The sequence below is a fragment of the Corapipo altera genome, unplaced genomic scaffold (genome assembly GCF_003945725.1).
Source record: "Corapipo altera isolate COAL_440 unplaced genomic scaffold, ASM394572v1 23, whole genome shotgun sequence".
NCBI lineage: Eukaryota > Metazoa > Chordata > Aves > Passeriformes > Pipridae > Corapipo > Corapipo altera.
In genome coordinates this window covers 11667624-11732827 of record NW_020884878.1, presented here as the reverse complement: position 1 = coordinate 11732827, position 65204 = coordinate 11667624, and the positions used below count along the sequence as shown (strand labels likewise).

Sequence of the window (65204 nt, the reverse complement as noted above, 5' to 3'; positions counted from 1 at the left end):
GGGGGGGGGGGGGTAAAAGAAGGTGGTCAGAAGACAATTTGCTCCTTGTAATGTCTGATTCTGAAAGGCTGCTTTCAATATTGTTTGTTTTGTTTGGAGGAAAGTGGTAAAGAAATAGTGTTAGAGAAATCTGAATGAGAGTAAAAAGAAACAAACCTGTACTGCTACTAAAACACAAACAAAACCCCAGAAGTATTTGCTAATGTGCCTTAGATCAATCTGAATGCCGGGGGGTATGCCAGTGATTTACAATCACGGTGGCTGGTATCTGAAACATTCAGAGAGAAACTCCCAGAAAACCTAGCATTAAGCTTTGACACAGGTTTGTTCTGTGCTGAAATTTAAGTCAGCTGCGTAGGCTCCTGAGGAGATCGACGTAATAAATACAAGGAGGGAGAGTTTGGGCAGAATATCTCATAAACCTAGAGTCCATAGAAAATAAATATAGAGTCAAATACACAAGGCAAACAATAAATTTAATTTAATACTGAGCAAGAGATACGGGGAGAAGACGAAGGGGCATCAGATGTCTATGGCTTTTTGCATGAACTTGAAAGCAAAGGAGGAGCACTCGCATCCCAGGCAAACCCAAAGCGATGACATAACCTCCCTGACTTGAACCCTTCAGACAGCGAGTGCCACGGCAGCAGAGGAATGCTCATGGGCCTGCAAGAAAAGAGGAGAAATTAGTTTAAGTTAGACTCATAGGCTAGAGAGGTGCTAGAAACAAAAGCTGGTTGTGGTGATCTAAAGCGATGAGCTCAGGTACAGGAGGATGGGAACCTCATGTCCAGCAAATTGGGAAAGATGTCACCAGAAGCAGCAGCAGCAGCAAGGGGAAGGTGTCTTGAAGGTTTTAAGACATGATAGGTCCTGGTCTGGTGAGAAGTTTATTACCGAAGAAGCAAGGACCAAAATAATTGTGTAAAGGCTTGGGGACCTTATCCAAAAGCTGGGGTTCTCATCAAGGCACAGCACATAACCAAGGCAGAAGATTACCATGTATAGTTCCTCAGTTTCTTTCTCTTTGGAAGGAGGTAAAAGAACTACACCAGCAGCATTAACTGGGAATCATGAGATGAGTAGAAGAACCAGTAGGATCACACTACAGACTGTTACTGACCACTTTAAAGGAAAAACAGGGAAGTACAGAAAGGGCTAAAATGTATCAAACAGAACATATTTTGATTATGTTTTAATAATATGAAAAAATATTTTCAAATCATAAGTATCAATTCCTATCAATCATCACTAGCAAATATCCATATAAAACCAGAATGTGATTTTGAAGATCCAACACTTTAGGGAATTTTCATTCTTCAGACTGCAGTTTTAGCATTTTAGTTATGCAAGAGTGTACCAGTATCTACATTGATGACACTGGGAGTGAGGTAATAATAACAGGCCAGCACAACTAAAATATTTATATGTGTCTTTGAAAAGTACTTAGGATGGCTGGAGTTGAAGAAAAGTTTAAATTCATGTGCAAGGAAAACATTCCAAGGAGGAGAAATTAACAAAGCCTCAACAGGGAGGTAGGTGGCAGTAGGGCTGGGGCCACCACCTCAGATACCTACCAGAGGAGAGTCACTTCTTGGAACAGTGAACGACATGGGGAATGGGGAAAATTGTGTCCCTGCTACCTGCTCAAACAGCACCCCAAATTTGCTTCTGTGTGCATGAGTGACACAGATGTGGGAAGAATTTTAAGAATTTGAGGAACTAATTAAAGACTCTAGTTTTAAGGGGTTGTGACAGAAGGCACAAGGTTGTCCAGTAATAACCCCAAAGAGAGGGTTAGATATGGTTGTTTTACAAGAATATGATAAAAATTGGTGATTCGTGGTTTATGTATCACGTGCACTGACTTAATGTGCAGAACGCAGAAGGTGGCTTTGATTCTAATTGAATTATGTAAAAATTTAATGTTATTTAGAGAAGGTCAGTGTGGACAGAAACTGACTTTAAAGCACACTTACTCTCTTAGAAGGGAGACTTTTCCAATTCCATATGCTTTAGAGAATTGTTATTTGCATTATAACACTGGTGTTTCCCAGGTGCTGCAGTGATTGCAGAGCACACAAGGACTCTACTGTTGTGACACTGCTTTTCAAAACCCACTCTTTTCCTTGGCTATACACACCTCCTAATCATCCTTATACTCTGATGCAAGACTTGTAGGCAGATTATCAATCAGCATGACTCAGTTCTCTCACTATTTGATGTAGTCACAGCTGGGGTGTCCAAAAAGCACAGAGAGAAGATGTTGTAGTGATACAGACCTATCTGACCTATGTCAGCCTCTAGCCATACTTTGCTAATATTTTACAAAGCTGGGTAGGACACTGCAAGGTGCCAGACACATTTTGGTATTAGCAGCACCTGAGAACAGCCATAGTGTTTTGTTACTGCAGTAGAGGAAGCCTCAATGCTCAGTGGGAAAGGTCCATCAGCCAACCTATTAATAAGAGGTGGGCTAGGTTGGGCTATGGTAGTCTACCTTTTGAATGTCTGGATAATGGCTAGGAATAGCTGGGGTGGTGATGTGAATGACACCACCCATCTAGCCTGCAAAGTTTCTCTAATTGTCAGATATGGCTCTGGAAAAGGACAAGCAAGCTGACACTCACTTTGACTTTTGGAGCAGTTAACTGTAAGGACTCCCTAGAGATGGCAGTGAACTACAGATTCAGGTATTATGGAGATGCTTTGCTGTTCTGCTGAGCAGTTTTATGCTTTCAGTTATAATATGCTGAATGTGGCATCTCTTATCTTGGGTGTCTTTTGGTATTCTGGGTTTTAACAGCCATCACAGCGTCTGTAGCTGGCTGTTTTCAGACCTTTACAAGAGACTTCCCAAGGGCACTTTGGCAACCACCTGGCTTTCTTTGGCTAATTTTAATACATCACCAGTAGCATGCATATCCTCTCCATACAGAAAAAAGGAGTTAATTTTCCGAAGTCTATAGAAATTTGTCACTACACTTGCAGTACTCTAATTATAGATTGCCTTTATTCCTGAAATAATTGGTTCCTTGAAGAGGATCCATATATTTAGGCATGTATTGAATTTGTTTTTCTTTAAAACAATGTAATTAGCAGCAATGCTGAGTTTAAGTAATGCTTCACTGTGACGGTAATTTGCAAGAGGAATGAGATTTGTAAGAGTCCACTGAGGCTTGTGGCACACTGAAAACTGGAGTAATTCTAGTAATCTCATTAAGGATGATATAATCCAAATAAACACACAGAGAAATCACTGTAGAATTTCTGCTGTTGTTCTGATGTTTATGAGAAGGACTAAGGGATCTTGCAGTCTTTTACAGTATTGCCAGCACATAATTGCCCAGTGATATAAAAGTGGTTTCTTTTGATGGAGATGCCGGAACTTGCCTGCTGTTCTCAGGTCTAGTGTGCAAACTTGATGGTTATTCTGAACTTTGTTAGTGACACTGCAAAAAGGTGTGTCCTATTCTTGGCTATCAAAAGAAGATATGGCTGCAGGTATCAAAATGACCCAGCTCTTGCAGCTGGATAGCCAAAGACTGGCACCTTGCATGTCCCTTACATTACTGCCATGCAAGTGTTCTCGCTCCCACCTTGACCTCTTTGAGTCTGTCTCAAAAGGCAGCAGAGCAATACATTTATTAGGTGTCAAAAATAAGGATACATCGTCAGTGACAGACAGAACTTGGCCCAAGCTGCACTCGGGGATGAGGGACTGAAGTGTGTAACCCATAAAGCCATCAGGCATCTTATCCAGCACCTAGCTGCTGCCAGGTAATGAGGCAGGAATGTGTTTTTCCCTGGGGTTACAATCAAACATCCTTACAGTAGAAATAGGCTGCAAAAGACATCTCATAGCTCTAAACAAACTGTACCACTACCACAGCCATTGCCTTTGGGTATCACATCACATACACAATGGAGCCACAGTCACATATCTCTCCGTTAAAGAGTTGTCAATGTCAGCAAATGTAGCCTTCCTTAGTACAAAATTAACATGAATTAGATACCATTCAATCAGGAGAATTACACTTACTAAGTGTGTGGAGTTCAGATCCTAGAGACTTGAGTCTAGCTTAGGCCACTGGTGTCAGGCACCTCAGGGACCTCTACAGGGAGGTCTTCTTTTGGATGTCCAAATATAGAGAGCTCATCTTATTCACCAAACTGGGCATGAGGAAAGTCCACAGGTCAGTGGTAGTTGGGTACTCACAAGGTTCCACCAGTTATCCTGTTCATCACAGTGAACACTGAGGACTGGGCTTATTCTTACTCTGCTGTGTGGAACATCTGCATGGCACACATGGACAACTGTATCAAAAAATAAATTCCCACAGCACAACCGGTCTAACAAAATGTGCATCTCCCCACGTGGTCTAAAGATGAAATGCTGCCTATATATTCAGGCAAGATATAGCTTGCTGTGTAAATACTAAGAACTGAAAGATGCTTCATAAATGTAGTGGGTTGGCTTTTGGATTTTTTAGGCCTTCTTTAGCAACGGGGGTCAGAAATCTAAGGAAGTATTCCATATCATCCTTTAGTGTAACACAACATATAAATAAGGCAGAGATAAGAGAGCTCACTCTCTTCTCTCTTCTGGTGGCTGAAGGGGACAGGTCTCTCCACAGACAGTCTTTGCTTGTATAGGCCAGGGCCTGCTCTGACCTGCCCTTGTCTCTGGTCCCTTCAGGAGGCGTGGGGGGAGTTGGCTGGTGCCTCGCACAGTTCTGCTCTCTTGTTCAGGGAAGTATTTAATCCAGTTTTTTTTTGTATTTATTTGCTAGCTCTCTGTTGAAAGGGTATATTTAGAAGATATTTGGTTTTAGGTTTTTTTTATCTCTGTTTCCCCCTCTCTTTTCCCTTTTTTCCCCCATCAGGAATTCCCTATCGTGTGTACGATATATTCAAATTATATATATAATTGTAAATATATATTTTTGGTATAATTCCATTGGTTTTGATTTCTCTCAGTTTCAATAGCTTTTTTTCCCTTTGCCTAAAGGGGGAGGGAGGGAAAAGGCTTTCGCTGAGTTTTGCAGACTTGGCAGGAAGCCAGCTCTAACTTGCTCAATAAAGAGCACAAACATACATATAAACTTCCAAGACAGGCAAACACTTGTATTGCTCTATTATTAGCTTTGGTATCTAGTTCTCCTGCCCATGAAAAGCAATTCCATCTTCTTTGTTTCTTACTGCAGGTAATCTAGACCTTGAAGAGGTAGAAGATTTTTTTCCATTTTGAGGCTAAACTCAAACCTGCTGAAAGCTGCGCTCTGTAGTTGGGTTTAATCAGCAGTTATTTTTTCAATAAAAATTGCAGGTTCTAGCTCTCCTGGCTAATCTATAAAATCCAGACTGATGGCAGCAGAGGAAGCCACTTCTGTTTTGAGAGAATTGTGGAGGTGGGGGAAACCATGTGGAAGAAAACAGCTTTTTTTCAGGATGATCTAACTTAACACCATTTTCAGATGTGTAAAAGTAGAAGCAGATTGGAAATGTAGGGGTTTTTTAAGGTTTCTCTCAAATGTTCATTATTGTTAGTATACACTTCTGTTGTTACTACAGACTTCTGTGAATCAGTTCATCAAGGAGCTGCTTCCAGTTACCTCCACATCCTGAGTGACAATATGGATCAAATCCTTCAGAGTGCACATCCCCAACTGAAGCTTCCTTTGGGGATCCTTGACCATTCAACACCAATTCAGTGACAGATGAAGCTGTCACTGCTGTACTGTTTCTGGCCTCAGCAGGATGGAAGACTGAACTGTCCAACCCAAAAGTATCAACCTCCCACCTGAACACCACAGCTGTCAAAAGGCCACTCGGCATCAGCAAGTTTAAAATAAGCCTTAGCGAGGTAAGCACAATTTAAAATCAAAATTCCAAGATTTCAAGCACTGAAGTGGATATCTGAAACATGAGAGAAAAGACTAGCCTTGTCTAAATACTCAGGAGCATAGTGTATGGGCTCCAGGATGCATGTACCTCCAGAAGGAATGCTAACCAACAGTGGTACATGCGGCCACAAACACTTCTGAAGCCTTTCAGGTGGGCAGCCCACTCACAGTATCTTTACACACGTAATTTAAAGTTGCTTAGAAGTGGAGTAGCAAAATTAACACTATTCAGCCCAAATCATCCCATGTCTGTATTACAGATATACGTCTTGTGAGCATAATTCCACCTGTACTGGATAATTTCCAGGTCTCTTGAACCATTAATGGTGTTCACATGGAGCCTTTGCCAGAGTCCTGAAACAGATACATCTTTGGGAGATTCAACAGTGACAGCAAGGTCACAGGTACAGATCTGAAATCACTGTAAATCAGTAGCTATTTCAGTCATTTGCCAGTAGCACTCTACCATTTTTGAGATTTTTAAAAATATTATCCACTGGCTTATATATTATTTTTACACTGTTCATAAATACCATTGGCATACAGAAGACTGCATCTCCCACTTCCTTTTTTTAGATTGCCTTTTATTAATTTATATAAAAACCCCACAAGATTTACCTACTCCAATGAATGTGATTGCAACTAGAGCAGTATTACATCAAGCTACAAGCTCACCAGGTAGCCAGCCCCCTATGAAAATCACAGAATAGTCATAGAATCATAAAGCCACAGAATATCCTGAGTTGGAAAGGATCCACAAGGACCAAGTCCAGTTCCTGGCTCTGTACAGGACAACCCCAAAATATACTAAGTTATGCCTCCTTCACATGAATTAAGACTTTAAATTGTGGCTCTGATTGAAGGCAGGCATTACAGATCCTCCCACAGGAGGATTTGCCGTATCTGCAGCACGCCCACGTGCCCTGCTTCCTTTCTACTGAACTGTTAGCTGTATATACCTTCATTTCTTCTGGACTCCAAAAAGAGAAAGTGGTGGAGAACATGCACGTGGACAACTTATCGGGAAGAACTTCAGTTGTGGCAAATTCTTGTCTTTGAATGTTCACCTGGTTTTACATGCAGGCTGCGGGTGAGCCCAAAGCAATAACCCATCTCATCTCCCACTTTCACAACTTACCTGGGTCTCGATATCCTTGAGGCAGGGGAACTGCAGTACTACTGCAGCATCGACAGCACTGCTCCAGGATGTCTCTGCAGCTGTAAAACGGTTGATAGAGGTAAGGCTGAACTTCTGCAGCCACTCTAAAGATGCCAGGAAACTAACTTAGCAAGGCAACCAGCACCTTTGTGCTGGCTTGAAAAGGTAGCTACTTGCCTTCAGCAGTATGAAAGCACAGCCTTATTAGTTCTCTAATTAAACAGTTTTGGAAATTTTCAGATGTAAAAACATGACCAAACCCCATCTGAACAGTTCCATCCCTGGTACGTTAAAAAGGATTGGATCTACTTGACACTTAACTCCGTGAGAACACGATGTCTCACCTGGGTGGGCTAAGAGATGGGTGAACAGCCTGATCTGTACTGCAGACAGTACACTGTAGAGACAACTTACTGTTTAGATACCCCAGTTTTAGACCCTCTTGCCCTCGAGACATGGGAGATCTTTTTTCTGGTGATGTGCGCTGTTAACCTGAATGCAGCCACGCTCTGTATACAGTAGAAAAAAAATCTGGAAATATTCCAGATCACCTGGAATTACTTTCATTAGTGTATGGGTTCCTTGGGGGATCAGGTACTCTGCATACATTTTGTCTGGTATTCCCAGTAAACCTAGGCTCAAAGGTGGGAAGCCTATATCAGAGTAACCAGCATCAAGTCTTTCAGCCACTTTTGTAATTATCCATCACTTCTCACAATCCCAGTATTTCCCCCACCAGCACCCCAAAATACATTTCAAGATTTTCAGGAATACAAAAGTGAACATTACTGGGCAAGAGCATACTCACCACTCACCTATTTTCTGACTACTCCCAATTTCCATGAATACAGTGTCAAAGTGTAGACATGTCCGATCAGGCCACAAGCATTAGATAACTGGGAAGACAACTAACCATCTAAATACAAGTCAGACAGCATTAAAAGACACTCAGCTTAATGTTTTACCAGTCCTATAGAGCTTCATAAAAATATAAAAAGTTCAAAAATATTCCTACTTTCATTATAATTTTGACCAAACTCAGTTACTTCAGGATTGTATTTCTTCTGTTAAATGCAATATTTCAAGTACTAAGAGTCCGAAATCCAAGATTCCTAAAAATATTATGAACATATCTGAACGTTTGGAAGACTGAAGGCATCAAACATCACAAGATCCAAGCTCTCCATTTCCAAAGGAACAGAAAAACATTAACAAAAAATGTCCTTTGACCACCTCAGAAGAAAGACTTCCTGAGATACAGTGTGGAGGACATGAAGATGACTATACGGATAAATTTGGAGAGCTTTATGCTCAAGGAAAGTTTGGCAGCTTGGGATAGATTTAGGTTCTGGCTAATTAAGAAAACCTGCAAAATTACAGATTTCCTTGATATGATGTCTGCTCTGATACTCAAGTTGCAAAAATCAGGTTTCAGGTGGTTGAGACAGCCCAGTGACTCTCCTGCTGCAGCAGCAGGTTGTATCTAATCCTGCAGTGACCATGTGCACAACTGCTGGCCTCTCTGTAAAATCTACTGCTGAGAACTGCCCTGTCACAGACATTTCAAACACACTGCAAAAACTCAACTTCAGAAAGTGATTACAAATGAACTTTTTGAGGAGAAGACGGCTAATCATTTTTCCCCAGTGCACACTCTTATTTAAATCTGAAATGGTTGGGGATGTATTCACAAAGTCTGAGCACAAAAGCTTTGGCTTTTGTAGCTGGCAGAGAATCTCCCACACAATGTACAACGTTCAGAAACAAAGTGCTAATCTACTCTTGGGTGTGATCGCCTGTGCTCCCACCTCAGATCTTCATTTCTCTTATTTCTATTTGTATATGAAACATTAATATATAATATCGTGATTGTTGCAAAATTGGTGCTTTGAATGTCTGAAAGGAAACCAGCTCCTGAAAATATATGTAAGAGAGGATCTCTTGTTTGCAAAGAACTGAATAAACTCCCCTTCATGGGAAGCACTGCTGTGCAAAGCTATCTTCTGTAAAAGGAGTAAGGAAGCGGATATAATGCCTAGTTTAAAATTAATAACTAATATTATTTAGATTTTCTGGAAGAGGGGAAAGAACATAGTCATTGAGTTAGACCCAAAGTTTAATTGCTGTTTTCCAACTAACTATTAGAAAAAATTTCAAAAGATGGTATCCTTGTAAAAAGTTTCTTCTACAACCACCTTTCATTCACTAAAACTGGTATTCCAAAGGAGATCAGATATTTTTAAAAAATACCACTAATGCGATTTTCCTTCAGCTTAAATTGTTTCTTTTTTATTTTTCTAAGTCAAATGAGTCAATATATTGGTATTCCTAAATCATCCATCTTGCATTTTGATGAGTTAGTTACCATCATTGTTCTGAGTTATGAAATTTCAAAATCTCTTTGGAATACTAATTTCCTATTTATAGGTTTCAATTTTTTTATTTCATCCTATTTCCCTGATTTTTCTCTCAACAGTTGCTGATGTAAAATTTAATATAAAATATTTAGTCACAAAATAGTTATTGCTTTTATGCACATTGTGGTAAGATTTTTTTTTTCTCCAATAAAAACTATACCATCTTCCATAAAATCCTAAACATATTAAGAACTGTGATGCAGAACAAAATTACACAGTGTGAAACAGGTACCAGCACAACAGTGAGATTATATTACATCAAAAAATTTTAATGGTCCCAAATATATACTCAACAACTAAGCATACACTCAGGGGGGCAAAAAAAAATTATGACACAAAAGTGACCACATCTAGAATTCCACTCAATCTTTAATCAAGAAGGGACAAACAAATCCCCCACCTCAAAAAAAATTTCTGCAGTTTAAAGGGCAAAGGGAACAGATTTAAAAAAAAAGAGGAAACTTTATATTCGGCCCTCCCCCGTAGAGGTTTTTAAAACCTGTTGTAGCTTGAGTAAAATGTTCAGAATGTACGATTTCAAAGGCAGGTCTCTTTTTTACAAAGAAACTGCTGGCATTCTAACTAGTGAAGAATTATGGCAAAACCCGCCTTTTCTTCAGAAGTCTCATACATGGTCCAAGAAAGCATATTCTGATTGTAGCAACTGACCAGCCAATCCAGAGTTCCACTAACAAAACTCCTGCCCTGTTGGCTTTTTTTTTGTTTTGTTTTGTTTTCCATTTCCTTCCCTGAGAAAAGGGCAACATGTGGTCCAAGCTGGAGAGCTCAAAGGCATAAGTCTTTCCCCTAAACGAAGTATTTCTCCTTCTTCTGCTCCTTTGAATTGGCACTTGATTGGCAGAAATCCATTTGTATAGGTTTATCTGTGTCACAGACAGTAATTCACAAAAGATTGCTGCTTTGCTGTGGGTTTGTTTTGTTTTTGGAAAATATATCCTTCCCCAACTGGTAATGTTCTTCAGCAGTTGCCATTATGATGACTCAAGCTTTGCTTTCTTTGACAAAAGTAAAGTTTCCTCTTTATCTTCATCTTCATCATCCTCTTCATCATCATCAGGATAATCTACAAGCCCAACGAGGCCTCCCTACGAAGACAAACACAACTACTATAATTAAGAAAATGTTTGCACATCGATACTTCACATCTGTATTGGAACATGATGTCTGCACAGAATACTGCCACAAGCATTCTGGTTCAGGAGGTTTTGAATAAAACGAAGCAGAACAAAAAGAAATCCTTCAGTATGAATGACATTATCTGAAAATTTTTAAATCAATAAATCCAAAATGGGGTTTTACCTATCCAACTGGAAGTATTTCCAGCTGAAATTAAAGTGAAGTCAAAAATCTTAGTTTTGCTAAGTGTCACTGCAGCTCCATCTGTGAAGACGTAAATTCTATTTTTACTGAGCACAGCTGACTGCAGTGAACGATTTGGAAGCACTTCAGAAACAAATACAGAATATCCTTTGAATTTGAATTTTTCAGTTATGATACTTTTAGAACACCGTCTGTCTTCAAAAAAGTTAGTTTAAATGTGTAGGAACTTAAAGATTTTTTTTGAGTAAGATAATGGGATGAGGTGTACAGGTTACAAAGTTTAAATAAGTTGTCAGCTGAAAATGAAAATGTATCTAGTAGCATTAAAACCTTCCCTGTATTTCAAATAACCACAAAATTTTAAGATTAGGCAGCCCTAGACTCATGAAGAAGCAGCATAAACTTCTGAAACTTCCTCTAACTATGCTGCAATTTCTGAAGCTTAACCAGCATTTAATTACAATGACAGTTACTGATACTTTACTCAAAGATCCTACTACTTATTCAGGTGCCTAATGATGGACATCCAAACCAGAAAATTTCAGTCAACTGTCTACCAAAATACAACTTGAAAAAAACATTACACACATTCTGTACAGTCACATACAACACAACACTGAGGATACTACCCCTAAAACAGTAGCATCATAATTAATGAAAAACCCAATTTCAACACTTTTCTGGTTTGTGACTGCGGCACATTTTACTCTGAAAGAATGTACCTTATGCCTGAATCCACAAGTGGTTTTTCAGTGCTCTGCATACACAGTGTAACCTGAACATTTTTCTTTTGCCACCACTGTTTGACTTTTTGGAGCCAATACTGTATGCAATATGTTCCATATGTAAAGACTCCATTTCAGACTCGAGGAATTACACTGTCTGGGAGAGAACAAGGCTCTAAACTGAACTGATTTTCAAGCCAGTTACCTCCCTTTTAAAAAGTGCTTGACTAACTCTTGGGTTATGCAAGGAGTTTCCCCCACACAGGGATTTAGAGGAAGTGTTCCTTTAGTTCTCCTATCAGCAAAACTCTTCTAATTCAAGTGTTTTCAACAGAAGGCAATCCAAATACAAACTCTTAAGCCATGTTCAATAAAAGAAAGAAAAAAACTTAACCCGCCATTTACCTTCACTAAAAGTTAGGTGAACAAGCAGTATGGTGGCATTAAAAAACAAGGATGAATCAGAGTTATTCCAAGGCTATGTGACAAGTGGTATACGTACCTGACCCTTCAGAAATGCAAACACGTGTTATGAAAATAAATTTTCATTATCTGAACTACCCCGTATCAACACTATCCCATCTGGCCCCCTGTGCTGGGAAGACACCAGTCACTATTTCTCTGACTTGGTTTAAACAGTTTTAGCCAAAAATCTGATAAAATCCAACAGTGTCCTAAAATGTACTTTAAAATGCTAGTTTTGAATATTTACTGCAAGCTGTAATACTCTTTTAAAGGGGCTTTCTTCTATTACTACAATATGTTCCAAACCAAAGCTATATGTTAGTTCAAATGGTAAAAAAGTCTCACTAGGATATTAAAAATTGTTTTGCCTTACAGTAAGCATCCCCAATACAATTTCTTTCTTTCACAAATGCCAGTTATGTAATCTGAACAATATTAAAAACGGTGAGAGCAGAAATCTTCAATGGGTGTGGCAGGACATTGTAGAATCTAGCAAACTTTTGGCCATGTTTCCAAAATATTTCTGTATTTTTACCTGCCAAATATCCCTGTGCAATTTAATAAAAGTAAAGTGTTATCTGTATTTCACAGTGAATATCACTGCTAAGAGCAACCAGCGGTGTGCTTCCTGCTTGAAGAGTTTGGGCATTAAAAGATCTTTTATTTTTTCTATATATGGCAGATCTCGTTAAAAATGCTGAAGGCCAACAGTAAGTCCACACAAACCAGAGAGTCCATTAGTGCTTAATGTGCCAGAATTCACACAAATGTGAGACAGATGCTAAAGAAAATTCCTACTCTATAACAATGAAGTCAACCTAATTGAAAATTACCTTAGTTGTAATAGCTGCCATCTGAGATGTGCTTTTAGAAACTGATCCTGGTGAGCCAGGGGACCCTGGAGACCCAGGGGACCCAGGGGATCCAGGCAGATTACTTGCAGATGACTGGCTGGTAAGATTAGATTTTGTACCACTGGAAAAAGAAAGCTTGAAACTTGGGCTCTGACGACCTGAAAGGTTAGTTTTCAGAAGAACTTCCTTTTCTTCACTCTCTTTCACTGGAGGGGGAAAAGAAAAAAAAAAAAAGGCAAAAGTAAAGCGTATTACTGAATGAAACACTTAATTACAAATTACTTTACTGTGTGGAAAAAGGCTTAATACTTTACGTACAACTCAGTAAAGTGAGTCATCATAGACTTTTTTTCCATACTACTGTACCTACACCTTGCCACTGGCCAGGAATGAACGCTTTTGTTCTATGAATGATATCACCTGAACATTATGAAGAAAATTTTTAATTATAAACCTGAATAAAACACAGAAAAACTCGACTATCAGCTAAGATCACTGAAATGCTTTAAGAAATCAACAACAACAACATTTTGTATTGTTCTGCTTTTAAAGATAACAAAACTGTTTTAAAGGGGTGTTCCACCAACTTGATGTCACAATTTCAAAATCTACAAGCTTCAGAATAAATACATGCAAATCCTTCATTGCAGTAGGACTAAAATAATACAAGTCGTGGCATTCATCTTCTCATCACTTACATTTTTTTCTTTCCATGAATTTACTGATAGGGTCCATAATATCCTCATCATTTTTAGGTTTGTCAGAAGGGGGCACCACTGCCTCTCCATCTTCCATATCATCCTCATCAGTATTAAACCACATTTCCTCCTCATCCTCCAGGGTTCTTGCATCCCTTCTGTATCTGTGGTTTCTCAAAATGGAGCGCATGCTACAGAACAGTTAAGTTTTAAAAGTTTAGGTTCAAAAATCAACTCATTAATAATAAAACTTCTGCTCCACAGTTACAGTGACCGTGTACAGCTACATACATTGTAGAGCAATAAAAAACACCAGCAAATCATTCTGTAATGTGAACCTTTGTATTTTCAAAGCAAGTATCATTAAAAACTTTTCTATATAAATCAAATATGGTACAACTCTGCTAACAGCACTTTCAGACTATCTGTGCAAAATTTTGTAGCTTATAAACAGTATTATTAGAAGTAATTTTGATAAATCTCACTTAAGTGTTGCATTCAGGCTTGGTTTGCCAGTCTGCACTGATAAAAAGTTGTAAAACAAAGAGTTTAGAAATTTTAGACTTTTCCTCTGAAAATACTTCGTAACCTGTCAGTATTCAGGGTCCAACATGTTAACAAGGAAAACCAAATAAAAATCTAACTTAAATATTACTCCAGTTTTAAACAGATACATTAAAAAGACAGTTATCTCTCTCTGCCATATCAACCTGTTGCAACTTTTGGTCAGTATCACTATTTTCCATTCTTCAGAGCCCTGGATATGAAGTGCTACTCCCCCCCCCCATTTGATCTATTATTAGTGCTGGTTTATCTCAGTTCAACCTTCTTTTCTCCCAGAAGCTGTATTATGGTCTGGGAGCAGAGAGACAGGGATGTGCCCCTTGAAGAATGGTGAAGAAGAAGTGGAAGAGAGGTTGAAAACATTCTTTTCATTGCTAGATGTTCATTCTAACAGTCGATTTCCAACAGAAGCATGAAACCCTTGATGGAGCACTTCACAACTTACTGGCTGAAATTTAATATTTTTCATAAAATCTCTGTTACTGGGATCAAAATGTTAATAATACAACCCAGATCTTCTGTTTAAAGAAAGGGTCTCGCATTAATGACTGCACGAAAAAGTCAGAAGGGGAAAAATTAGGAAATGGCAAGGTATTTAATAAGAATGCTAAATACACTTTTAAAAATAAATCTAGTTCTGAGTAAATTGCTTTCCAACATTATCATCTGGATCTATACATCCTGCATCATTTAACACTGCATTTAACCTTGAGTTCTGCTAGTAGTGCAAAACTGTGACTTAAGTGGAACTCTTCTGAATACTTTTATGGCCCATGCCAAAAAAATGTCGGTCTCCTTCCTTACCAAACTATTCTTTGCTAAAATATGTAAATAGATTCTTGTAATTTTTTCATGTTAATATTTCTGGGGTTTGACTTAAGAAATTACATTGACTGTGACAGGACTTGTGCAGCCACTATATCCGATGTAGGAAGAAGGTAAAAACCGAGCTGGTTGAGCTCCAGACCTCTCGAAGCTCTATTTTCTGTTGGATAAACTCATGCAGCACAACTATACACAACCCCCTAGCTCAACTGAAGCCAAGAAAAGACTAATGTTTTACTTGCTATACTGGATAGAAATTACTGAATTACAGCTGGGTGTTCTTTCCAACACATGCATTAATTTAAGTAAGAATCATAGGCTTGAATTTCACAGCTGTTTAAGTGATAAGCTTAGCTGACACAACCCAAAATAACATCATCTCACCTATAAAACATTAGTACTCAAAACTGCAGGTCCTACACATGCTCTTGGAAGTGCTTCAACATTTTAAAATAAATGTAGACTTATACTCTTTATTTTAATTGTACAAGTCTCAAATTTAAATACTGGTTAAGAAATCTTGTGGCAGGAAACAAAAGTCTGAGATTTCAAGATGTCCTTGTAAGACTAATCAGGATTAATTTTTTAATGTTTTCTCAAACTAATTCAAGACAGCAGAACAAGAACAGGTCTTGCTAACAATTCTTAGGAGTAACTCATCTATTCACACAAGCAGTCTATCTTGTTTTAATGACACTAGACATAAGTCAAAAATAAATGGAGTAAGGAGGCCTAAACTTCCTATTTTTATACAAAGCAGCCTTTTAACCTTGGGTTACTGTATATTAAGGAAAGGAACTTTTGCTCTGGCAAGCAACAGAAGGTGTGATTCAAGTGTTACATCAGACTGCTTTTTCACTCCATCAGCAGCTCTAAAAGTGACAAAAAAGTGCTCTCTGAAAATTTCTCTGCGTATTCTACTTCTCAGGCATTTTGGTAGAGCTTATCTGAATATCTACTCCCACAGCTAACTAAAATAAAAGGAAATCTGACGTGTGAATTTTTTAAAGGAAAAAATCCACAGAATGATAATTCAAAACTGAGCAATCATTCAAATCAGCATTGAAAATCCGTTATTTAAACAAATGAACTTTGGATACTCGGTAGCTTCCAGCCTCATTAAAATACTGTACATAAGTTTAAGATATGACCAATAAGCATTATGACTGGGAGTCCAGCAACTAATGTTAGCTGAAAGTTGATTTGCTCAAAAACCTGCAGCAACACATTTGAAAATCCCACTTTTAGTCAAGTAAAATCGACAATGCAAGCAGGAGTCTAAATTATGTACATTTCCCACTATCAGAGAACAATCCACCAATATTCTGAAAAGGGAATTAACACATTAATATACTATTAAGAGCGTTGAGTGCATTTTACCTGTCAAGTTTTGGATTATCTTGTCTTTCCCTTTGTTGCTCAAATCGTAGTTTCAGTCCTTTGAATGTCTGCACATAATCTACATCTTCCAGTGCCTTCCAGTAATTTTCAATTACATGAGCCGTTAACGATTTTATATCTTCCTACAGGAATGAACAAATATAAAGTGACTTACTTTCATTCAAATGAATTTATTTAATACAATATAAAAAGTAACAGAAATGAGAAGTTATTTTAAAATATGCCACATGAAGCACTGTATTAATTAGCTTATGCAAAAAGTAGCATTAAGCATACAACTGCAGTCAAAAATCTAGTGTCAAATATTTAATTAGCAAAACAGCGTCAAATTTTCTAGAAGTGTCTTCTTCAAAACACATGACAGAACCCAAAACCCGATAAAAAACCCATACCAAACCCAATTCTAAAATGCCTTTCCCATTGTAACTTATAAATATTTTTATATTGATAGATTAACTGGTACCTGTTGAATTAAAAACATGTTTATGAGATACAGGTTTGGCATTCATATTATTTCTTTCCTTGTCGCAAATAAATTACTTATGTAAAAATAATTATTCAATGCATTTGTTTAGATTGAGAACAAGAAAGCTATTTTTCATCACAACCTAACATCAAGTTTTTTTCTTTGTGGCTATGCAGTATTGGTGAAGGTCCTTTACAAAAGCTTCCCAACCCTTCTGCTGTTTCAGTTTAGCTTTGTGGCTGCCCAAAGCCACTCTACGCAGCTGAGACTAGCACAGGTCTGCACACTGCAGCAGGAAAACTGCTCCTGTGCAGTGTTTTGCTTTCTTAACCATGCACAGCCCTTGAAATACACTGGAGAATAAACACCCGAATTACCATCCACTAAGGGTTATGTGCTTAAAAGTAATCTTTTTGGTTATGTGCTTAGAAGTCATCTCTTGTAAATGGTAATACACCAATAAAAACAGAAACATGCTTTTTAAAAATTTGCTGTCTTTAAAAACAAACTTGGATGAAAAAAAATGGACAAAATTATTGACAGATACCAAGAAGTAGTCTGGGAATGCAACCTTGATATTTGTGTGAAAAGGTGGATAAGAAAAAAAATAGTTATTTATTTTCCCATAGTATGATCTGTAGAATCAGCACCCAATCTCATGGAGTATTGAAAGACCACACATGCTAGTATGACCCTGGTTGGACACCAGGTGTCCACCAAAGCTGCTGTATCACACCACTCTTCAGCTGGGCAGGGGAGAGAAAATATAACGAAAGGCTCACAGTTTGAGATAAGGACAGGGAGAGATCACTCACTAGTTACTGTCAAGGGCAAAACAGATTCGAATTGGGGAAATTAACTAAATTTACTACCAATCAAATCAGAGTAGGAGAATGCAAAAGAAATACAAATCTTAAAAATATCTTCCCCCACCCCTCCCTTCTTCCTGGGCTCAATTTTACTCATGATTTTCTCTACCTCCTCCCCCAAACGGTGCAGGGGGACAAGGAATAGGGGCTCCAGTCAGTTCATCACAAGTTGTCTCTGCCACTCCTTCACTTCTTCCTCCTCAGGAGTAGGACTCCTCACACTCTCTCATGTGAGACAGTCCTTCACAAACTTCTCCAACATGAGTCCTTCCCATGGGTTACAGTTCTTCACAAACTGCTCTCGTGTGGGTTCCTTCCATGGCATGCAGTCCTTCCCAAACAGGTTGCTCCATTGTGGGTCCCCCCATGGGTCACAAGTCTTGCCAGCAAACCTGCTCCAGTGTGGGCTCCTCTCTCCATGGGGCCACAGTCCTGCCAGGAGCCTGCTCCAGCGCAGGCTTCCCATGAGGTCACTGCCTCCTTTGGGCATCCCCCTGCTCCAGTGTGGAGTCCGCCATGGGCTGCAGGGGGACATCCTGCCTCCTCATGGTCTTCGAGGGAAGTTCTGCTCCAACCTTGGCCAGTGGTACATTAATCTTGGAGCCAGCTGGCATTACCTCTACTGAACACAGGGAAGCTTGTAGCAGGTTCTCCAGATGCCACCCCTTTAGCTGCCGCCCATTAAACCTTGCCACACAAATCCAATACAGCACAGCACAAATCAGGGTCACCTATATCGATTAACTTTTTTCACAGCTTCAAAACCAGTTTTCAAGCAACTCTGCCATGACTATCAGGTCATCTCAGCCTTAAATTACCTTGAGTTCCAACTCAGAAAGGAAAGAGATGATCAGCACTGAAGATTTCGAGAGGTGACAAGGCCTGGTGACTTACTCCTCCACAACTGTCTGCACCCTAGCTTGGCCCCACTTACCACATTTACAGTCTGTACAACATCTGTAAGAATCTGGATGCAAACAACAGGGAGGAAACAGTACTGTGCAGACAGCCAAACTGGCATGAATATTTAAGAGGCTCCCCATGGAAGGGACTTTGTAGCACTTCGTTAATATAATCAAAAGACTGGTATCTCTTCTGTATATTTCCACATTCCATTGGATTATCATTACAGAGCAGAGCTAAATTTGATGAGTTTGTAGCACTGGTTTCACATTATATTCCTGTCATACATAACAAGTCCATCCAATTTGCATGATGAAACTTGATTAGTGCTGCCTTTGCAAATCTGGGTACTGTGAGTACTATCAAGTGAATTTAATTTTCAAGTAACAGTACTGTTTAAATGTAGGAAAGAACAAGTACAAATATGTAACAGTGATAGAAAAGAAGGTTCATATAAATACAGTATCATATGGTTCCATTATGACAGTATAATTTAGGGCAAAAGCAAAAAGAAATTGAATTACAAGACTAAACAATACAGTAATTATCTTCAGCATGTAACAGCACTCACCACTCTGATAAATTCGAACATCTCTATTATGGCAGAGTTCATCAGATTATAACGGGAACCATTATTTAGAAATGCTTTGACCACAGGTTCAAACAAAAAACTTTTCATTATATAACGGTTGTAGAATTCATCTTTTAGCCCAATTATCTTTCTCTTGAAACGAAGGGCACCTGAAACAGAAGCGTTGTCAAAAGAATTTTTAAATTTAAAAGAAAAAAATGCAAAAATTACTCAGCATTAGTTAGAGCAATTTACAACCTCGGTTTGTATACAGCCGTACATTACCAGAAATAAGCAATACATTCAGCTCTTCTCTGATTCTCTATAGTCTTGACTACACTGTTGAAGATTACTTATCTGTTTTAGCATAAAAAAATCCTCCATCATAATTGTACAAATGAAACTACCTCTGTTCACTGAAGAAATAATATAGTATTGTTTAACTATCTCATTACTAATATAAAGGTGTATTTTTGATTTTTAAATGACATATGGTAAAGGTAAAATATTATGTCAGTAAAGAACTGAGAAATGTGCTTATCATTCCCATTATTCAAATGCAAGTTTGATTAGACTTAATTAGTTCTATTTGATTAGGATATAAACTATTTCATTTTAAAATTGGTAAACGACCTTTTCTTCACACACATAAGGCGGCAGAGGCTTAATTTACAAACTGTTTGAAGCTCTTTCTGAAAGTCCAAACCGTATACAAGTGAGAGAATGTCCATGTATCACGAGAAAGTACAGTATGATCTCATTAAAAGACAGCACATTTTGCTTAGCAACTAGGTGTACAGGAAAAAGATTATTAAAGATCTAAAATCAAACGCAGGTTATTCAGTTACAAATTTAAATGGTACTGCTCACTGTATGGTACTGCTCAGTCAGCTTAAGGTTTTGTTTAACTATTACGTGCACAACAGAATTATGGAAAAAATCTCTTACCTGCCTTCAAAATTAAGTCACACTGCTTTGCCATTACTGAGCTGCACATGGTCAAGAAACTATCAGAGTTTCAAGAGCAGCACACAGAATTTCTGTGCAGTTTAATGCAGTCAGGTAGCTGTATCTCTAATTAAGTACCTCTGATAACTTCTACTAAAAAATATCAAAGCTTACAACACTTTTCTTAGTATATTCAATACTGACACACCATCTTTTCAAATCACCTCTCCACTGAAATGAGAGAAAATTTCCATATTCAATCATAACTTGTCATGATCTATGAACAGTGTTCTCCCAGCAGAATGAAGACACATAACACTTCACACTGACAAAATACTAGTTTATTCCTTAGCTTTCAGACTTACACAATGCCAGGAAAGCGTGCTTCGAGGCCATGAGAACGAGTACCCTCCGCAGGATATCTTTGTTAATGATGTAGTTCTTTATGTGATAGGTATGATGTTCTACGCAGAAAGTCAGCAATTCCAGTATTAATGCCAAGAGCTGGGCTGTCTGAAAATCATCTGGAATAGAAACAAAACCCAAATAATTAAACTTATCTGGAATAGTGCCTCCAGAAGCTAACTTCAACTATCCAACTGCAGTCTGGTAAACATTTCCAAGTTCTTGTATATTCCCACAGACAGTTTATGGGAGGTGCTGCAGGATATGTTTAGTCTTTAAAACAGAAATTGAACAAGCTTGTTATGGATTATTTTCTATAAATACAGATATGGCAGAAAACCTCCTAAACTACAGAAACAACTACATTTTCTTAAATTGGTGTTTGAAGAGTACAGAAGTGAACACTAACACAAGCAGTCAGGTTTATTTAACCAAATCTCATTATGTTGTCCACATATCTATACCATAAAGTATCACCCCATATGCAGTGCCTTGACTAAGTCTGAACCAAAGTTGTGATCTATGATGCCTTTTAACAAAACTACTATGCAAGAAATATCTCAGGTTCTTTTAATACTTGTGATAAAAACTGCTGCTAGTAGCCAGCATGAACAGTTACTTCATCACTGATCTTTGTTTTCTTAGCCCAATGTAGGAACAATATCCTCAAACTCAGCACACCTTCTTAGGGGAAATGTTGCAACATCTCTGGTAGTCTCTGACCTTAAAAAACATTTATGCATGTGTACAAGTCTATGTCACTGAACTGCCTCATGAGTCCCCAAAAACTATAAAAATACTTTTATTTTTGCTGCAGCCAAATTTGCAGCAAATGTCACTTCATAAATCAGGTCTCTTGTTATGCTTATGTATTATTCAAATGACTAAATCATGAATCAACACTTTACTTTGAACTGTGTGACACAATCTCAGACTCTCTTTAAGACAGAAAATGTCCTTTGACAGGTATTCATTACCTTTGCTAGGCTTGTCCTCTGTAGTATTGGCCAATAAAGGGGCTGTCAGAACATGCATACAATGTTTGTAGAAGAAACCCAAGAATTCTGTCTTTTCTGTTTTCTAAAGAATAAAAAAATCCCACATGTAAAACATATCATCAAATACTCTAAGAAACCCAAATATAATTTCATTTCAAGGTATTTACTTACATTGGCAGTGGCGAGCATATTTTCTGGATCAACTAAAGTACGAAGCAAACCCATGAGTAGCACTGCCCCTCCAAGTTCTGGATCTGTGTCACAAATCATGTGTTCTATAATGAGGTTAATGAGCAATATATCCTAACATGGAAAAAAAAAAAAAAAAGACAAAAATCAATTCTAATGCTACTCCCTTTTCCCAGATCTGAAATTACCTTCTGAAAGGGTTACTGCCTGGTTAAAAATGTGTTCTTGCAAAATTTTGTGAGGTGTGAACAACTACCAAACAAAAAACCCCAAACTTAACAAAAATAAATTAACTTTACATAGCACTGATACATACTGATCAGTGGTTCAACAGTAAGAACGTAAGCAGTGAAGAGGAAACTTTTAAAGCAACTAAAAATGGTAATGAAATGAACAATTTAATTTCGAATTTAGTCTGAACCGAAACATCAAAAGATCAAAAGTACACAAGCACATCCTGAACAGTCTCAAAATTCAACTGATTTCTGGAAGCACTTTCAGAGTAAAGAAGTTTTCATTTGTATTCCCCTTTAAAATACATACCAAAAGATTTATTTCCACAAACATACAACAGGAAATTTTATAACGCTACTGAACTTGATGAAATCATTTTCACCTAAAAATAACCCTAACATGTATTTGCAGAAAACAAGAATAACACATGAAAATGAAGAATAACATTTACATTTAGGAATACCTAAACTGAAGTTGCTTAGTTACCACTCTTCCCCATAGAAGAAGACAGGCATCAGACACAAGTGGCTGGAACCACTAGCAATATTCACTGTCCCCTTTCTTTCAGTATAGAAGCAGTAGCATTAGGAGCTTCCTGTTCTCTGGTATGTTTTTGGCAGTTACAAGAAAAAAACATTAACTATCTCCTCTGTGGAAAAGGCAGCATAACGTTTTCACTCCACTGGATACCACTCTGAAATACCTTTCTTGCCACTAGTTGTGTGCTAACGTTTTGTATTAATCTGTTACAGAGGATCCTCGGAAAATCCATCAACAAGTGTTCTTAAACATTTAGGGCCATAATTCCTCTTTCAACATGTATGATAATAAACTGAACACAGGTTTCTTATATGTAAAATAAAAACACATGTACATGCCAATATCAAGACTGAAATTTATATTTCACATTTTAAGGAGGACATTGTTCAAAACATTTTGTTTTGCTTGTATGACTGCTGATGTTAACCAGAATGGTGGTTTATGGTAACCTGTTTTACTCTACATATAATGCAACAAGTATCTGTGAACGGGTGAACGCTCATGTCACCTGACTAACAGAACTTTTAAAAGCATTGTAGTTCAGTGCCCTGTTACCATCATGACTATACCCCATACTTCTTCAAAACCAGGGCTCATGTCATCATAGAGATATAAATCTAAAACAGTAATTTCCAAAAACACTACACACATTTCTGGGGACTCTCTACTTACATCATCATTCTGCTGCGCTTCCTGCATGACAAACTCTCGTACCATGGATGGGTTGTATTCAACCAAATAAGAGAATATATCAGTGGCTGCACTTCGTACTTGTGCATCATCCATACCCTGGAACAGTCAAATAAAATCATTTATGTTTCCTTGAAAGGTTTAAATGCAACCAGAAAACATACAGCTTTAATTCCTACTCAAAAGTCATACCTAATTATTGCTAAAACCATATTCTAAAACTGAGTCAACTCTCACTGCTTTCCTGTACATTTAACCACTGTTGGGCAAAATAAATTTTATGGTTTTGCTGCCCCTCTATTTTCTTATTTAACTGTACACCAAAAAGCAGGTAAAGACAGGAAAGCAAATAAGGAAACAAAACCACAAGAATGCCAATGTAATATTGTAAATGCTTTTAAACTTTTACAGAAGTATTTTAAACATTCTGAAGCTCAAGCTAAGATAAGACAAATGAAGCAAACACATCAGAGAACCAGTTGCTGAAGTTCGTGCTGAAGTTACTTTTTAAAAAAACCTCGCTGGAGATGAGCAAAATTGTTATGACAAGTAGAACTGAAATGACTTACCAATATGACTTCTAGTGCAGGCAGTATGCCCATATTTGATAAGGTTTTGAAAAATGCATCTCTGTTTTGAGGTTGCAGTGTTTGTGAGAATGCACAAAACTCTTTCAGAAAATTTACCTGAAAACCAGGAATATACCAGTCAGATACAGGTGTCCCTTTGTGGTAACTGTCCCTTTCATGTATATTTACAGATTTCTTACCAATTCCTGTCTTTTCTCCTCATCTGTGGCTTCATCTGTTAGTTGTGCAAACAAGTCTGTCAGAAATTTTTCATCTTCCTACAAAGGCAAAACAATACCATTTGTTTATCTGACAATATCAAAAGGCATCCAAGTATAACATAAAGTTCTAAACCATGCCTCCTGGAATTAAGAGAACATATGCTTGTATGATGTAGTTAATCATACCAGTATCAGCTTTCCAATTCAATTTACAAACAAATTAATATGAATCTTGGTTTTGAGTTTCAATCATGTTCAGCACCACTCCACTCCCCAATAATTCACTCCTGGTTACAACATATGTTGTGTTGCCTTTGGTTGTCCTTTTTCTATTTTCTACTGCAACTCTCATCATTTTGTCTATGACTTCTTCTTTATCTTCCTTCCCCCTTGTCACATGCCTGTCCCCTTAAACCACACTATCCTTGCTTCGACTGTTTACATACATAAACATGACCTCCCACACAGTCCTACACACACACACTGACACACACACATATATCTTTGGAATGTTATGAAATCTTTGCAGCAGAACAAAAGCAAGGACATGATGATGGGGGGGCTGCAGGAACAGGGCGAGATTCTTTCTCCCACAATGTTGTGAAAAGGTTGAATTCTAGAAATTAAATTAAAACAACTGTTCCTACCATATACAGCATTTATTGGGTGTTCTGGCTGGCAGCAATCAAAAACTGTTCTGTTATTTTCCATGCTGCTGTACCTTAGCAAAACTACAAACAGCAGCAAACACATTAGAAATCTGTATTTTGATTGAAAGAAGCAGCAATACTTAGCTTTCCATAACCTTTACACTCCTAAGAACAAGGAGACTGTTAAAACAGAAATAAACCTTGTGCCATCCTTTCCCCAGTATTATACAGAATTAAGACAGCACCTGCTTGAGAAAGATACCTGTACATCAGATATGAAGAGATTTTTTCAGAAATCTGCCAGTGTTCTTTCTTGTGAAGTCAGTAACACCATGTGCAATATCCCTCCATCCCAAAGCCACAGTGCAAGAAACCCAAATCACTTTGCTTATGTTTGCACCATGTAAAGCAAAACCATGAAAGCACTTCAGATACATCCACAAAAATTCTCTTATGTTGTGAATACCTCGGTACCTCATCCAGGCTCACCTTGAAACCCTGCTGAGAAAATGAATACCTCAGTTCTGACAGCATACCTTGCTAATGCTGCTATAACACTGCCACAACACAATCCAGGATCTCTACATGGCACTGCACAACACAGATAAACCCAAAATAGGCTGGTACAAGCTACTGCCCTACAAGGCGTTTCACCGCACTGTAAGGTAAACCCTAAATTTAGAATATGCCACGTTTCCTCTTGTCTGATCCTGTGCTGTGCTCCTAACCTGACCCAACAGTCATGTGACAATGAAAAATAAGGACTTCTGGACACAATTTCAGGTGCTATTTCTATGACTGCTTCAAAATCAAAACAAAAGAGACAGGAGAGGTCTCACTTGAAGTGTACCAAAATTCACTCTAGAGGATCAAGCACAGGAGATGTAAAGTTTGACTTTCAGATATCAACAGTCAAACATGTTCTAAACAACTACTAAGGTGTTTGATTTCAAGAAACATAACTTTAGCTTTGATGAGAGAATACCTGCTATCCAGCTGTTACATGGCTTTGTAACTTTTCTGTTCTAATATTTAACTCATTAGGTATCACAACATAACTAACCCACAGCAGAGATACTGACATACTTATTTACTGAAATAAAAGAAAAAAACAACAGAAACCAAAACAACCCCCCCCAAACTCAAGTTTTTTTGAAGAACATGCAGGTTATTCTCCATGATTAGCAATGCATTAAGAAAAGGTTACACAGTTTGATTTCATTTCTCTTATTTCTGTTTTGTTCAAGATGCAAAACTAATCCTAGCTATGAAAACTATGGAGAAGGTGCACACTTATCCCCAGTTGGAAATCATAACTCCTATTTCCATTCTCAGAGTGAAATCAACTTTTCACCTCTTCCATAATACCTGAGAATAACGGCAAGCCAATATCACAGAGATATCTCAGAATGATCACTGGGGAAAAACGATGGAAACGTCAGCATTTCAATATGTAACAGCCATGATTAGAGTGCTTCTGCATTAAAAAAAAAAGTATACAATATTACCCAAAGTATCAAATTGGGATTTTAAAGTCCAAATGTGGAAGGAGAGGAGACCCTGCGTTGTTGGTAACATGTGGGGTCTCATTTATGACCCACTGCAGTTACCAGAGACAGGGGTGGCTGGGGAAGCTGCACCTCCAGCACTACACAGCAGAGCAGGACAGGCAGGACCTGGCTGGGCAGGAAGGCACGGGCAGGACCCCAGCTTAGCTCTGGGACCAGATCCTGCCATGTCCCCAGCCAGTTCAAGAGGTGGTTGTCTGCAGCCAAGGGCAACCCACTCACCCTGTTACTGGGCTTGGGACTTGTAGAGGAAACTTTAACACTGGCAAGTGACAAATGTGTCAGTGCTGACACTTAATGTTTCAAGAAGAATTTGCAGAAGTTTGGTCTGTAATGATTTTTCAGCATTCAAAACTTATACTGCAATATAATATTTTACAATTCTGCATTACATATAATTTTGAAACATTCCCCATATCATGTCCTCTCCCAAACCCTATTAAACACATTGTACTTTGAAATTAATAAGATTATCTGAAAGCTCTAGGACTCAGAAAAACCATGATCTTTTTAAAATCAGACAAGATGAATCTGAGTGGTTTGAAACATCCCACCCTTACATGGATAATATGCAGTAAATGGCAGTTATTCCAAGAAAATAAAAACAACTTGTTACTAACTTCACAGTTATGGCTTAGCCCTGAAAAGCATTTAGCATTTATCTCATTCCAGATGCTTAATGAAAGGCAGACAGGTTGCTATACATGAGAAAAAACTTAGTCCTCTCACATTTATAGAAAAATTGTGATTGCAATGAATATTCTAAATACAAGGTTGTCTCTCTCAACATGTAAAATCACTGTCAAGGGCAGCATATCTAAAGATACATTCCTGAAGACCACCACCAGAATCTATGGAAACGCTCAGTCTGAGGGCAGAGTTCACATATTTTAGAAGTCACAAAGCACCAACACTGAATGTTAGAATTACACAAATTTATATGTTTTCTTTTTTCCCCAATTTATAGAAATCACCCAAAATACGCCTATGAAGTGAAAACAGTGCAAATGCATAATACTTTGCAGTATTTGGTCTCTTCATACAGATGAGTATCAGAACACATTTAGATGTATCTTAGAAGCTGCGAAGGCCACAACTGTTTTTCAAGAAAACAAAACTGCAAACGATAGTTTATGGGGTAATTGTACAATCTAGCTATTTTCCCCATGCACAGAAATTATTAGAAGTGCAACACTTAAACTATGTGTACACCAGACACCAAGTATATTCATTTATGCTTTTGCAAGATCTAGGTAGATGCTTCTAGGATTTAATACATTTCAAAACTTATGAAGATAAAATCAAGTCAGGCCAACTACTCCCTCAATCATTTATGACTTTAAAAACAAGAAAACCCACAGATAAAGTAGGGTCACAAAAAAAGACACTATTTACATTTGTGATTCAACTTTCAAAGCAGTTCTCCACCTCCCAAAAGGCACTTAAAAAAGGATTCTTCAAAACCAGGCCTCTCTTACATGTAAAATACTAAAAGTTATCAGATCAGCCATTGTGCTGTCTACTCTCTTATATGGGTCCGAATCATGGGTCATCCACCGTCACCACCTGTGTCTCCTAGAACGCTTCCATCGATGCTGTCTCTGCACAGTCCTAAACATCCACTGGTCAGATTATGTGACCAATACATCTGTTCTAGAACAAGCAGCAATCACAAGTATTGAGGCCATGTTGCTGAGAACACAGCTGTGCTGGGCAGGACACGTCTCCAGGATGAAGGACCACCGCCTCCCTAAGATCCTGCTCTATGGTGAACTTGCCACTGGCTGCTACAAGAGAGGAGCCCCAAAGAGAAGATACAAGGACTCCCTGAAACAACATCTCAGCCTTGGCCATATTGATCACCATAACTGGTCTACTCTGGCCTCCAAACGGGAGGTCTGGAGACCCACCATCTATAACGCTGCTGATGCTTTTGAGAAAGCACGCAGGATCACTCTAGAGGGGAAAAGGCAACACAGAAAGAACCGTCTCTTGCAGAATACACCACCTAAGGAGTCTTTCCCCTGGGCCTTTTGCAACCAGATGTGTCTATCTCGCATTGGCCTTTTTAGCCACCAGCGTGCTTGTAACAAATGTGGGTAGAGCCCTTCCCAAATCTTCATTCGTGAAGCCCAGCCATGATGATGATGATGATCAGATACTTTGTGCCTGTGATTACAGACAAATGACAAAAACCATCCCTTTCTCAAAAAAAACCCAGCCAAGAAACTCAACAATACCTAAGCAGGGAAGAGAGCATACCTTCCATCGCATTTTCCACCTCCATATTCATTTTGGGCAGAAACAGTGTTTTAGCCCATAAGGTGAAATTTTCATATGTTACCAGTGAACAGATAATTACAGCTTCAAACATACATTCCTTCCTGCTACCAGACCAGAAGATGTCTCAGTTTAAAATCTCCTTTATATCAGACTGCCTTTCCACACAGGCCTTCATCGGGCGCTACTTCCACTTGAATCAACAAGCTGAAACAGCAGTGGGATCCACCCAATCACTTCTGCAGTTTCTGCACACATGGAAAAACATCTTCTACAATGAAGAAGTTAATCCCAGAAATCAAAAGCATGCCCCACTTGCAAATATCTTTCACCAAGTCATTTACTCCAGGAAGTGGTATCCTTTTACACTTCATTGCAAGTTGTATTTTGCTGGAAGTTAATCTCCAGTTTTTCCTAAGTCAACTACTATAAAATAGTGGATTGGATTTGGGCAAAACCATCAAAATGCACTGACATGATTCTTCCTCTAAAACAACTACAGATAAATTACATTTACATCCATGTGTCTCAGTTAATAATAAGCAACTATCTGTAAAACTACTTTAAAAATTAAAATTCAGCTATTGTTATACATAAACCCAGTAAAATATACAGATGTACCTAAATGCCTGTAAGTTTTTAGTTCTTGAAAAGGGAGATAGGGACTACCAGTAATATCATTTCTGTCTTTAAAAAATCTGATTTCCCAGTACAGTAATACCACGTGATCACTGCTCTGCCAGGCACAAAAATTATTTTAACACGTCAAATCTTCCCCTTCTAATCTCAGCTTTTCTGAAAATAAAAAGACACTGAAGTCTAAATGTACATACCCAAAAGTAATGCAAACAATATTCTGCATTCTGGAAGATAAAAACCACTGCAGGATCTTGCTGGCAAAAAGAATATGCCAATGAGAAAGGGGGGAGAGAACAGACGGAAACAGTGTTTGCTCACTCTATGGCGCAGTTTTGCAAATTTTTGTTTTTTTAACAACTAGTTAATAATACAAAGGGAAAGAACTGGTGGCCTCCAGTGTGAACATTAGTATATATTTTTTAAATTGCAAAAGAGCGTCATATAAAGCAAGAAACACCACTTACCTGTCCCACCCCCACTCTCAAAACTTGGTGAACTCCATGTTTCAGCAAGGTTTCTTGGAGGCTATGACATCTCAAGACTAGAACAGGCTGGACCCCAAGCAGTAAGAGCATATTAGGAGGGGCTGAAATTGCAAAAAAATGTTATATACCTCTTTCGTATCTTACATACAGCAAATCACAAAACCTGCCATTGAGTATTTTCCACAGCAGGTTGGAAATAATTCTGCAGGCTGGAAATATTGCTTTCATGACTCTACTATTTATCATGGAACAACAGTAATTAGTTTAGTGAGATGTTGACATGCTCACTTAAAATGACAGTTCTTATGAAATTATATCACAAATAAACTAGCCTCCATTTGCCAGAAAAGCCCATCAGTGTAAGCATTTTTATAAATATTATGGGAAAGCCAACCTTCATGAAGAAGGTAGGAGGAATACAGTTCATAAGGATAAGTGCCAACCATTACCTAGTCTCTATTTTTAGTTTTACCACAGAGGGGTAACAGTTATTTACCTACTAAAGAAAGCAAAATCATGGGAGCAGGTATCTTCTATGACTACAGAATTTGTTTTTCCTTAAACACGTCCAAAATCTCCCTGATAAAGCCAGAACTCTTAAGAATCAGCATGTTCTCATTTACAGAATTCACTAGTTATAACTGAAAAACTGACCTAAAAGGTCAATGACCTTTAATGACCCTAAATGGCCCATCTTGACAGCAAATGCCTTAAATAAAACACAGTGGTAGTTTTGAGTAAATTCACTCAGCCTGCCTAAAAGTATAAGACACAATCTACAGAGTCTTGTAGAAATTTCTGGTCACTTCCCTGAAACTAAGGTATGGCTGAGTTGACAAGAGGGTACTACAAAATGCCACTCTGGTTAATACACAGCCTGACATGGAAAGGCCTCTTTAGAGCTCATTTTTTTTCATGATGGATGTAACAGTTTTTCTTTTCCTTTTCTTCACAGCCAGCAAAAGAGAAAAGAACAGAACACAAAACCACTCAGTTGTACATGCAATAGTTGCAGTATGTCACAGGATATCAACTACTCAGGGAGTTTACTTTTATTCTGAGAAGTAAAATTTCTCAAAAGGAGATATCTTTTGTCACATCCTCAATGGTCCAGGAGAGACAACCTAAAGTCAACAGCAGAGGCATTAACAACCTATATTATGCATCAACTAAGAACTTGAGACCTTGTCCACAGCTCCCAAGAAACTACCATGAAGCATTCTAGAGCCTTTTCAATTAATAATGACTTACAAAAGAAACCACTTAAGTACACATGTAGGGTTAGTGAGCACCAAGATCTCGTAATATCTACAATAATGAATGCCAGGAATTCCAGAGAACTTTAAATCTTTCATGAAGTAACACCCCCTCCACATACACTAAAGTATTCTCATACAACCAGCTACAGAAATGCATGTTAAACCATACACAAATGGAAGAAAGACCTTAGGAATTAATTACAGAACTGAAATCAACAAAAACAGTCTTTTAATTTTGTTCTTAAAGCATTATTTATTCTGCTTAAAGAAATAAGAAGGAACAGTATCATACATTTTATATGCAGAGTGTAGGAATAAGGAGTGAAATGAAACTTTAGAGAGCAGAGATTACAGAAAAGGGCAACCTGACATATTCCTCTACAAATAAACAAAAAAACAAATGCCTGGTAAACAGGCTGAAACCTTGGTTTAGAGCTACACTGCAAGAACTTGAAAAATCATCAGTGGAGCCTTTTAAACTCTTAAAAATGCAATGGACATATAATTTGTGACAGTCTAATTCTCTCAAAATCAAAACTGATCAACAATGTCAAATGATTTCCAACAGATTCTTATTTACAGATTCAGGGAGTTCCCACTCCCTGCTATAGAGCTTTACTGTTAAAGTACTAGGAAATGCAATATAGCACAGGATGTATTATCTTTCTTGTGTGCTACCACTCTTGGCTCCTCAAAGCTGTAGAAAGCACTTGGACAATCTGAAATATTTATCTAACTCTGAAATGCACTGTTAATTCTTCTGGTTCCCACACACATGGAGTTCACTTTATTCTCAACCACAGACAACAGCAACAGAAGTGAAGGTTCAGAAATCCGCAGTCACACAACAAACCACAACCAGCCCTGAGCATCTATTTCACCTCTAAACTGCAACTAACAAGTCTGGCACCCACACTAAACCTTGCTATTGGAACCAAAACTTACCCTGTATCTATTAACCTAACACAGGTTGTAAGAGACAGAATCAAGGAAACTCATCAGTCACTAGTCCTCAATAAAGTTATCTTGGGATGTCTGGCAAACACACCCTTAACGATTTTGCCGGATCAGGTCCTCTTTTTCCTTACCCAGTTTCCTTTTCAAAGTTCAAGATCCCTCAGAATCAGCCACTGTCACCAAGACTCCTGAGTAATTCTTCCCCTCCTCCTCCTCCAGCCAAAATGTATCATCCTCAGAAATTTGCAACCCTTGCAAAGACATTTTATGAGAGTATGACTACCAGTCATATTGGATACTCAAGTTGAGACCCCTTAACTGAATTTTTTTGGCATTCTCTCACAGTCAGGCTTGTTAACTTTCTCAAATTCACTGCTCCAAAATGATTAAGGTCTTCTGTTCCAGATAAGCAACTGTGACTTTGTTCATCAAGGACACACATCTGGACATGAACAGTTTGGTTCAGCCGAGCATAAGGCAGAGCCCAGTACTACTGAAGATGCCCCAGGTATTCCATCAGGCCTCCAGTGGCTGCTCCAATGCCTGATTCACAGGTCCACCAGGCATGTGCCTCAGCGGCAAGGTCTGGGTGATGACTTCCACATCTGGCTGCTTATCAAACACTCCACATGTGGATATGACATATTAAGGCTCCAAGGGAGTGGATGGTGGATGAAAAGTTGTGAGGCCTGGTTTTGACAATTATTTCCTATATGAGCTTGCAAAAGGACTTTTCACTCTCCTTTGCTGTATTTTCAATGAGATTATACAGAGTTCATCCTGAGAGTCAAACTGAAGATAAATATGATTAAGGTAATCAGTAACATCTAGCACTAAGTCCATTTCTTCAGATCAGACAACCTCTACAAAGGCAGTGGCTATTCATTCATTAAACACTAGGAGAATTAAGATAATTAAGATAATTAACTTCTATAAACAAAAAATATATGTGCTGAGTTTGCTGGAAGATTTAGGAAGCTCCCTTGCTTCTAACACTGTTCAAGAAGTTCATGGGTTGTTGTAGAATACTAAAGACATGTTGGTAAGATATCTGCAGCATCATATAATCTCATTACATTTGCAATAAGATACTTCAGGAAAAACTGGTAATTCCAAGCAGCATTATTTAGGGACTTATTAAGATAAACTCAGAAAACATTCAAGCACCTAAGGCAGTGTTGTGTTCTTCACCTGTACTTTCCAAACAACTAACTTAATTTACTTCAAAAATAGCAACAGTTACATCCTGGTAGGAGACTGTATTGCGAAATTTAGGCAAAGTAATTTAATTTTTTTTTCATGGTAACATGACAAAAAATATCCTTAAGTCTAGTGACTAAAAAGTCCCAAAATACAGGAAACCTTCAACCCTCAAAATTCCTACTAAAGTCAATGCTTCAAAATGCAAACAATACTATTCATTCGAAACAACCTTATTCAAGATTCTACATGTTTTCTCCATTTAAATAGTTACAGAGAATCTAATCCAAAACCAGACATAAGAACATATTTTTAACAACTCAGTGCTCAAATCCACATTTTTTCTGTCATATTCCACAATCACTTTGAGAATCACAGAAGTGAAGTTTCCACCAAAGCACCTCAGTTTTTCCAAGAATAATTAATTATCCAACTTTCTGTGCCCAAGTGCAAATAAGAGACTATGAAATTCTGAAACTTACCTGTAACATACCAACTATTTCCACTTTATTAAAAAAGATGAAAGAATGAAGTGTTGATAGCATATTTTCCTCAAAAACTGAGGGAGTGGGTAGGACCATATCTTGAATATACTGTACTCTGTATGTCTGATGTATTTTTTGCTTCAGCTCTGGATCAGATATAGGTATCACTTCTTTAAATTTTGCTGTTTTAGTCAGAAATTCCCTGTGTTTCCGTGACTGTGATAAAGACGGATCGTATTCTAGGCATCCAATTACGTCCATTATACATTCCTCGGAAAACATGACTTCAAAAAGTGCAGTTCTGTTCAAAAGGAAAATTCCCTTGATAATTTCATATAAGTGGTGTAGTCCTTCGATGTTCTCCAAGTCTTCGCACACATGAAAAATTTCTAAGAGCTTCTTTATATAACCCTCATTTTCCAGTGCTAGCGCGAGTTTTTCACGGCGTAATGGCGAAGGCAGGGAAGATGCCACAAGTTCTGCAATCTCTTCTAGTCGACTAAGTTCACAAGATGGCAATTCTAGACCTGGTGATGACATATCATCGAAACGTTCTTCCTCAGATTCATCAACAAGGTCCTGAGTAATATCAACAGAAGGGTCTTTGCCTTGAACCTACAAAATAAAATTTGTCAAAAAAGTGGAGTTTAATTTTACTGCTGCTTGACTGCTTTTTTAAAAACATCATTTCAAGTATCACATGCTTTTTCTCTGTACGGGCAAAAGAGAAGTGCAAATCCAAGTTTGACACTGAGTATAGCTGGTTTGGAAAATAAAGAGATGATGAAAAGATTTTTTCAAACAGAAGGCTTTAAAAAATTATATCTACATTAGACATTTAATTTTATTTATTTTCTAAAAAAAGAATGAAGAAAAAAGCTACATTTTATAAGTACTTCAAATAAAAACAGAAATTCATAATTACTAATATGGATGGCAACTTTTTAATACACTACTAAACTAAGCTATGTTTCCACTCTTTATTCTCTGCAGACAGATTTTTAAATGCAAATCAGTATTACATTATTGCAGTGACCGCTTTAAACACTTATCTATAGGCTGTTAACTGCTCTCAATGCTTTTGAAAGCTTTCGCTACCTCGAACAGAGGAGAGAGGCCAGCCTTGCTAATTTAATTGTTATTTTCAGTTCTGGAGACCTGCAAGTCAAACTCTGTTACTGTGCACTTTCTAAATACTCTACAGACACAGAATCCCCTCATAAGAACAGAAAAGCCCAAACGTTGACAAAAGAGTAGTGGAAAACTGACTGTCAGAAAAACAAGGCGCAGGACCTGCAAAGACCTCTCTAGAGATCTGAGGAAATGTGGAAAGTACAAATTAGTGAAAAAAACTGACAGATGCTTGGGCACCAGAGCGTATGATCTTTAATGACATCTTAATTTTAGCATCTGCTTGGAGTCTGATGTGTCAAATTCAGAAAGGCACTGCTGTGCAGAGCAGTAGAAGATAGTGTTCTTTTTCATCCTGAAAATCGGCAAAAAAATCCCTGGGAGAAATAATACTTCATTTGTAACAGCAAGCCTATACTTCGATTAAAATCCAAAACACTGTTAAAAACCACATATTGTCCTGCTTATACATCAGCAACCACTTTCACTATAAATGGTATCAAAGTTGTCCTTTTAGAAGAAGTTTTCATGATTGAGAAAGCTTAAGATCTATAAAGTACACCAGACACAAATACAATAGCGTGGCCTCAAAACAGGATGTAAAGACACTGGTTTCCTACAGAAATATTAGATCTTTATATGAGGGTGAGGAAGCTGGGCTTCTTATCTGGGTGTTTCCCAAGAACACAACTTCCCTTTCTCCCCATTTTGTTTCTGTCCCCAACTTTCAGTCCATTGACTGCTAAGGTTCCTGGAAATGTTTCTGTACTTATTTACATAAGTTTCTCTACTTATTTATTTAAGTGGTAAACTACTGAAAATACTCATTCCTAAAAAAAGGAATAATCTAGACACATGCCACTACAAAACCAGATTTTTTTTGCTTTACTTCTGAAATCAGTGAGAATGAATTCCAAAAGACAGAGTGGAGAAAGCTAGAGGTTTGTTAAGAACAGAAACAGCACACAGAGAGCAATTTAGACTAATTTAGAGAAGTCCCACATAATGTAGCAGAGAATTAAGAAAAGTTGTAATGTTTGGAATGGAAGAAAAAACCCAAATAAGAACTGACAAAGTGAACTAACAGCAGTGAATATACTGATTAAACTCTTTTAGGTATTGGTCAACAGTTAATACCTGACCAAATATTATCCATAAGCAATACTGATGCACTGACTATACAGTCATCTGATCTCAGTGGTAAAACATATGTTAAAATATATACATGTTACATATAAATTGTTTGATTTCTTAAAGCTGTATCTTTAAGGTGATAACACAGGGATAGAGCTATCTCCAACTTCAACTATCACATCAATCTTTCATAGCCTGGAAACATTTACATGGAAAAAGTTCTGAGAGGCACTCAATATTCCCCTCACCTGAAACAGAAGAATGAGAAATGCAGAAAGAGAAATGTAAATAAGATACTGTTTTATTATATATACCATATATAAAATAATACATTAGGGTATATATTTAATAAGAAATATATTATAAATTCACAAAGAGCTCGCATACATTCTTCTCTCTACAATACAGCTTTGATAGGTAATCTTTTCCCTTTTGGCCAACTTGGAAAAAGTTAATTATGGTGTTAATTGTTATGAAACTTTTTCAGAGTTACACTTCCTTGGGTGATAATAGAGATGAAGAGTTATGTTAAGCAATAAAACCTGAAAATGTTCTAAAAGAATACCCAAAACATAGATTAAGTTTGTATTAAATTTCCAGAGGAAGGAGAAAATGTTCAAATTCAAAAATGCAAAATCTGGGAGAGGTGGTTAAAACAATAGTTTTTACCATCTACTGTGTTCAGATTCATCTCTTAGAACAGCCTAAAAAGTCTGAACACAAACATTAGGATGAATTAGGTCGTCTCAATCTTACATTTATCAAACTTACCTGACATATTTTTTCCCATATTTCATCACATCCTGCTTTTTCTTGAAAGCTAAGTGCCAAATCATAATTTTCAGCTTCAGACCACACAATCAAGGTATCCTTTAAAGAGAAGAGGAGTATTTTCAGGCAATGTATTTCAGTGTTTAAAGAGTAAAATTTTAAAATAAAAACAGGCTGAGACCTAATTCTGACAGGATAGTATTACAACACAAACGTAATCATCATACTTTTTAAAATGTTTATATGTTCTAAGATTCTTAGGATTAAAAAGATTGCTGCATAAATCAGAACAAAGAAGTTTCAGAAAGATACTGAAGTCTTATTTCTTATTTCACGTGACCACAATACCGTAAATCTCAAAAAGGCTGATCCAGAACACCCACTTCTACCTCAATGCACCCTCTGATAAAATACAATAACAACAGCAACGGGGTTTGTGGCTTTTATGTTTGGGGTTTTTTAAAAAATGTTTCAACTGGATCACATAAAACTGCACTTCTTCTTTAGGATCAAAGTTACAATCTTTTTTTTCCATTTTTATAGGCCCCAGAAGACACTGTGCTAATGCACAGAACAGTTGCTTAAAAGGCAGCCCCAAGAGGGCTACAAGCTTTAAAGAACAGAAACCTGAATAAGCACAGTTAACTCCCTGAGAGTACACACACCTTTACAGAGCCACACACAGGAGCTTTACTTATTCCAAACCACAATTCTGGAAGGAAGTTTTGCCCTAGATTTCTAGAAATTAGTTGAAGCCGTGCTTAGCTGTATGTACTACCCAGACACTTCAGCTCTCATCTACAAGAGAGAGAGTTCAAGAGTTTATCAGAGCCCTCATACTGCATGCAAACCCAATATATGAAAGTGGCAGCTGATGCTGCAAACAGCAATGTCACACACTGATAAGGCATTTGATGAAGTAGCTAACAGTCTGCTAAATAACTCTCAGAATAACTAAATAAAAAATACAAATAAATTAATAAATAAAATTAAAAGCAGAAAATAAAATCGGCATTATTTACACATCCTGAATCAAGTTTTATTTAAAGTCTTTTTGTCTTCCTATAACAGCTAAAAGATAGCCACAGTAAATATATATAGCTCCATGAAACTGTGTCATGTCAGCTAAATACCAAACTGTGCCTTTACTCACTAGGACAAGGGACATGAGGATTTTTCTACTTGTATTTCAATGGGAACATAAAATAAAGGATTTTTATTTCATTAAGTATAGATTTTGCTTACAGTGATTATTCCTAAAGAAATTAATTTTAAATATTTGCAAAAGCACTATAAGTTGCAAAGCATTTATAAAGTTTAATACAGTTTATTAATTAGACTTAATTTGCTTCAAATACTAAAATGAACACTGAGGATAAAGAGAAATCTTAGACTTAGATTTTGTTATGCACTTACGAGAAAATTCCTTAAACTAAACTATAATGTAAATAGTGCCATCAGCTAGATCCATTAGGATTATCAAGCAATACAATATAATCAATTTGCCATTACCAGAGCAGCTATACTGCTTCAGAGGCACTAATGGCTTTACCTTGTAAATGGCAAATAGTTTACCTTTTCCTTTTCCAAATGGTTGAGGAAGAGGTGGTACACAGAAGAAAGGGATTTAGGAAGACCACCTCCAAAATACAAAAGGAAGAAAAAAATCATAATTAACAGCTTATTCTCTACAAGGTCATGGTGCAAAAACTCTGGTAATAACAGATTGACAGCACTTGGTACTGCTGGCTCCTATAGAGCAAGAAAAATAACTTTACAAAAATCTAAAAAGTGAAGGTCAAACCCCCAAATTTTTTTGTTTATCATCTGTTAAAAACAGTATGTATCTTACTGCAGTATTCATTGTGGGTATCAGGTTCAAATTCTAATACATTAATCTCTTCAATTAGTATTTATACTGCAGTAATTTTCAAGGCCATTGTCTCATTAGCTCCACACTGGGTAGTGCTTATTTAATCAAAAACCAAAAAACTCAACTAACCCTAACACCACATTTTAAGTAGATCGTAGCAGAACTTGCAACTTTCCCATCGAATTTTACTCCACTGAAGTCAAAGTGGTTAGATTTCTAAGCAAGCCATTTTCCAAAAGAAGATCAAAATACACTTTCTTCTTGATAAAGAAAATGACTAACAAATAGTGAAATGATTACTTTTAAAACCTACTTTTGAAAACTACAGTCACAGATGTACAGCAATTGCTCTTGTTAAACAAGATCACCTACTGCTAAACATGGAAGTTCACACCTCTACACATTCTGATTTTTTAAATTTACTACTTCTTTGGAAAACAAAACAAAAAACTGCTGAAAGAAATTATCTGAGCAACAGAGCAATAATTTAATTTACCAATACCAGAAAAGCATTTTCCAATTGCCAACATTAACAATATAAACTTATCTGTTGTCTTATCACACAAGTGTTTCATATTATAGATTATTATCAGTTACTCAACAGAAATCTACCAATTGCTACTCTCTGATCTTTGGGAAACAGTATTTGTTTGTACAACCTTTCTTGCCCGAAAGGTCTTTTAAAAAGAGAACATGAAACAGAGTGACAACAGCACTTCGCTCTGTCTCATAATACACAGTTCTGTCAAAGTTTAAATTCACTGTTAAATGCAGACAGTTCTGAATGTAATTTCATTTTGTTAATCCTACAAAGCTTATAATCGTCAAAAAGAAGAGCAGCACAAAACTTAGACGTGTATGAAGAAATGACTAAAGGAAATTCTAAATGTAGAGATAAAAAAAATGCATGAATAATAGTATTGCTTATGCTTGTTTTAAGAATAAAATCTATGTGCTTGATCTAAAATCTCCTCAGTATAATCTGAACCCACTAACTACTCTGGATCTCTCAGCTATGGAATAAGACTATATGTTGCTTTCAAATATCAAACATTACTTCATTTAACTCCAGAAAGCAACTGAAATTTCTTAAGAATGGCTTCTCCATTTCAAGAGAAAACAGGAGCGTGGATGAATATGCTTAGTAATAGTAGCTACTGGTTAGAGAGGTAAGGAGATGAGTCTTGCATATAACGCCTTGATGAGCATAAAAATCTTCAATTTTATATGATTCATGGAAGTTCTGGCTCAGTTTGATCAAAAACATGTCCTTTGTTTTTGCATTACATACCAAACGTTAGCCTCTACACAAGGAAGTGGATGGTATGATTAAAACATGTCAAATTTGTTCTTATCTAGCTCATCATTAAACACAATTTGAATGTGAAACTGCAGTATTAAATGTCAGTTGTGTGAATTGTCATAAACATGGACAGATGTTTTATCATTGTAGGTTTTTATACTGAGTGCTCTGCAAGAATTCCAGCATCCTAGCTCCTCACTTTTTTCAAGATGCGCCACAGTTCTTGGCAAGATCTTTTTTACACAGGATGATAATCAGGAGCTATTTATGTGGAGTTCACAATCTTATCTCAAGCTTGAAAATCATTTGCTGCTTTTCAAGACAGTATTTTGACGGTAGTGCCAGTTGGATGTGTCATCACCATCTTAGCCCATACAAAATCTGCTGGTCTCCCCCAGAGCAATTATGTGAATTTGTCTTCTTTCATATTAGTGTTCACATTATGACTGCACAGATGAAATCAGGAATTTTTAAACGTAACCAGAAGTTTTAAGCACAGCTTCTTTTTAGGAAACCTGTGTATTTAACGTTCCCATAAAGAGGTATTAATCATTTTTATCAATGGAGGGTAACTTTGTACACTCTAATCCTGATAAGGACACAGCCTGAGGCAACAACTCAGAATGCAATTGGAGATTTCTGTGCTGCTTCTCTCGCTTCTGGCTGCATCAAGCCCACACGAAGCACATTCTCATTAGTTAGAGGTTTTCAAGGAAGTACTACTGTGTGCTACAGTTTTATTTGAGACTTCATGCCTAGAGGAGCTAACCTTCAAACATACTACTGCAGTAGTTCAAGCCAGGAGGCAGTGGCAATTGTACTTAAAAGAAATCTACCCTCTGACTTCTCATTTTTTGAAACTATTGCCAAAAGGCTTCTTACTTTCCTCAAGCGTAAAAAGTTGTTGAATACACACTATCAGTCTAAAGTTCTTGCCATAACAGTCACTAGAAGTCACATGTTTATTACACATTAAATCAGTTTTATTTAACAATTAGAAGGTTGATTAGCAGGTGTGTTATACAGCATTCACATGATCTCCAAAGCAAGCCCTGGGATTTCATAGTGAAGAATTTCAGACCAACTAGTACTCAGGATTTCATTCTGCTGTAAAACTAAGATTTCTTTCCTAATGTGATAAAATTAACAGAACTGTTACTGTTTGACCATGAACTCTCACTGCTGTTCATGTCCAGGGAGAACACCAGCCTCCTCTGTAGCTCCAAAACTTTCTCTTGGCACACCTATAAGATTTAGGTTACACTCAAGAAGTAGTAATCCCCTACATTAGACAGGTCTTTCATAAATTCCTGCTTTCAGTCTTAAAAAGCACATGAATTTTTTCCTACTAGCCCTCAAATGATTCAGGCCTATGACACCTTCCTGGCCCACACTGAAAGTTCAACACAGTAAGGCTGTTTCTCCCCCTCTCGGACTGCCTGATTGTTAGTTCCTTATCTAGGCACTTATACTGTTTACAGTCACAGACACTTTCCTGGACATGCAAAGCCACCTTTCAACATCTTCCTATGTAAATATTTACAATCAAAAGTACAATTTCATAAGCAGGCTTCTGTTTAAGAAATAAACTACTGGCACTACCCAGGTTTTTTAAGGTAAATACATAGTTACTGCGGTAGGTCGTGGCAGAATCTTCGGGCTAAAAAAGTCACTCAAGTAATGTAATATAAAGTTTCAATTCTGCCTTTGGTTTTATGCATTTCCTCACCTGGAACCTGGTTATCTAGATGTGCTACCAATATATCCCTAAAACTGGACTACACTCATATTCAGACTGTGTTCTGCTAGCTTCCATGAAAGCTCAACAGTCATACATGACTTTTCAGTTAGTGATTTCACAGCTGCATTCCCGTGAATCGCGAGGAATAAAATCAATTTATCAGTTCTGTAACAGAACCTTGACTCACTGGCCTAATAACCATACCAAGCAACAGCAGAAAAATCAGATTACACATGAAAAGAGACACAAAGGAAAAGAAACATATTAATTTAAAACAGATGAACTGGCCCAGCCAAAACCCAAGAGCAACCTATCCCCTTTTTTATCCCCTCAGCCCACAAAGCCACATATTTTTCCTTACTAAGTTGGCTATAATAGGCACAAATTTTATTGAAATAGTTTCACTGTTGGCTCACTTGTCGTGACAGCAAAGATAGGAAGTGCATCTTCTCTGAGCATTCTGCCAGTGCCTTTCTGGATCTTTTCAAAGTTTGGTTTCTTTATTAATAAGCCTGCTCTCCATCATTCAAGGATGACCACCTTCAATCAAGTTACATAGCTATTAGATGGTACTCTCAATGAGTTTTAAGCTTTGTATTATCATGAGGAACTGAAAAAGAGGCTGCAAAAGCAAGGGACATGACTCTTCTAGTGCAGAAGCAAGACTCTGTAGCAGGAAGCTGTGAGCAACTCAAGTCTTCCTTGTTTCAGGCATAAAAAGGGATGCAATACAAACTTCATCATTCGGTTACAGGATGTTCATGGATGTATCTCAAGTACAGCTGAGGATATAAGTCTTTATTGTTCTATTGTTAAAGCATTGCCAAAGTATATTGAGAAGTGTATACCCGACTTTTCTCCCTAGATAAATCTATGTAAATATTTTTTTTCTCCTTTAGGGTTGCGTAGGAGGAGGTGTGTTCTCCTAATATACTACTGCAATTTGTTTTCTGAATAAGGATCCCTTGCTTAAGAACAGCATCTGTCACTAGCATTCTGAAATTTCAATGCCTCCAAAAAAATACCCCACAATTAAAATACCTTCTACCTTTACTAGGATATTAAGAAAACAATCAAAAACAGAAGAGGAAAACCAAGTATTCCATGTGTGACCCAACAATGCATTGTATAATTAAATTTCACTTATTAAACAAAATTTGTTTTCAAGCTGTGTGCTACTACTTACCCAGTAATTAAATCCAGTATATTCCATGGCAGTTATAGGACTATTATCTAACATTTTACAATAAGAATACCAACACAACATATAGCTATAAACAAGAATACAAGTCAGGCGTCCAAGTGGCTGTACTGATGCACATTTTGCTTTTCCTGAAGAAGTTTTTGCCTACAAACAGTACCTTAACATAAGAAATATTAAGTCCTTTTTCTGAGCCACAGGACATTAGTTTCTCAAGTCATTTTCTTTCTAGCTTGTTTTCCTCATATGGGTTCCTTTCTTCTACTTCTAGTATAAGTAATGATGAGTTTGCCAAGAAGTACATGGTTCAGAGCATCCAGAAACTTCCACTAGTAGCAACTCTATGTTGCAGACTCAGATATACAGACATATCTTTCTTTTTGAACACACAGCAGAAAATGACTCTTCATTGTGACAAAGACTAATTTATTTGACTAGTGAAAGGGTAGTTAAAAGACTGTCTATATGTTCCATGCTTTAAGGAATTATTTCAAACCTCCAGATGGCAGATAAGTCTGGGAAGACTGGAAACTAGACCATGCAAGCTGAAGTATATCTCAGGTTGATGTATGATAAATGAGTCCCTGAGCAGGACTCAAGATCTCCCAAAGTACTCTTTCTCTCTTAAAGGAAAGGCAGACAGTTGTATTTACCACCATAAAGGGGCAATCATTGCTTTCAATCCTAAACACCAAGAAATATAAACCAGACAAAATTACACTAGAAGCTCAGGTTAAGAAGGTATAGCTTTTGTTGGTTTTGGGGGTTTTCTGTTTGGTTTGTTGTTTTGTTTTTTTGGTTAGGGTTTTTTGTTTAATTTCCATGGATGTTTTACACATCAAGGAACAGAGGCAGCAAGGCAAACTTGCCATCAGGTCTTATCTATTTTGATAAATAATTATCTAAGCTGTGCAGTTACTAAAATGCACATGTGTATACCATGAGATTGTGTAATTTGCAATATCAACAATTAATGAGACCATCTGTTTCACACGGGCACTAATAGTGCAGCATAGGTAGAAGGTTCTTTCACCAGTGGAAGAACTTCACTGTTTATCACAAAGGTATCTATCAGGCTTTTGTTGAAGGATCCAAAAGCAACTGGCACAGCAAGTTTCTGCAAGTTACCACACACTGTCTCTCCTTCCTTGCAATCACACATTTCGGCTGGTCCAATAAAAGACTGTTTGGGCTGACATGAGGTTTGTAAAAAGAAACAAAGTCAGAACTCATCCACTTATTCCATTAGATATCTGAAGTGCCCACAAGCCACGCGCTGAGTACGTTACAGTAAAAACAGACATACTGCTAAGTACCCCTTACAATGGAATGGAGGTTCACCCTCACAACAAAATTCTAAGATAAAAGTCTGGTAAGACCATAACACCAGGCAGTTCCTTTGAAGTTTTAAGTCTTACATTATTGAAATTTTGTAAGCACAACTAACAATTGCAGGTAAACTCAAAAGCAAGTCTTCTGTCTCAGGCTGCAACCTCACCAGTACATGAGGCGACGTAAGTGGCCTCCTGCAGTCAGAAAGAAAGATCTCATGCACTCTTCAATCTCAGTTCCACAAATGGATCTGTGTAAGGTGGCTTGAAACTTCTGCCAACAGAGAGTTACCGGGTTTTGAAGAGGGATGTGGAGTACCAAATTGATTTTCATGTGGTTTCCTGAGTTTAGGTAGTTCAGAGTTCTAGAAGCTACTCCTCATTTCAAGTGCTAAGCTCCAAGCTTAGTTCACATGGAATCAGGTTTAAACTCTGAACTTGCATTTTACTCAGGGAATGGATAAGTAGACCTCACATGAAAAATAACAGGCTACAAAGCAGATTCAATATACACACCAAGAAACATTTGGCATTTCTAAGGCTCAGAGTGGAGTCCTACATTCAGTCTATATTAGATACTGCTTTGCTTAAATAATACGAACAATCCACCTGCAATTATAAATTTCTGTCTACGCAGCATTTGAAAACTTTAAGAACAGCACTCTTTCTTCTCCAGCACAGAAAATGTAGGGCTGTTCTAAGGGGACAGATTCATATTTAATATTTTTATTTCTCTAACCCTGTTTTCACACAATGGCCAGTACTGACTTGTGCAGTGCTAGATTACAACAGGTCTGACCCAGAGTAGCAAATGCTGTTACACTGACAGGTAGGTATTTGTGGTGGTTTGCACCAATCTCACAATTTTCTGCCGACTTGAAGTAGGTTTTGTGTCTGATCTGGCATAAAGCCTACTGATACAAAGCTCACCCCTCAATGCTCTTTGAACAGATTTAAGCCAGCAAAGTAAGTTTACACTAGATCAGCACTTTATGCCATAGAAGTGTGAAATATTCAGTGTCATTTAAGGAGTCCTAAAGCTCAAGTTACTGTATTGTAGAACCATGACCTCAAGCTAGTCAGGATTATAGCTAAATCTTAGTCTGTTTAGCATTTTTGCTGGAATTGACTCTTCAAACCCACATTGGCCTTATCAGTTGTTCAGTACAGGTTGTTTATATGGCGCATGATGAATTATATCAAGAGACAGATACAGGTTAAGTTTTTCAAGGAAGGATATTTTTAGCCCATATTGATTGTCCCCATTCAGTTCAACACACAATCCCACGAACAGCTGCAGCCACACAACCATCGGGACTGCCAGTGAGCAAAACAACAGCATGTTTATGCCTGCAATAAACTGTTAAAGCAGAGTGTTTTAATACATTAACTGTACTTGACAAGATTTTAGCAAGTCTGAGCTGATCAGTTTTTTATTTATACAGAATGCTTTGAAGCAGTATTAACCCATATTCACATTCCAAGTAAAGAAAACACACGTTAACATGTAAATAGCTTTAAAGCCTTCTAGTCTTCTCCTGAATAAAACTACATTGAAAGTTGTAGCATCTGAAGCATAAAGAAGAAAAACAGCCAGATGACACTAAGTTTCAGATACTATAAACCTCAGGAACTTCAGCTACCTCGTGATTTTCACAATTATGTTTTACCTGTCTCTGCCAGAGCAATTTCTGATGCAAAACAGAGTGCAAATTATCCATAAACTTCACAAAAAACACAGAGAAATAACAAATGAATCATGAAATGCACAAAAATGGTGCAAACTACTTTGCCTCCAATTTTTGGTACAAGAACATAAAATACAATTTGCAATAGAGGAAAAAAAATTACTGTATTGCAAGACTGTTGATTGTACTGTTAAAGAACCTGCCTTTAAGCAAGAGGAAAAGTATGTTTACCTGTTGCTTCTGGTATGCAGTGTTCGGATTGATTTTGGACTCCAAAAGAAGAGAGCCTAGAAAATAAAAAGTTCCACTTATTTACATGTGTACACTTACATTTACTAAAATTTTAATCTCCACATGAACTTTCTGACTGTTCTTTCCCTGAGCAGGTTATTAACACCTTTCCTCCCAACAATAAGCCTGTTAACCCCTATTCTTGAGCTTTATATTTCATCCATCCCTCAAAGATATTGTTCACATAGTTCAGAACAATTAAGAGTGCTCTGAGGACTGAATTTTAAACCTCTTTCTTATTCTGAGTAATGACTTCCACGAAAAAATTTTTAGAGATTATAAAGTCTGCAAAAAGTCAGTACACCAAAAACATCACAACTGCTTTCCACAGAATATCTGTGATTGTTCCATGTGAAATTTGTAATCACCTGGTATTTGTAAAGGTTAGCTAAAACACTTTTTTTACCTGGGAAACTTACCTAGAAACTAATGCTTAGAGAGTGGCAATCACTGTGACTGCCAATACTAAAAAACTTCACACATGATAAATTTAGGAACAATGTTTTCACAGCAGCTTATACTGATTTAAGACATAGAAGAGCAATTCCATTCTCACATCTGTGTATTTTTTCCCTTCTTTTTACATAAGCGTTGGCATTAACCTGTCAATTTGGATGATGTGAAGGGGTGATCTAAGTGAAAACAACCCTTAAAACACTTTTTTCCTTGGTCCAAACACTTCTCCCATCCACCTTGCTGCTCAGCTGCACTAACCCTTTACGTGACTTAAATTTACGTATCTGCAGAGCTGCACTAAGCATACATGAAGAAATATTGATAAGTTAACTTGCATAGTCAATCTTATAATTAAAACATAAGGCTGCAAGTACCCCTTTTAAGCGGCACTTCTCCATTCACTCACCTATTTAAATTTATTCCTTAAGAAGAGTCCAAACTTGAAGTGTCAACTTCTCAGTTTCATGGTTATAGTTCTAAGGTAATCATAATACTAGAATATTTGCCACATATTCTCACAAAAGCTACAGTAAAGAAAAACTAAAATGCTTCTACCACCTCAAATGAAAACCTGAGAACTTGAAGACAAGTGAACAAACCATTTGGATTTGAAACACATACTTGGAAATTAAACCCGTACTTTCAAATGCCACAACATAATCAACAAAGGTTGGCCAGTTTTCACTATCAGAGGAGTATATGAAATATAAAATCCACAGCAAGAAATATCCCAAACCAAAGCCTGCAAAAGAGGTATCACCATCCTCAATCTAACAGGTTACTGTTACAAAAAAACCCTCCACACTCCCTTGCTGAAGAACTGCTACTGACTAATAGAAGATCACAGAATCATACAATGATTTGGACTGGAAGGGACCTTTAAAGGCCATCTAGTCCAATCCCCACTGCAATAAGCAGGGATACCTTCAAGTAGATCATGTTGCCCTGACCTTAAATGATTCCAGGGATGAGGCATCTACCACCTCTCTGGGCAACCTGTCCCAGTATTTCGCTGCTCACAGCAAAGAATTTCTTTCTTTCATCTAGTCTAAATCTACTCTCTTTTAGTTTAAAACCATTACCTCTTGTCCTGTGTCTACAGGTCCTATTACAAAGTCTGTCCACATCTTTTTTAAAGACTCCTTTAAACACTGAAGGGTTGTAATAAGATTTCCCCTGAACCTTCTCCAAGCTGAAAGACCCAAGCTCTCTCAGCCTTGCCTCATAAGAGAGGTGTTCCACACCCTTCTGACCATTTCTGTGGCCCTCCTCTGGACCCAGTCTTTCCTGTGCTGCAGGCTCCACAGCTGAACACAGCACTCCAGGTGGGGTCTCAGCAGAGGGAAGCAGAGGGGCAGAACCCCCTCCCTTGACCTGCTGCCCAGGCTGCTTTTGACGCAGCCCAGGACACGACTGGCTGTGAGCGCACACGGGCAGCTCCCGGAGAGCCTCCCACCCACCAGCAGCACCAAGTCCTTCTTGCCAGGGCTGCTCTTGATCTGTTCATCTCCCCTCTGGACTGATACCATGGGCTGCCCTGACCCAAGTGCAGCACCTTGCACCTCATGAGGTTCACACAGGCCCACATCCCGAGCTTGTCCAGATCCCTCTGGATGGCATCCTGTCCCTCTAGCATGTCAACTGCACCATTTCAGCTCGGTGTCATCTGCAAAACTGCTCAGGGTGCACTCGACCCCTCTGTCTACTGCACTGATGAACATGTTCAGTTGGGGGAAGTGAGGGAAGAGACTGAAGAACCAGATCACAGAACTTCACTTGCTCTAAGAGTGCAATTCTATTAAAGAATTACATAAATATCGGAATATTTTGTTGTCTGTAAGAAAGGTTATTACTTCATGAATTTAAAAGCTTTACCAAAATATTATTACATTCATTAGCTTCCCATGCATGTGATAATCAAGTAAAATTAATTTTTGTTATAATTAACTTACCAGTGAAAGCTGTTTGTTCCTCATTTCTAAGTCTTTTGTTCTACAAGAAGCAGCCTTCACTAACAAAGCTGGTTTGAGAAGCTATCAGCTTGTCTCAACTACAAACTCAGACACTATCCAACAACAAAACTTAAATAAATACCCTTCAAGGGAAAACAAAGACAACAGAAAAGCTCTCACCTCAAATCCAAATATACTACCCTTTCTTTTTTTGAGAGTTTTTCCAGTTTTCTAACCTGTGTCTAACCTTACTTACCTGTAAGTAAGCAGCTTACTTACTTAAGTGTAACAGCAAAACTAAAGAAAAAAGTAATCACAAACCATAGAGCGGGACAGAGAAGGAAAACATTTAAGATGAGCTTTACTGATGAAATCCAATAAACTGCTCATACTTTGGCCATAGTCTCAAGCTTTGAATTTTGGGTTTGCCTAACGAACATCTAAAACCAGCAAAACCCTTTTCCATTATGATCATCAGCTACAGACAGTATCTCACTTCAGTCTTGCTTTCAAAGTCCAGCTTCTACTCCATGAAGTTTCAGAATATTATTTTGTGCTATTAACTTAGCTAACTACCTTCTACAAAGTCCTTCCTGTCTAGAAAGATTTAATACCAGCAAGTATGAATTAGAATCTTCAAAGAATCAAAAGTAATTGATAATTTCAACATTGCATTTTAACTGCTGAACACAGACCTACAGACACAGAAATCCCAAAATTAGCAGAGTATCATACATAACTTGAATGCCATGTTTGACAAAATACTATTTAAAAAAAATCTGAACACAACTGAATGCAGACATTTAATCTTCTGAGCCAGAAGCAGACACCAGAGAATAACTTCTTTACTAGACTTGTCACCAAAGAGCATTTCTTCTTCTCTACTAAACCTGACACTTGTGGGAAAGCCAAATCAAGCCTTATAAGGCTTGATTTGCTTCTCATTACCACATGATTCAACTTTATTCCTCACCATTCCAGACAACAGAAAAACACTAATCCGAAGATAGACACATACTGAAAGATAAACTGTGCTCTATAACTAATAACTGCTCCATCCTTCTGAAGAATACAATGCTCCATTTGTGCAATATGTTCCACAAGAAGGGCTCAACAACTCCACATCAGTGACTACTCCACTAGCCCACTAGTTGTTTCAGTGAGTGTATTTTCATACAGTAAGTTTTACAGGATCAGGCCTCTTCCTGGTATGAGGTAGCCTTAGGTCTCTGTTACTTGCATCTGGAAACCAGGCAGCAGTAACAGATGTCTGAAACAGAGATATATTCTTTAGCAAAAAGGTTACAGAAATCTAACATACCACAAATAAACTTCTTTTCCATTCAAAGTCATTATCAGTATTGATTTCTAAATACAGTCTCAGATGCTTCTGTCATAAGCAATTACTTTCTATGTACACAGTTTTCTCTGTATTTTGTAGCACTATCATAGAAACTGTTAAGACTATTCAGTCTACTTTATAAAAGTACACCAACAAAATTCATCTTTGTTGACGCAATGACTCTATTCAAAGTCAGGTAAGACCTGAAAACCCACCCTAAAGCAAGCTATGTTTTTAATAAACACTCCAAAATTATGCAGATCTCATTATTTTTCTAAATTATAGCCTTGAATGAATTTATAAACGTAACTGCAAGATATTGGTGCCAGAAGGTAACATCTGAAACCACCCATAAATAAAAAAACTGATTTGCAGAATTCTGTTATCTGCCACTGTAATGCAATACAGCACAGCTGGGAGGTTTGTTAGTACAAAACCACCATTCTGTGCTGTGGAAGGAACGTGTGTATAGGGAACGACTTGCTCAAGAGATTACATACAGATATTCCATCTATTTTCAACTATATTTAGAAATCACCAAATATCCCAATCCCAAATATCCCAGTCTTAAAGTGAAAATCTGCAGCCTTGTTTACATATGTGCATATGGAGGAGACCAGTTGATCTGGAACACTGCTCCTGTCCCATCAAACTGTTATGTGGATTCTTCCTCAAAAAACAAACAAAAAAAAACCAGTGCTGCTCATTACCCCTCACTGGTATAAACATGTTTACAGTTAAATGAAAATTTCAATGCAAGAGCTGTTTTTTGCAAGATGCCACAGAAGTTTAAGTTCTGCAATCAGTTCTGCTGCAACTTAATTACAGAAACTAACCCACAGAAACTCAGAAAACAGCTCAAATGGAGGTCCAGGAACATGCTCTCCATTACAAGAAACTACTCCTCAGCCTAACACATTTCTGAATGGTCAAACTAAATATTAAGGGGATAATCAGGAGAAAAGAAAAAAAAACCCCACCAGAATAATACATCCTCCTCCCTGCTTTTTTCATTTTGATCTAAGATAAGTATTGTGTTGCTTTCCTAAAAATAAGTAAACTAAATTAATCCATTGAGTTTGAGCAAGGTAAAATAAACTTAAGACAAATTTTGTCTAAGCTTCTGCTAGTAGTACAGAGTTACTGATGCCTCCACTAAAGAAACAGCCAGGATGGGTGTCTGCCCTGTAGCAAAAGTGATTAACACACAGACTTCAGAAGCAGCAAACTACAACTTCTGAATGAAAATGGTGATATAGTTCCTAAGATAGTTGGCAAACATGGCCTCCAGTGGAGGGGTTCACTTTGGCTCCTCAGAAAGTTTAGGTACAGGACAAGTAAGTTTTAATTAAAGGTTTAAGCCTTCAAATTAACAAGTAGTTGAATAGAAAAGTTTATTTAGAGATCACTTCAGTCATTTGGGCTCAGCACAAAAAAAGGCAATCTAAGACCATGCAGTAAAACCCAAGAAGCAGATAGACATTTTAAGAATGAGGTAGGCCATAGAAGCCTAAAATACCATGTGAGAAATGGGTAAGAAATCAAAGGCTCTTGACTACACTGAGAAACTCACATGGAAGGAGACAATTCGTAAGAAAAGATTTCACAATTGCTCTACTGCAATTCAAGTAGAATACACTGCAACTAGGAATCACACTGAGAAACTTTCCGGGGTTTTAAATAAAAAGTTAGCAGGTAATAAAGTGGAAAAAAGTTACATTTTCCTGCTTCAAAGCATAATATATCCAGTCTGACAGCAGTTTATGGTATTTCTGTTCTAAAATTGATTACTCCAAATTGCCAGCAATGCCTCTTACAGTTTAGTGCCTGGAAACATTACACATCTCAGAGAGCAACACAAATCACTCATCTACTTTAATTCTTTTAAGATGGTGTTAAAAAACACCACCAACACAACTTAAAAAAACACTTCTATATACTAAAAAACCCTTTTATTCAGTTCTTATCCCTTCAACTCCAGAGAACAGCTTACCTTAGACCTGGCATACAGATTGTATTTCCCTTATCTTAACACCCTGACCATGCCATAAAATCTCAACCACTTGTAAAGCAGCCTATTACACCAAGTCATGGCTGCAAAATCCAAAGACTGAACTATGAGCTAGCTCACTCAGTCAGCCAAACAAATCTCGGCTAGTTCTGTTGTTGCTCTGTGCACAGCCAAACTGGCCCTTCAACAGGAGCAGGAATTTCCCATACACAGCAGAAACTACTGCTCACATCCCCACGACCTCCCCTACTCAAGAAAGGGAGCCTTCACCTTCATGCTGATCCCAAGGTATCCTGTCAGCTTCCTGGAGTAAGTCAGTAAGAACATGCCAGTGTGCACAGGATGAAGCTCAGCTCAAAGGCTAGGAAAAGCTGGTTTAGAAATGCAGGAAGGAAGAAGTTTCATTGTGGAAGGAGGAGGAGCTGACAAAGAAAGACAATACAAGAACGCAATGGAAACAGGGAGGCAAACGGTGTATAGGGCAGGTTCCTACTACTGCTGTGTCTTCGATAACTGGGAAAAAGTGAAAAATAACAGTCAACTACTTTGTTTAGTTAAAAAGCATGCAAGGGAACACATAAATGGCACAGTATCTAAAACATAAGTCTGGAGTTACCTTTTTCAAAATCACTTGCTTAGGTAAAAATGACTGTCTTCAAAATTAGCCCACAAACAGACACTGGGAGTAAATAAAATATAAATCAAATTTTATGAGGTGTTTACACAAGCAAGTTAGAAAAACCTAGCCTATTAATAGAGTGCACATTTACCCAGGACTGATACTACCTACTATATTAAGAACTTAAGCTCTGTATATTATTCAATACTTTGAAATACATGTGGTTTTAGAGAGGTCTAATGGGTGTATCCTACCAAACACACATCTGTGTATTAGGTGCAATTAGCAAGTCTGAGACAGTCCTGCTTTGATTAGAGTATCTCAGCTATACAAACACAAAGCAATGACTTCATTTTTGGGTTTACACCAATTTGTATCTTCCTTCTTACAGATGTTCATTTACAACAAATAAGATGGTAACAATGGTTCAATTCAAGATCTAATCAGTCTTAGGCATATATATTCCACTAAAAGTTAATAAAGGGATTTTAGTTTGAATGGGCTATTTCTTCACAAGCAGGTTATGAACTGCAGTTCTTTTACTTTCTTTTCTAAAAAAAAAAAAAAAAAATCAAGATCTTGTTAATGTATAGGAGACATGACAGTTTTTAAACATGACCCCATCAGCCATGTAGGCAGCCAGGACAGTACCTACAACAAAATATGGTGTAAAAATTAGCTTAAAAACTTAGTGATAAGCTTTATAATTCCTTCCCTCATGTTGAAACTAAACTAAGTCTATTTCTGTTTTGGATGTTTTCTCTTACACTATGAAGCTGCTCAAACTTTAAACGCATGTTCCTCACTGTAAAATAAATAAAATCAAGTATCATTTTAACTTTTTAAAGTATAATCAAGAAACTACAAGACCCTGAGATTCATGCTTATCAGAAGCTCAATTATGAAAATCCTGCTCAGATGACTCATCCCTCCATATCAGTTTATGATCCTTGCTGCAGAGATTATTGTTCAGTTTGTCAGAACTTTCTGAAATAGTAAAAATTATTCTCAAGTTGCTTTTCATCCTAGTTCCTACAATGAAAAAGCCTAAAAAATAAAATTACAAGGTCTGTTGACAGTCACCATCTACAACTAGATCTACAAGTCACTAAATACAGTAGCTACGCAGCTGAAAAAGTAGTAAGTCATGCACTGACAAACTTTAATAGCAAAATGGTACAAGCTTGACATTGCAAAGTGTACATTTTAAAATCTACTCTGATCATAGCAGTCATGAACTCACTTAACCAATAATGAAGACTAGTCCAAATATGTAGCCACAAGGCTAGATACTACTAATCAACTTACACTATCGACGTATGTTGCCAAAAAACGTGAAGAAAGTTGATAATGCATCATTTTACATTTATTTACAGGAAGACCTAAAACTGCTGAAGGACTGAGAGCTCCCATTCCATTTAAAAAAAGAAGAAAAAAAGGTATCTCTGAAAATGCTGTTCTGTCCACTGTATTGTCTTTATTACCGTAACAACTGTACTTTGGTAACTGTTGATAGACTGTCTTACATAATTCTAAAACCTACCAAAGAAAAAGGCGGGGGATAAGAAGGGTGTTAATCATCCAAGAACCGTTCAAAAACATGTAATACAAACCGAGACCTCAGTTTTGAACAACTTTCACGAGGGGATTGTTTCCAGAAACATCCACGACAGAATATATCACAATAATCAGTTTTGAAAACGGAATACATTAGGTATCTAATAATAGATCACTAGATAGCCAAACGCATACAAGATTTACAACAAGACCTGAAAGCATTTTGCAAGCAACATTGTGTATTCAGTATGAACTAAGTGCCTACCATGCTCGCACTTGATGGCACCCTTCTATTTTTTTCACTTGGCCTAACACAAATGAACGCTGGTTAGTGCCTACTTGCTTTTAGAAATAACATTTGAATTACCCAGCAAAACATTAAGGCAACAGACCCAAAGCTACACCCAGTTCCTTTTCTGGGTAGGACGAGGAAAGACTGTACCTTCAGCCATACACACTTACCATCACTCTCTGCCCTGACTAGCAGGGACATGCCCTTGAGCCTCTCCACGTAGCAAGAGGACACATGCCCTGTGCCTCGATCATCCCACTGGCGGTCCTCATTTAGCGTGTAAACCTTCACCCTCCGCCGGGTGTCCGTCATCCTGCCGCCTGCCACACCGCAGCCACCACTCTGGCTCACAGTCGCTGGAGCAGCGGAAGGCTGGTCGGGGGCCAGGACCCCTCTGCGGAGGGGAGCGGGAAAGAAGGGAGCAGCCCCACACGGGCACGCCAAGCAAGCTCTTCTTACTTCTCTTCAGTGCCCCAACGGGATCCTCATTATCGAGGATAACAGAGGACTGGGGTGCGCAAGGGAAGAGGGGGAACAAGGGGTGAAGATGTGAAAGGGGAGCTGCTCCTCCAGGGACAGTCAGGCGCTGCACAAAAGGCGAGTAAGCCTACGCAGGGCAGAGCCGCAGAGAGAAGGGAGGCTCTTTGCAGGGCGAAGGGCAGGCAGGAGAGGCGGTGAAGACGAGATCCCGGAGGAGAAGTGGATCCACGGGAGTGGAAGCAACGGCGGACAGCGGCTGGCGGGCAGTGACAGGGGCAGGCGGCCCTGGAGGCCGGGACCCTGCCGAGGAAAGAAGACGGGGCCCTGGCGAGGCCGGAGGGAAGCAGAGGAGGGGAGGCAGGCGGGAGAGGGGCCGCTCGCCCCGGCCCGGAGCCTGGCTCTATTGTGCAGCAGCTGCCCAGGCCCGAAGCCCCTCGCTCGCCGTCCGTCAGCGCGGGGCTCCGCGGAGCCGCCCTCCTTCCCGCCGGCGCTGCCCGCGGCCTGCGGACGTTGCCCGGCCCGCGGCGGGGTAAACGACCGTCCGGGCTCAGCGCCCCGTCTCCCCCATGGGCTCCGGTCGCAGGCGGCTGTTTCACTCCCAGCTCGACTCCGCCGCCATGTTCTTCTTCCTCCTCCTCCTCCTCCTCCTCCTCCTCCTCCTCCCGGTGCTGCGGCGGCTCAGTCCCGACTCCCCAGCGCGCCCTGCGACGTGGCCGCGCTTCCAGACGCTCGGCGGCCCGGCCGGCAGACAGACGCTGTGCCCTGCGGAGGGAGGGGACGAGCGACAGCGACTGGTGCGGCCCGTCCAGCCCAGCTCCCTCCGGCCCCGGCTCCGCCTCAGTCACTGCGCAGCCGCCATCTTGGTTTCACCTCTCACTGGAGGCGCGGGGTCTCCCAGCCAGCGGCGGCACGGGCCGCCCGCCGGCAGTTAAAGGGCCAGCGGCCCCGCGCGCCTCTGCGCGGGCGGGACGCGTGTGGGGCACCGGCCGCGCCGTCTCCGCGGGCCTGGGCAGAGGCACCGCCTGAGCCCGGCTTTTCCTTTTTTTTTTTTTTTTTCTTCTTAATTTTTATTCTGAGTGAATCCCAAGGTTAAACAGATTTTGGTTGGGCATCTGTTGGATCTTCACAGTCGGAGATGGGATCAAACAATTGCAATAATAGAAGCTGTCGAGGCTCTGCTTCTACCACTCCTGCCAACATCTGAGCATATGTTTGACAGACTTCCCTAAAATGCGCAAAAACACTGGTACATTTGGGACCCCACAGACACCACTGCAGGAGAGAGTCCATTTCACAGTGCATTGAGATACACAGTGGCTATGGGAGCTCACTGCAATATATACTCCATTAGATCCACTTACTTTTATTTTATGCTTTCGAATAAGTAGTTACTTGTTTATCAAAGTGAGTTGTACTGAGGCTGGTTTGAGCCAAAACCACAGACTACAAACTTTCACCACAGAATTAATTACATGTCACAAGGAAGCTTCCAGTGAAGCCCTGTTTTCCTTTCTCCATCTTCTATTTTGCTTGCCCCATGAGGAAGGCAGTGTTTGACTACAGAATTGATATTCAGTTTCTGGACAGGCTCCTCAAAAACGTGGTCACAGCCCCAAGCCTGACAGAGTTCAAGAAGCATTTGGACAATACTCTCAGGCACATGGTGTGATTCTTGTGATGTCCTGTGCATGGCCAGGAATTGATGATCCTTGTGGGTCCCTTCCAACTCAAGAATATTCTGTTATTCTGTGGTTCTTGATGTGCCTGGACAAAGCCATTTGGTCTTTGCTTTTGTGCCTGGCATTGATGCCCAAGGGCTGTTTAAGAATACAAGAGCCTTCAGGAGTGTTGTTTGGGTGCCCATGATGTAGCTGAAGGTATGTTATGCTCATTTTTCTCAGGATACTGTTCTTGGCTAAAGCAGTGAAAGGTTTAAAGAGATTCAGATGTCTGAGAACTGTGGATTGTGGCCCGGATGAAGGGAAGCCACCACCCAGCATGCGCACAGAAAGGCACTCATCACCTTCATTTTGTGCCCTGCGCAGCCCCCAAGGGGGTGTGCCTGGGGAAGTGCTGTGGCAGAATTTCTCTTAGGCTCTTCTGGAGATGGATTTCTGTGACTTCAGAAAAGATTGATGTCACTTAGAGAAACCCCTGTAGAACCATTATACTCACATAGGATTTACAAATTGTACCCTCTTGTGGCCATCAGATTAAGTATAGACCACGCTGCTCACTGCAGTTTTGATTATTTTTTTGGTGCATTGAAAACAAGAAGTTCAATCAGATTTCCATTTGCATGGTTGGCTTTATGAAAATTTTAGGTTCAGCTTCTTTTAATGGGCCTTGTGTTCTTTTGATATCAACTTGAACAATGCTCGACCTGATAATAGTGCCTACTTGTCAGGTCTTATCCCAATTCTCGTTGTATTTGGAAAGGGGTTTTATTTTTTCAAACGTTTCCACCTCAGCGATTCCAGAAGAAAGGCTGGGCATCGAGAGCAACTTCCTGTGCTGGAAAGGAGTTGTGAAAGAAAAAAATCACTCTGTTTATTCTTCTTGGAGTTATGAGTTAGAAAGCAAAAGTGTGTCAGGTCATTTCCTTCTCTCCATTTCTAGAGGTTTGATAGTTTGTGTCCATAAGGAAATACCTTCAGGCACCATGAGAGGCCATTATTAACTGAGTTAAAAGGTTAGGCTCCCTTAGTCCCTGTAAATAATAAAGGACCTTGCTCTGATAGAGGTTTTGGCCCACCAGGAATTGAGTAACAACTGAGGAAATGGAATATTGAATACAGTTTTAAACTTCTCATATTCATAGGAAAGGAACTGCATATGGATCAACATAATAGAAATAAGCCTAAACTGGTTTTACCAGAGAGAGCCACTTTCTTGCACAGCAGTCAAGACTAAAGAACAAGATGACTTTTTCTTTCAGTGTCTAATTATAATTTGGGGATAGGAAATTGCATTGTTATTACGAACTTCAGATCACACATATAGGTACACATATGTACTGAGGCATTATTAGAGTTCCTAAAACTCCTAGCTAATTATTTTCTGACAAAAAAAAAATCATACTAGGGAAACTAATGACTTCAGACTTGGTTATGGTGAAGATTATTGCTAGAATAAAACTCTGTGCTTGCCTGAGTGTATAGATATGGCTACATTCACCATATGCAAACAAGGTTACAATCCATAGTACATACACACATATGGATGTTGGCTATGTCTCCTTGTTCCCAAGGCATGTGTTCTAACTTGTGCCCCAAAAAGCTGCGGAAAATGAATTACTGAGTGAAAAGAAAAAATTACAGAGAAAAATTATCAAAGTAGAGGGAGTCTATAAAGAAGAAGATGTCTAAAAAGAAGTCAGGCTATTGTGATCAAGAAAGAGGGGAGATTTAGAAAAATACACTTCTAGTTTAGTGCGGAAGCAAACACAGCAGTTTGAAATAAATACATACAATAGAATAAAGGCAAACATAGCAATAATTACAAGTTATGAAGCACAGAAAAATGGATAAGAATGCCAAGAAATAAGCATGGTTGATAGTTTTAGGAACAGCTCAAGTTTTCTAAATCTTAACTCTTTTATAGGCCTATTATATCTAGATTTTAAAAAATCTTGATATTGATACAGAAAAAATAGAACTGTTTAATAAATAAATTTGTTCTGTACTTGAAAGAATATGTGATGTATTTGTATCATATGATGATGACTAAATGCTTTTCTGGTCATTATTAAGAAGAATATTAAACAACCTCTCTTAGACAGAAATATTTTCAAATATGCAGGTCCTAAAGAACTTGCATTTGAGAGTCCTAAAGAGATTTGCATGTCTGATCTCAGGAAGCATAAGACCTTATTAATTTTTAATAAAGCTTAAATTATTGCAGAAATTTCTGCAAGACATGAAGACTGACTGTAAGTATTCAAATTGGACAAGTGAGAACACAGGTAATAGTAGACTGACTTATCTGACATCAGTCACAGTCAATAAATGCTGATACAAAATGCAGTAAGGAATTATAAGATGAACATAAAGCAGTAGCAGGTGATGTGGCTTTAAGGAAAAATGTTTAATTTCTAGCTAAATTACAGAATTGCTTTTAAGGGTAATGATGCAGATATAATATACTTGGATAGTTCTCAAGTGTTTTTCTGGAAAGTCAATGTTGTATTCTATGAAGAAAGCTCACACTGCATGGGTCAGATATGAGGTGACTGGCATAGCTCAAAAGGAGTTATCGATCAGAGGAGATGATTCTGGATGATTGTGCAGAAATGGAGAGTAGGACTGATGCTATTTAGGATTTGTTGTAACATTGACTTTAGAAAGTCAACGTGAAATCTCTGTGAATGAAAGCTGTTTATGATTCAGAGAGCCTGGAAGAATGGCAAGAAATGGCCGAGGACAGAGGGGTCAGAAACAGACAGGTTCACCTACTGAAGGTGCTGATGTAGAAGGAATGGCTTAGCCTGGGATAGCTGGGGAGGTTACTGACAGCTGCTTCTGGCTCATTCCAGCTTTATAAATGTCTATGAGCTCATGAGCACTTCCCAGTCATCACTGCATTTTTAAGGCAAGCAATGACACTTCCGCTTAAAATTCCGAGTTGAAAACAGTGTAGACTCAAGACCTAATGGATGAGCAGCTCAGGCACCCAGGGTGGGGACGCCATGGTCAGCCAGGAGTGGTCGTGCTCTGACTTACACCTCCTAAATGGGACCCTTCAGATACAGCCAAATACAGGGTCACATCTATAGGAATAAATAGTAAGGCAGGTCTGAAAGAAGCTAGGCTGCATAGTAAACAAGCAATCCAACACAAACTTCTTATGTAGATCTGTGTCTATAAGATCTGATACGTTTTGGGTATTTTGTAAAGTAGCATGCTGTGGAAGAATGTAACATCAGAAATAAAAGCAGCTTTAATGCCACATTCTAGAATTCTAATGTCCTCACTGTTAACAGATTATAAGAAATTGAAAAGGTTAGAGAGGACTGCTCTGAAGAACTTTATTTTTTTGCAGATCCATTTGTTGCCCTTCAACCTCTTGGATTTCTGCAGCATGCACTCTTTTGCAGCCATACCCTATGAATCATGTCTCAGATGCTGCTGCTCAGCTTTCACATCCTGCCACAGATCCCTGAGAAGCAGTAGCCCTGTTCTTGTACCTGAACCACAAACATGAACCTGTGTAGGTCAGCAGTTGAAAGTCTGTGACTCTTCTTCCTACATAATGTGCATATGAATCCCCTCAACAGAAATGTCATCTCTTTCAATATTGTCATCTTAATTTTCACAGTACTAAAAGACTCTTGTCTTCCAAGCAGATCTTGTTTTTAAGAGTACTGTGCAATGCACAGTCATGCAAAGGCTGTATTTGTTTTGAATTCCTGTATACTTCTCTGGAAATGCTACACTTTATCTAAATATGTAAGCCTCATTATCAAAAGACTGAAGAATTTCAAAGCACTGCTGAAGCTATTGGATGCAGGGAACACTTCTGGGTCATTTATTCATCCAACAGTGAAAATTCCCCTCTTTCTAAGAGGGAAACTCCAAGACATATGAATTATGCTAGCTGTCCCTATGCAGTGCATATTTCAATTTTTACATTCATTATTGTGCATGTTGACTGTATTTGTAAACTTTCTAGTAGGAGTTATTACTTTTTTTCCTTTTTCTGTGCCAGGCTTCCTATTCCTAACTTTTACTCTCATGTATTTTTGTAGCAAGATTTTCAGTACTTTATCTGTAACTCAGTCTTCAACAGGCTTCTCTTAGACCCACACAATTGATGGTCTTTTGAGAAAGTGATGGATAGAGAGGCAGAAAGTATGAGATCCACATCATAAGCATGTTTCCAAGAAGTTTTGAAAGTCCATCAGAAGCCCATAAGGAAAAAAATACCTCAATTTTTCTAATATATCTCTACCTAATCAGCTAAAAAATTACTAACTGCTGTAATACTCTCATTAAAATAGATTCCTCGTTACCTTAGGCACATCCTGAGATGAGTGTGGGAACTGTTAAAGCTGTTTCCAGTTTGTGTAAATAAGAACTACCTAGGTTGATTTGGAGTGAAAAGGGAGAGAGGCCAAAAGGGATGAAGGGACACTGTCAGAGCTAGAACAAGACTGCAGCACATGGACTCAGACAGGTGGACGCTCATCCATACAAACGCAGCAGGTCTCAGCAGGTTGATACTTTAATTAGAGCAGTCATCTGGGATGACCTGTGTAAATTTAGGATCAGGCTCCTGGACAGAAGCTAGTGAAAGTAATGATACTGCTGTACATAATAAAGTGCAATAAATATAAAAATATGTCAGAAACCAGAAAAAAGTCCTAAAAAAAAAAAGGAGGAAGATGAGTTTTTTGAAGGAAGTAATTTAGAATCAGCCATTGTACTGACAGCAACTCAAACGTAAGCTTATTTTTCAATTTTAAAAGTTACGAGTCACTTCAGTGTTCATGACAATGATGACCTTAAGGATGCAAATAATTCAAGCCTTGCACAGAGCAGGAATGATAGGGGTGCAAGTTGCAACTAGGTAATATGAACAGCAGGCAGATTGGGAGCACATCCAACTACTAGAGAGATTACTTTACTAATTATCTAAGTTGGTTCTAGTATCTTCCATTTTGCATATGAAGCCAACAAAGCAGAGGTGGGAACCTGACACCAGGCTCTGTAGTCTGTGGATGAGCTCTGCTGTAACAGAGGCCAGGCATTTGGGGAGGGAAATGCACACTGTCCTCACATTGCATCCTTTCTCTAGCTAACAGTGAAGCTAAGTAGACCAAATGCAAAACTGGAGGTTTTTCTCTTGTTGTCACCTAGAAAAAACAACCTAAATTGTTATGGAAGGGGTTTGCCTCAGTAGCAACATGAGTAATATGATTCTACATTCCCAGCCTAGTCTTCTGTTTTTCCATACATGTTAGCTCCTTTCTGGCTCACTCCAGAGATAGGATTTGGCAGACATCGTGAAAGGCATGAAGAAAGTCACAAAGTATCAGTTGTTTAATGTCCTCTCCATTATGAAAACTAAGGAGCAAGGAGTCCAGCAAGTAGGTGGAATGGTCAAAACAAGGAAAAGTGGTCTTTTTTCCTAGCTGTTTGAAGGAAGTGACGGAATGCTCTGCTGCAAGGCCACATGGATGCTGAAGTCCCGCTTACTCGTACAATGTACTTATCTAGTACCAGGCTGTCTTGTGGAGAGCACCGGGAGCCTTAAGGCAGAGACCTTCTGTGACTAATGGGCAAAGGCATTAGTGGCATGTGGGGATTACCAGCAGATGTGCAGGGGGAAGAAGGCTGGGCACGGCTGTGTGCCAGTAAGGTCTGCAGCAGGGAGGTGCAAAGGGGGTCTGGCAGATCTCACGCCCTGCTGTGTTGAAGTGTGGGGTGACTGTGGTTACACAGCTCTGCTGTGCACTGGTTGCTGTGGGACAGTGGGACTAAATACACAGGGCTAATGAACAGTCCAAAATAAATACAACTAGGGGCACACTTGGGCACTGCTACCAAAGACAGTGTAAGTGAACACCATTTCATTAATCATCACTGCAGCTTGTCACTGTATAGCCATTAGTTGCTAATTATATTATATTACATTGTTATATAATAACTATTAGAATAATTATTAATATTCACTAACAATTGTCTAAACTAATCAACACGCAGGATTTGTGATATTTATGGCTTTCATTAGTAACAGAACCTAGCGAAATCATGATAGAATGTATTATCTATAAGAATATATCTCAATTCTAGCTGTTTATTTATGTTTAATACTGACTAAAACAGTACAGTGAGAAGAGACTTCTTTAAATTTTCTGAAAGCTGCATAAAAAATCATGTAAACATATATGGTCTGGAGATTTCAAAAACAATTTGGGAATGATAATTCATTCTAACAGAGAATTTGCAAATGTAGAAATAAAAATTTCAGAATATTAGCAATATATTATCAGACTGGAGTATTTTTTCCTCAGTATTCTTTTATTTAATTTTATCTTTTGTACTTATATAATGTTCCTGGTGCTTCATTGATGCTCGTAAAATCTAAAAAAAAGACAAAAACTTAAAAAATATTATCAATTTTTTATTTTCTCCAGATGTGTTAGATGCACCTAATGTAGTTTTTGGTTTCACAGACAGAGAGGGAAAAAGAATTAGCTAATTTCTTTTTTTTATTCTAAATTTTCCCATCACAGATTTCTGTGAGACACTGAGCACTGTCTCCCATGAGGTGACAGATTACATTTGCCACTGACAGAGGTATTTGGGACTTTCTGGAATCCTGTCTCTAGTACAATATCCAAGGGTCAGTTGAACAAGCTGCTGACTGTGAGAGATTGTTCAAATATATAAGGTGAAGCTTCATGGGAAGGAGAATAAAACCCCAGGATGTCATGCAGGGTCCATACCTGAGTCATCATTCATACAGCTCAGTCTGATCGAGCATCAGAAGTGCTGGACAGTCTTGAGACCCGTTACAAAAGAAGCCCAAATTCCTTCCAGGTGGTATTTTATATATTTATGTATAACAGTAGGTGTTGTTCCTACTGATTGAAACACTTCAGTAGCCAGGGACTTGTATCTTTGGGTCATCAGCTGGCTCAGGATGCTGTGAAAGCTGTCTGGGGTCATGCTCTAAGGAGTGCAGTACTGGAGGGTCAGCTGGATAAACAACCTAACCCCTCACTCATTTGGTGTCCATAGCATATGAACAGGAGCAGAAGGTGTCAGATTCATTCTTCACATTCTTGCAGCAGTGCATAGAAAATTTGTAGGCCTGATTTTTTCCTCACTTCCATTTTTGCCTGTTAGAACTTTGGGGTTTTCTGATTTTTATTAGCCTCCATGGGTATTTCAGGTTCACTGATGTCAAGACATTCTCTAGTATTTCAGATATGTGGTAATATAGCCATTCAATTTATTGTGTATAGAGGGACAACAGAACTGCCAGCTACCTGTCTCCTGGATCTGGAGACACAGCCACCCTCGAGCCTTGATCACCTAAAGATCTTATAGTGCTTTGCAGCCAGGAGAGTATTCTAGGGCAACTAGAGATAAAGGAAAACAAGACTAATTCCAGTCAGTAAAGCTGCAGCCTTGATCCCTTCCTGCTTTCCTCTGTGCTTCTCACTTCTCATAATCCCAAATCATTGGGATTATGATTTATACTTTCCTGTTACCTTTTATATATGACATGGACGAGCACTAAATCCATTCCCTGACCTTCTCACCTAGGAAACCATGGATCCAATCACACTCATCTCCCTTCCTTACTCATGCGGCTGCCCTCTTTTATATCTTTACTGCATTCCTCGTGCAGTAAAGCTTTCAGCACACCCAAATGAGTTGTGCTTAGGGTATGTTCTCACCTGCCATCCTGCTCCTAGCCATCACCAGTTTGAAATCTCTGCTGTGCCATGTCCCCTGCTATAGGACTAATCTCTGTGCTTGCAAGGCCCTGCACAATTTTGTTCCCTGCTCAAGCTAAATACATTCTCAGTGGTTTTTTTCCTATGCTTCTCCTTCCTGTCTTATTCTGCCTTGAAAGCCTTCCTCCATCAATCAGCACGTATCAGCCTCTCGTTTATCCCATGTGTAGTGCTCTTTCTTCTTCACATTGCAAATGCTGTTCTCAGTTTTCCTGGGAAATGACTTTTTGGCAATTCCGGCACACAGCCTTGTCGTTTAGTTCTTTGTAGGCGTGAGGAGTGGCAAGAGGAAAAAGATACCTGATAATATTGGAAAATAACCGTATAGAGAATTCACTGTAGCCACAAACTATGGTGGAAGGCATGGACACAAGAAAAGTAACAGTATGGGGGAAATCAGAAATATGAGTTTAATATGAGATACAAGTTTTGTTAATCAGTTGCATTTTAAACACAGGACATATTATGCAGTTTGATAATAGTGTAAACTCAAACCATGCATTTCAGAAAATCAAACAAAAACTTGTTAGCAAAACAAGTCTTCAGCCATTTAAAAAGGAGATGCTTATGGAATGACAATTAAATGGCATTTTTCTAGTAGCTGTACTCTGAATGGTATCATAATTGGGAACTGTGCTGTTTCTTGCCTCTAGCTATCTCAGTTCAGATCTTTCATAACAGAAGAACTTAGGGATCCTGAGGGATTTTTTTTCCCCCAAAGCACTGTACTGAAAATAAAATCCCTAGGAGGTCATGGGGTTACATGGAAAGTAGCACTTTAATTTATTCATCCTAAATAGCAAAAGGCATATTTTAGCATACATTAAAAATAGACTCATTTATGCACTTTTTCAACATAGTGTCTGATTTTACTGTTGATTTATTTCTGCACAGTGTATTCTCATTATAGAAATTCATAGGCTATTGTTGACAACTTCTTCAGATAAATGTACACATAAGAATAGACAAATTCCTGTTCTTTTGCAAAAATGAACACACAAGGTAGGAAGTTTCTCCCTTTCTACACCAATTCCTAGGCACCACCTAATGGCTGCTTAGCTTTCTTACCAGCAGTTCCTTG

At 38.4% G+C, this 65204-nt stretch overlaps 1 protein-coding gene across 2 annotated transcripts; it reads right to left on the bottom strand.

Moving 5' to 3' along the window:
* Positions 1-9711: 9711 nt before the first annotated feature.
* PPP4R3A (protein phosphatase 4 regulatory subunit 3A) lies at positions 9712-54931 on the bottom strand. 2 transcript variants are annotated; one of them, XM_027638001.1, is made up of 15 exons: positions 54345-54931; positions 45886-45941; positions 36518-36616; positions 33479-34096; positions 23938-24015; positions 23738-23854; positions 23151-23267; positions 21687-21818; positions 21495-21597; positions 20478-20636; positions 19165-19334; positions 16335-16477; positions 13566-13756; positions 12847-13073; positions 9731-10588 (listed from the first exon to the last, which is right to left on the bottom strand). In XM_027638001.1, exons 1-15 carry the CDS (start codon positions 54484-54486, stop codon positions 10475-10477), a joined length of 2466 nt encoding a protein of 821 aa, XP_027493802.1. In that variant the 5' UTR covers positions 54487-54931; the 3' UTR covers positions 9731-10474. The 2 variants fall into 2 exon arrangements, with proteins under 2 accessions (XP_027493803.1, XP_027493802.1); XM_027638002.1 differs by lacking the exons at positions 45886-45941; positions 54345-54931 and adding an exon at positions 38093-38153 and having other exon boundaries at positions 9712-10588.
* Between the last annotated feature and the right edge of the window lie 10273 nt (positions 54932-65204).

What these genes read in the sequence shown, in the direction of transcription:
- PPP4R3A (XM_027638001.1), bottom strand. Translation starts at nt 54,486, where the DNA reads ATGACGGACACCCGGCGGAGGGTGAAGGTTTACACGCTAAATGAGGAC. An exon ending in AGAGGACAAGCCTAGCAAAG is followed by an intron (nt 20,637 to 21,494) that starts GTAATGAATACC and finishes TTTCTATTCCAG; the next exon opens with ATGATTTTCAGACAGCCCAG. An exon ending in TGGCAGCTATTACAACTAAG is followed by an intron (nt 10,589 to 12,846) that starts GTAATTTTCAAT and finishes TTGTCTTCGTAG; the next exon opens with GGAGGCCTCGTTGGGCTTGT.